Genomic DNA, 71,237 nt, shown 5'->3' with positions numbered 1-71,237 from the left:
CTCACACAGACACACTCAATATATAATTGTCACTATTGGCCAGCCCGCATATATGCTGCGTAGTGTAGAAGTGGCACTGAAAGTATCCCATCCATTTCCTACCCCTAAAACTGATAAGAGCCACTTCAAACACTTGAGATAAGCTTTCGGTCTTAAGTGTGCTAACATTGTCGCCAAGCATGTAAGGCGGAAGAATGCAAGTCCGGAAAAATAGACGGAAATGTGCATGAACACACACATACACACACATACACACAGCGAGAGCGCAAGAACGGAAAAACAGTTAAGTCCTCACGCCGTAAAAACGACTGTACATCGATTCATCAGGATGTATCATTAAACCTGTCAAACATCAAAGGTTTTGTGATCGCAGCTCATTTTTCATAGAGACACAAATAGCCTCATTTATCATATTTGTTTGAGCAACCACAGACAGAGAACGGCAAGACAAGACGCTGAGAGCAAGAGAGAAAAAGAGGCAAGCACTGAGTGGGAAAGCCAGAGAAAGGCCAAACAAAGAGAAGATGACATAAAAGAAGGGGCAATAGTGAGCGAGAGCAAGGAGGAGCAAAGCAGACAGGAAATGAACATATGTGAGAAGTGAAAAAAAAGCCAGGTGGATTATGTAGGAGGGTATAGTCAAAAATGAGAGATAATGAATAGCGAGCAGCATTTGTTTGTCGTTAGACACCACCTGGTGTGAACTCTGCGCCCTTGGGCACTTCTTACAGCATCACACCTGCTTGCAGCCACAAATGTACCAAAAAAAAGCAGCACGTGCTCCTCAATCACTACATTTGATTCGACACATCGCTCACTCGCTCGCTCACCTTTAATCCACCTTCAGCAGTTTTCACATTGTCACACGCTTCAGACTACAATTCACATACTTTTACCAATTTGGGAAGCATTATAATTACAATGCTCATTTCGCTCAACAAAAGAAAATAAAAGAACATTTTTTCTTGAGAAGGGATACCTTTACAGTCATGCAAGTCATTTTTTTCATATATCCCCAGGCTCTTGTACTCCCCAAATTGCTTCAATAAATAACTTGTAGGTCTAATTATGCAGCAATTAATTGCAGCCCAAACAGGATTGTCATCAATCTTGCAACTTCAAAAAGTATTTTCGAGCACACTCTGCCAGCTCAAATAAGAAATCTGATTAGGTTCAACATGCACAAATGAGATTGCGTGTGCGTCCTTTGCCTGCACGTGTGTGCGTGTAGCTTCACAAGCATAATACAGATGCGAGCGCTCAATCCAAGCTGCTCTCTGTGCCATCTCGGCCAGTTGCTATGGCAGCAGTGGTGAAGGCTCCGTACCCGCGGTCAAGGCAGGAAGCTGGCAGCCCCCAGAAACCCACCTCCCACCCTTTCTTACGCTCTAACAGCTCTCCTACACCCAAACTCAGCTTCTGACCCGCCGGTGAACCTGCCTGGGGGTTGGAGGTCAATGGCTGAGAGCTGCGGAGTGACAGTGAGGGATGATGAGGGAGAGAATGAGAACGAGAGGAGTTTCACCACACAGATGGGGAGGAGAGATGAGAAAACCAAAATATGAGAACAAATTTGATGACTATCAAGAGGTGAAGGGGATGGAGGGGGGCAACAAATGTGCTGTTTTGTCTGTGAAACAGTAATGGAATTCAAAATATGTGTTTTTCTGTCCTCTAACAGCAGTTGACTTGTTGGTTTTCACGTCTCTGTGGCTGTTTGCTGAAATGGAGCGATGAATAGTGAAGGGAAGAGGCCATTGGACTAATTACTGATTGAAAGACGTATGAAAAGCGGAAGATCTTATTTGGCCACACAAATTCATATCATCAAATGTTGAAAGATATTTAACAATACAATGCAAAATAAATAAATAAGTAAATAAATAAATAAATAAATACAATACAATACATATTGATTTATAAAGTGCTTTAACAACAGCTGAAGCTGTAACAAAGCGCTTAACATGGACAACCATCGTATACAAGAAAATAAAGCAGTCACAAAGATAGTAAAAAGCGCAGGGAGTAAAACTAATATCAAGTCTGAATCATGTTAAGTCAAATGCCAAAGAGTACAAGTGAGTTTTGAGACGGGTTTTAAAGATGGGCAGCAAGGGGGCTTGCACAATGTTCAGTGGCAGGTCAGCATGGGAAAAAGGCTCAATCGCTTCTGAGTCTCCGTTTAGTTTTTGGCACATCTGATAACGTCTGGTCAGCAGACCTGAGGTGCCGGGAAAGTGCATAGGGGTGGACAAGCTATGAGAGGTAAGGAGGAGCGAGGCCATTGAAAGATTTGAGAAGAAATAATAAGATCTTGAAAATAACTCTAAAATGTATAGGGAACCATTGAAAGGATGCCAGAGTAGGAGTTATGTGCTCCCTCTGACGAGTACCAGTCAAGAGGCGAGCACTGTACTGTACTTTGGAAAGTGAAGTATACATTATGTCTAAGTTTGAGAAGATTGCATGGTGCTTGTGTACACCTTGTTGTAAACGCTGCACAAATTGAGAGTGCTGAGCATGGAAGTTGCAACAAGTGCTAGAGTAGCTCCTCAATCACCTTTGTTTGTTTGTTTGTTTATGTGCGGCATACGTTCGCAAGAGAAAGTATTGCATGCCTTGACTGGCTTCAGAGCGTCAGGGCATGTGTGTAGGAGATCTTTGTATGTCTCATGCAGACTCTGTGCTTGATATCACTGAGGAGGAGGGGTCAAGTGAAATGACCCCGACCTTTTGACCGTGGAGAGGTCAGACGGTCTTAGTTTAGCTCAGGTCACAACTTTCTTAGCTTGAAGACATACATACAGGTAGACTGAAGCAATGAAGACGAGAGAGCTGGGAAATGTGGGGCAATATATAAATAGATAAAGATCGAGAGAGAGAGAGAGAGAGAGAGAGAGAGAGAGAGAGAGAGAGAGAGAGAGAGAGAGAGAGAGAGAGAGGGGGGGGGGGGGGAGGAGAGACTGTACTGTAAATCTGTACCTGTGTGAGTTTATTACAGCAGTTAGATTGACAAAATGTATTTTATTTGAAATATGATGATTTGTGTCAGACGTGTCACCCTAAAACACAGGTTTATTGTTTTTGGATGGTTCTTAACATTGCATTGTTAAGGACCACCATAGCCACGTCTAGCATTGTTCTTGCATCCATGTTGTACTGACAATAAATTCAGCCATGGATTGTTTGATGAAATTATTTTTTTCCCTTCACATACTGCATGTGATATAGTCTAGCGTGCCACATGAATGTTAATCAAGAATCAGACATCATGACACCTTTGATTTGCTTGCATAAAAGATGGTTTTGGCGGTGTTTGTGACATTTATTGGCTTTGTCAATGGTTTGATCTGTGTGAATGTGTGTCTTTGTTCATGTTTTTTTTTAACAATGGTATTCTGACTGTCAGACTTGTCAGCCCTAAATGCTTTACAGACTCGGGACGTAGATGTCGCTCTGGCTATTTAAGGCTCCCTAAGACAAGACTCTCCTGAATTACAACATTTCCTAAATTTGAAACAATGCCATGTTCTGCTTAGCGGGTCCCTCAGAGTCATGCGACTGACTGATTTGCAGAATGAAGGTTCATCACTTACTCCCTCCTTTGCCGTCTAAGCACACTGACTAGCAAAATGAGGTTTTCATCACAAGCTCCTTCTTTGCAGTCTGATTAATGAATACATTTGTTTCTTCTTTTTGATAAAATATCAATGCATCACGGAAGCAATATTGACGATAATGTCAATGACGATAAATAACTCACTCCGACTGAAGACCTTTTCAATGTTTACACTTGGAGCAATACTATGTCTACCGATCGTTCAAACACCCACCACAAACTGCATTCAATGAAGAGCAAAGGATCACCTTTGTCCATGTCGGCTTCTGGTCACTACTAATTCCAAAAGGAGCAAACTGTGATCAAACTCCTGTCACAATTCTCAAAGTTTTCATTGACCTGTCATTTGAAAACAACTCATCCATATAGAAATCAAAGGTCATTGGAAAGGTTGAATAACGCAGTGTATGATGATAATCACTGTGGGGATAATGATGATAACCACTGATGGGATTACACAGACAGACAGACAGACAGACAGACAGACAGACAGACAGACAGACAGACAGACAGACAGACAGACAGCTCATATTCTGCTGCTAGTGCGATTCAAAAAGAAATCTACTTGTGCCTGTCAACTTGACAAGAACCTCCTCCCCCTTATGGCGAGCTCAGTCCGCTTTGACCTTCCATGAAGAAAACACTACCCTTTAGTGGTGAATGATTACAAGACCACTCAAAATTCACGGATATGAGTGATCATCAAGAGGCACCCACACAATCGATCAACATCTGCGATACTGTTTCATACAGTTGTTCAGGAAGGGTCACCCAAACACCCCATCTGCATGAAGCCGGTCAGTGACACAAGGGCATTTTTTTAGATGTCATTATTGCCACTCACAGAACTGTACAGCTGCCCAGATAGCGGCCATGTTTCTTCCCACAATCTCCCAACCGGCTTCCATGCCAATGCGTCACGCAGTTGCGTCACTGCCGCATTGTCTTTGTTGTGCAAAGGCACCAGATGTTGTGTCCTCTTCGTTTCGCTCCGCTCGGTTCTCCCGCCCGGAGAATTGTCACGGACCCTAACCACATCAGCAGCAGTGCAAGATTGGATCGACATGATCTGTCCATCCATCAGTGCAGAGCTGGAGAGAGAGAAGTTCAGTGAGGTGGTACTGCTTGTAAAGTGAGAGATGCAAGAAAAGCCCGACAAATTGCAATAGAAAGTCCTTTGAAACAACAGGGGGGGGACATTTTCAGACAGCAATGTTAAAAAAAAATATCAAACACACACTAAATTGTACAGAAACAGTTGACTTGAAAGTCATTGCTGCTTTCCACTGCATGTTGCTTTTTTCTTTTTTTTTTTTTTTTTTGGGGAGGGGGGGGGGGGGCATTGTAGCCCTTAAATGGTTTTTGACGTAAGATGCCACAGTTTTGTTTCTTTTTTTTTACAACGAATAAATGCCTTGTGTTGCAGGCTATATTTCGAGCGAATCTGCAGACGCGCTAAAGGTAAACTGTGTCTGTAATGAAAACTTGTCGCTCTAAAAAGTTAAATTGCCCTATATTCAAACAGCCTTTAAATCACTTCGTCTGCTGCCATCACTGAACTACACTAATCTCTGAAATACTGAAATGTCAACACACTCTTCACTTGTCTGTGTGACTGTGACCATATTCGAAGACAGCTGGTTTTGAGTGAGCATTATGGGTTTGTCTCGTGTAGCTAGCTTTGGCTAGTTTGGTCCATGATAATCTCTAAAAATTCACGACCAGTGGGTTTTGCAGGGTTAGTGTCATCAATCAAAAAGTAATGTGCGATTTTGCACAAACAACAACTGTGGACTAATGAAAACAATAATCATTTTATTATTATTCACTATTCGCCATAAAAGCAGTCTGATCCAACTTGTAGTACTTTTGTCAACAAACGGCATTATGACACAACTTGGCATGGGTTGATTACCCGCTTCACGTTATACTGTCATTTGAAGAAAAAAAATTGCAAAAAAAAAACCCCACATTTTATATAAGTGGTATGACCTTATATATCCGTGGATGTCGTCATTACAGGCCAAATAAGCAACTACAGTGATACCTCGGCTTACGAACGCTTTAGCCCACGAACCTTTCACCTTAGGAACATTAAATTTGCGAGAATGTAATCTTGGCACACAAACTAGTTTTCGGCAGACGAACCAAACCACACGGTCGAACAGCGCCACGGTGGCTGGCAGACTAGTTTTCCACACCCACTTTCTTTGATTGCACTCAGTGCACACATGGTTTGTTATCGAGTGGAGTATTTTTGCTATTATGGGACTGAAAAAGACCCCACCGCAGGCTAGTGTTAAACCAAAGAGGACACAAAAGAAAATTACGGTCGATCAGAAGAAGGAGATCATCAAAAAACACAAACGAGGTGTGCGTTTGTGTGACTAGTCGACCATTAATACGTGTGACGAAGTGTATTTCTGTGTTGTCTAAGCAACGGTCTAAGGCAATAGAAGAAGTTGAAAAATGTCTGTTGATTTAGATTAACGAAAAGCAGCTAGCATGGGACAGTGTGTGTGAAGGTATTATCGTCGAGAAAGCACGGCAACTTCACTCAGATATCATCAAGAGGCAACTACATAAACGACCATCACAAAGATAAATAAAACGATTTTATTATACAGTACAGTTTATTTTTTTAATTACAATCCAATAGCATATTTATTATATATATATGATAATGTATATTTTGTGTAGTTTTAAGGCTTATTTAGAAGAAAACTATGTTTTATGGGGATCTAGGAATGGATCATTCTATTTTTAATGGTTTCTTATGGGAAATAAATGTTTGGCAGACAAACTTTTCGCCTTACACACACTTTCTGGGAGCCAATTCAATGCGTAAGCTGAGGTATGACTGTACATTTTCAGAGCTGTAATTGCAATGTTGCATATTGAGAAACTGCAAGTTTTTGTACTCACGGGTATCATAACATCAAACTGTGATAAACAGCCTGTGCCTAATTTCATCCGTTGGCGCAGTGCGGCATGCAGCTGTATTATGCCACAAGTGCTACTAATTACAACAACTACGGTCATCAAAACAGTGTGCTGTGGTTTTCACCATTAGTTTTCCTTTGTTTCTGTGTCGGTGCCACAATAATGGCCTCATTTGAAAAGCGGCGACGGTGAGAAAGTTTGGAGAGTCAGTGATTACTACACCGAAAAATAGAAATAATGATGTCATTGACCGATCGACTTTGATTTGACTTTCATCGCTATGGCGTCTTCAGCCATTCAAACCCTACTGGCTTGTGGTAGCGTTTTCACAGTACTCTAACACCAGTAAAATGTGTGTCTTTTCTAAATGTGACACTGTTTCTCTGAGCATTTGACATGTTTTAATGTAAAAGAAACAATATTAGGAGGGTTCAGCATGAGGTTGTGCTAACATTCCATCATCTTATCTTGTTATAGTCATCAGTCTGCAATTCTGGCTCTGACAAATTGTTCCAGGTATACTGTACCACATTTATACAATTTGTTCTCCATCTTGCATCGCCCATCTTCCTTTTCGCCCCATCACACTTTTACCTTCCTCTGTCTCTCCTTCCATTTGCACAAAGATGCCCCCTTCACATCCCTTGCTACTTTTCTCCGCGTCGCCTCTCCGCTCGCCCCGCGCTTTGATGAATTGCCTTCCCCTCCCGGTGAACTCGACCGATAATCCTGGGGAAGCAGTAAAGGACCATCGATCAGGCCTGCAGACAGGCCCACAAGCCACAGCACAGGAACAACATGCTAACAACAAGCGAGCGCACTTGGCCCTCACCTTAGACATGCATGTGCCTTTCTGTGTGTGTGTGTGTGTGTGTGTGTGTGTGTGTGTGTGTGTGTGTGTGTGTGTGTGTGTGTGTGTGTGTGTGTGTCAGTCTGTATAGGCAAGCATGTACGTACAGTGTATTTGGATGCAGATGAGGATGTGACCCTTGCATGAATACAGGAAGTGGTCACGTGTTAAATGACTGACTGCCGCATCTACAGTATCGTCCATTATCGTCCATGGCGTTTGCATTTCTCTTGCTATGTTTCGCTTCTCGTGTCACCGTCATGCTGAGAATACAGGATAGATTCACCCCCGTGCACAACCTGCTTCCTCCCATGACGCATTCCCTGCTGTGTGTCACCCTCTCGGAATGTGTGCACGCATCATACTGTATGCGCAAACGCCCAATGAGTGCGCTTGTCAGCACGGGTGTGTAGTACTTTTGTGTATGTATGCAACACACAGGGGTCATAAATCACATAGTGTACTCCAGGCCCATCCTGAAGGAGAGGGAGAAAGAATGCACATGATCTTGAGAAAAGCATGATGGCTCGGAAATTGACTTTTGTCAACAATGCTTTTGTGTCTGTGAAGCCAAGCTATTAATACTGTATTTTCCGGTGTATAAGGTGCCCCAGAGTATAAGGCGCACCCCCAATGAATTGTGGATTTTCTAACTTTTTCCATATATAAGGTGCACCAGAGTATAAGGCACACCCCCAATGAAAGGTGCATTTTCTAACTTTTTCCATATATAAGGCACACTGGAGTATAAGGCGCACCCCCAATGAATGGTGGATTTTCTAACTTTTTCCATATATAAGGTCACCGGACTATAAGGTGCATCTTCGTTAATTGAAAAAGCGTTTTCCAAATATAATGTATAAAATCTAAATGTTTTGAAAATATGAAACACACCACTTTATAAGGCACCACCGTATAGGCTGGGGTTACGCACTACTTAATCTACAGGGGGAAATGGAGTCGGTGGCTGCTGACAGTCGTTGCGGGACCTGTTGTGACTCAATATTACTACACAAATAAGGCGCACCTGAATATAAGCAGTGTCTGAAACTCATGACAAAAAGTTAGCGGACACCAGGGCAGACAACTCTAAAAAGTTGCCTGCCTGGCCATAAAGTTGCCTGCCCCATTTTTCACAACTTAAAACACAATAAGATGACTAATCGCCAAAAAAAAACATTGTTGTGAAGTATAAAGGATTTTTCTAATTGAGGAAGTACCTACCACAAACGCTCCCTTGCTTAATTTATGGTAAATATCCCTTGCTGAAGATTTTGCTCCAGTTGTCGTTTGTCGTCATGGTACACAATGCAACGTTTGCACTGCATTGTCTGCTAAAATGAAATTGTCAAACGAACGTTCGTTTGGCAATTTGCATACTCGGCACGGCAGCCAATCAGAAGCCTGTTTCGTGCTTCGGACTATAGCGTGATTGTAAAGTGTACTTGAAAGTTTTGAAAGGCGCTTAGAAAGAGGAGTCCACGTGGCTTGTAGCAATTTGCTTGTAGCTTCTGCTTTATTGAATAAAACAAACGTTTGATTTGAAAAAAAAATAATGTTTTTTAAATTCTTGAAGTAGTTGTCGGCCACTCGGGCCGAGATGTTTTGAAAGTTGTACGCCGGACGTAAATGTTGGACGCCCCGGGTCTCCGGGCAGACGTTATTTCAAACACTGATATAAGGCTCAGGGTCATCTTTTGAAGAAATTTAAGACTTTTGGGTGCGCCTTAGACACCGGAAAATACAGCACTTTGCAACGAGAACAGCTGGTTCAATTCGCAATGTCCACTGGAATACAACAAAGACCAAGCTAATGCTCCAGGCTCAGCGTAATGATAAGGTAGTCACCATTCCTTTTGAGTTATGTTCTGATTGCTTTGACAGTACAACAGACGTATACAAAGACCATTTGTCTTCATCCTCCATTTTGCACACGAAAAGAAGACAATTTGAGCAACTCAAGCACCAAGCGGTCAACGATCATTATTCTATCTGCTTAAATGTGACAAATACCGACTGCTTGTTTGAGTGCCATTTGTTACGTGCCACATTTCAAACCACCGTCATTGTGTACAAGCTTGACCATAAAAAGCTCGTTGCGCTGAAAGTAAATCTCCACTTTGACAATCAACGAGCTGCTTTTCAGCTAGCAGGCTCGCCGTTCATCTGTTATCTCCGTTTTTATACATTTGTGAAGTGTTTGTGAGTTGTCCTTCAGTGCCTTTTTTCTCTGCTGTCATTGTTCCTAATGTCCTGGCAAGGCTGACTTCATTAATTTCGTTGTGGCGCAAACACGTTGATGTGCTGCTTTTCATTTTTTCCTATTCTACACCAGAGCACCACCACCAAAGCGGAAAATAGACTCCTTCAGGCTGAAAGCTCTGCTTGCTTTGTGAGTTGAGGTGACACCTTGCGGTTGAAATGAGAAACTGCAGGACAAATGCAATACAATCCCATTCATATTGATGTATATAATACTACTACTATTACTAATAATAATAATAATAATAATAATAATAATAATAATAATACACTTAATTTATAAACGCCTTTCAAAACTCTCAAGGACACTTTACAGTCCCAGGATATTTTTTCTGCGGGTGAGCAGCGGCAGCCACAGTTGAAGTTGTAACGAAGCGCTTAACGCCACAGTTGAAGTTGTAACAAAGCACTTAACATGGACAACTATCATGTACAGGAAATAAAGCAGTCACAAAGATAGTAGAAAGCACCAGGGAGTGAAACTAAAATAAAAAAGAATCATGCTAAGTCAATGACATAAGTGTAAGTGTAAGTGTGTACAGTTTGCTTCCCCCGATGATTCTCAAAGTCTTCACATCAAGTAGTAGCACCTACAAATAATTGTGCCGGTCCCAAGCCCGGATAAATACAGAGGGTTGTGTCAGGAAGCTTGGCCAAAACAAACATGCCAATCAAACCTCTGAAGATGGAGGACACTGATTCGCTGTGGCGACCCCTTGAAGGGAAAAGCCGAAAGGAAAAGAAGAAAAAGAGGAAGAAAAAGAAGGCATAGAGTGCCATTCAGCATGACAATATAGCTGAGAACAGATTAAGAGTTTTTGTCATTTTCAACACATTAGGTAAGAACATGTAAAAAGGTAAAAAATGCAGGTGGAGACTGGAAAACAATATAAAAAATATGACAGTGACTAAAATTGGAGGTAATAATATAATTCTGATAAACCACAGGAACCCACGGATAATTTGAGCATTAACTCATTCACTGCTATTCACGAATGTATCCGGGAATTGAAAATATGACGTAGACCACCATTCCCGAATTTGTTCGGTTTCTGTTTTTTCTTATTTGGGTGTCGATAAAGCGCTGGCCATGGCCTCTAGCAATGTTTTTCCCTTCCACAAGGGCAGCTGCATTTGCCTTTTGTCCATATTAGCACTCTGTTCCAGCTTCCGCTGTTGTGAAAGCTCTCAATAAACCAAAATGTATCACATTGTATTTGGACAGCAGCCCTCATTTCAAGCTCATATAACTCCAGACCCATATAACGTAGGAATTAACCCCTTTTTCCGATGAAAGAAGAAAGTCTAAGGATTCTTAAGCTGCATTGAATGATTATGTAGTCCAAAAACTCAGTATTCTGTGGGTCCTGGAATTCGAGTGACAATGACAAAAAACCCTGGCACGGGATTGAACACATTTTTGTACATCATCTGGCAGTGAATGAGTTAACACTGCTCTAAAGTAAAGGAAAATAAAAAAAACGTGCTTAATGAGTCAATTCAAATGGAGTGCACATAAAAGTTGAATCCAAGCATCAGCAAATAAAAGTTTGTTTGCAAATGTATAAGACCTGCAAATTTAACTACAGTTGAAGTGCACTATATTTAACAATCACCTTGAATGCCCTCTTTAAGCAATCAAGAGCAAGGCAAACACAAGTCGTTCTGAAGAGGAAACAAAACAAGAACAAACAAACCCTGCTTTCTTCTCTGACCTCAAATAAATGAGTGGGCGTTTTGGGCCCTGATTCTTGTAATACTTCAGGAGTGAATTCATTGGAGGATGTGTGTGAAGATTCATGGATGAGTGTGTGTGTTTTCCTGTGAGTGAAGCGTCACAGCGACAATGACAGATGGCGAGGGAATGTTCAATTGCAGGTTGTTGCGTCCTGCTGTCGTTGGGCTCATCTGTCAAGGGGGCAAGGCTAGCTGGAAGGCAGCCATGAGTGAATGCTGTCACTCCTCGTGTCTGCTCCCAACATGGCCGCAACAAGGCTGCTCTTGTCGCTGCATGTGCACCGCCGGAATTCTTTTCCTGCACACTTTGACCACGCCGTGTCTCGTCACTTATTCACCGTAAGGTTGCATTGTGTATTAAATTGCGACATGAATGAGCAGAAATTACACATGTCTTGTTGCTTATTCTCTTATGATTTGTAAAGGAAAAATCTGTGAACAGCTCTATTAAATTTGAATGCTTCCAAAAGGGGATGTTCGATACCACTATTTTTTCCCAGGTTGGATCAACTCTTGAGTAGCCACAGATAGTGATAACAAGGGCCCATTCCAGTAGTACTTTTGATACACAGATCCATCCATCAATCCATTTTCCAGACCGCTTTATCCTCATTAGGGTCGCGGGCGGTGCTGGAGCCTATCCCAGCCATCTTCAGGGACTAGACGGGGGACACCCTGAATTGGTTGCCAGTCACTCGCAGGGCACACAGAGACAAACAACCAGTCACTCTCACACTCACACCTAATTTGGACTGTTCAATCAGCCTGCCATGCATGTTTTTTGGAGCAAACCCACACGGAGCCCGGGAGAACATGCCAACTCCACACATGGAGGCCGAAGTGGGACTCAAACTCTCGACCTTTGCACTGTGAAGTCAGCATGATGACCACATGACTACTGGGCCACGGCACACAGATGGTTTTTAAAAATACATATTGAAGTTAAAGAAAGTAATGTAAAATGTGTGACCTTCAAACCACCCAACCCAAGTGTTTCAGGTTGCTGCGCTTCCTGAGGCAGCATTTAATTCAACTGTGGTGTCTCAGCGTGAACACTGGGTGGCACCCAAGTCATGATATCCATGGCTTCCACAATAGAGGAATAAGGAGGCACAGAAGAAGCTGAACTGGAAATAGAATCAATTGAATCAAGAAATGCAAGACTGATAGCTCAGGTGACTCCACACCCACCGAACCAGAATGTCTGGTACAGGCCGAGACAACGCCGCCGCCCAATGTCAGGGTGATCGCGAGCATAACAAAGCTAGATGTTGCTCATGCTAATCTGACCTATTTTTTGTGTGATTGTGTGTGTGTGTGTGTGTGTGTGTGTGTGTGTGTGTGTGTGTGTGTGTGTGTGTGTTCGTGCGTGTGTGTCCGCGTGCGCACGTGTGCGTGTACGTGCGTGTGTGTGTGTGTGTGCGTGCATGTGTGTGTGTGTTTAAATTTATATTTATATGTATTTACATTTATTGACATTATTGTTGTTGTTTGTTTTTGTTTTTTGAATTACTTTTATTGACCATTTCTCACCCACTTAGCAATAAATGTATTTTCTTCAAATCCCACCTCAAAACCCATCTGTTTGAAAAGGGATTCACATTTTAGTTTAATCCGCTCTTTTATTATTTCTAATTTTATTGATGGTTTTATTGTTCTGGTGTTTTTCGTTTCATTGTTCTTTTTGATTGTAAAGTGGCTTGAAAGGCGCTTGTAAATTAAATGTATTATTATTATTATTATTATTATTATTATTATTGTCAACAGCAAAAATGCAAGACATGCATTTTTTGGGGCGGGGGACATCCACAAACATAAAAGTGCAAGACCGTTCCTGCATGGGAATGCATTGCGTGATGCAATACATTGAATTAATGAGGTGATAAAGACGTCAATCCTTGTCTTATATGTGTGTTTATGTTACTAGTTGTTCATTGAATGTGTGCCAAATTTAACTGCCATATCTTTTTTTAACAAATTCAGACTTTATGATGTATGTACGCCTGTGGAATCCAGGCCAATTCCTTCTCGGCATTAATTGGCTCATTAAAAGTTACGACCCGATTTCCTTTAAGAGCATCAAGACTTTGGATACTTTGCAGTACAGTACGTCTGTATTGTGTAAGTAGCAATTTCAATGTTAGCATCGTTTTTTTAACTTAACTCATTCACTGCCAGACGACGTGCAAAATTGTGTCCACTCCAGTGGCAGGGTTTTTGTCATTGTCACTCGAATTGTAGGACCCACAGAATATTGAGTTTCAGGTCTACATAAACATTCAATGCAACGTAAGAAACCATGGACTCTCTTCTTTAATCAGAAAAACAGAATTAATTCCTAAATGATATGAATCTGGAATTATATGAGCTTGAAATAAAGGTGGCTGTCCAAAATACAATGCAATGCATACATGTTGGTTTACATAGTGCTTCAACAACAGCTGTAGCTGGAACAAAGCGTTAATATTGAAAAAAAAAAAGGAAATTCTGCCCCCTTGTGAAAAGGAAAAAAAACATTGCCAAAGGCCATGGTCAGCGCTTTATCGGCACCCAAACAAGGAAGAACAAAACCCGAACAAATTCGGAAATGGCGTTCTACGTCATATTTTCAATTAGCAAATATATTCGTGAATGGCATTGAATGAGTTAAACACAAGCAGACATACATTTAGATAAGTATTGTTGCTTCATTTGTAACAGCATAATCAAATTTAATAACAAAGATAAAATGACCACATCACCAGTACATTGGCTAATAGGCACTAAATTCAATGAACTACGTACTTCCTTTTGTGAAGCTTGGCATACAAACAGCAATGAGAGATTATCTAACTTGAATGCATGACAGTGTGATGGAGAATAAGAATGTCATAGCTCTGACACAGTGTCTCTCTCGATCACCTTTTATTGCCTTGGCGTTGCGTTGACGCCATTGCTCAATCTTGGTTGCACCACACAGCAGCAGTTTAGATCACGCTAGCATAAATGAGTCGTTGCAAAAGGCACTAGGGCCTGCACGAACCTGCTGTTCCTCCCTGAAAATTGTTTTACCTGACTTGCACTCTGGTCAGTCAACCTCCGCCAGCCCCGAAAGAGTCTGCATTGTTTTTCTAGCACCGGTGCAGACCTTCACATGTGCCCCCTCTACAGTCACAGCCCTGAAAATGCGTTTGTTGTTCCACAAGAACAGAGACAAACAGGAAAGGGAATTACAGGCCGGCAGTCATCCATCTGTCACCCATCTGACAGGTACATTGCACAGCCAAATATACGACCGGTCCATAAATCGTCACATCTCACTTTAACCAGCCTGTCTTGTCTAAGTAATTAGTAGTATTATAGAGAAGCATTTTGGTGTCCCAGAATACCTCTAGATCATTTCACTTTTGATTTTCCGTCACTTTTCTCCAAAACCCTCACACTGAGATAGCCAAATGTTCCTGAAAATTGTTTGCATAAAAGTGATTTAACAGCCACTTAGGAAATCGATCAAGCAAGCGAATCGTTTCATGTTTCAAGCAGATTCTCCTGATTTGTGGGACAGAGTTCAAATCTCACATTTAAAGATTAAAAAGAGGACCTTGTATTTAAATAGCAGGGCCCTAACCGCCCCATGCTCCTTTGCAGCAGAGCTGCATTGCTATTGCAGATACTTTATGACGGGCAATTTAGTTTCAGCTGCTATCTGAGCCATCTAAGGAATGGCCACGCTTACAATCAAGTGCAATAAACCAGAGAGGGGGGGAAGTAGAGAAACGTAAAGGGGCGGGGGGCTGAGAAAGGAGACAACAAGCTCGTCTGGACCCCCAACACACACACACACACACACACACACACACACACACACACACACACACACAAACACATCGCCTATGGCCAAAAGGCAAGAGGGTAAAGGGTGAGTCTTTATGGATGCAAACAAATATCCTAACGTCGAGAGCCATAAGAGCTTTATGCTAATTTTTTTGGAACACAGCAAGAAAGAATATGTGAGCATATAAGTGCAAACATTACTTCTCAATAAAAGTGTGCGTTGTGTTCAAACATTTGCTGAAGCACACTAGCCAGGCTTTGTTGAGTCTACTGAGCTCCAGGAAATCTCCTGAGAAAGGGAGACTGATTTACACCCTTTCCCCTGAGAGGGCTTTACGGCCTGGGAGCCAGCTGAGCAGTGGAAGCAGCCAGAAGAAGACGACGAAGAAGAAGAAGAAGAAGAAATGAGACAGAGCAAAGAATAGACGGATCAAGTTAGAGAGGAATGGTGAAATACGGCAACAATTGGACGGCGAGTGGTTTGGGGAGGAGGGACTGCGATATTGATGGAATGCAACATGGTTGCTATTTGCTTGCTGCCCTTCACCTCCACTCTTTCTTCTTTCTCTCTCTCTCTCTTTTTCCCCTTCCCCCTCCCCGCTCTCAATTTATCCCGGCTGCTCCGACACAGAGGCACACATAGACACACATGAACAAAAGAGGCTGTAAATCTGCCACTGAGTGCTGCTGGGATGGAGATACCTAAGACAGGCCAATGCGGTGTTTGGAGAGAATGCAGATGTACCTGCCTCCAACAGCACATCATCCTCTGTCGCACTTTCCATATGCTAACCCTTCGTATTTATACTCTTCAGCTCTCTCCAGTACTGTATAGTGTTCTTAACCTCTTTCACCCCCCCAACTCAGATCTCATTTCCATGTTTCTACGCTTTTCCCATCAGCAAGACTCACTCACTTTGCAGGTACAAAAAGCCTGGTTGCCTCATCCAGTCAAAGAGGTTGAGACAATGGCACCTAAACAAGAGGAAATGAGGCCCATCCTCAGAAGTGTAACAACTACAGTCCTGTGTGACCTACTATGGCAATTCATGTGTGCTAGGAGCCGGTATCAATCATGAAATGAAACCTCGAACGACCCCCTGAGTGACATCCGATGGGATGCATTCACAGATGGACACTACAACATGATGTGTCTGGGATAAAGGAGAAACATTACACATGCAAATGCTTAGAAGTCCAAGATGGCGCCCAAGTAGGCAGCCGTTAGCAAGTACTCTCACAAGCCTTGCTTTTTTTGTTCGTTTTAATCTGTTGTATTTGTGTTTTCTTTTGTCACTTTGAGTTGTTGTGCGTCATGTGGAATAGATATGGATTGTTTTTCAGCATTTATGCCCACGACATTTCTCATGGAGGAGACGGTTGCACCTTTTTGGCAGCGCGAATCTGCCAGCACCATTTTTCAGTGGGAGGAATGTCGGTGCCATTTGACTGTCATCGCTGGACAGCTCTGGGGCGATTATGCCTTTTTGCAACCTGTCATGGGCAGCATTTTCACAGTCCCGCTTTGTTCAGCGGAAAGGTCGGTGCTGTTGGACAGTCTGCGGCTGGATTGATGCATGGCTTGAGCAGCCCGCGATGAAAGAAAGGAGCGTCAGCGCAGAGCGCCGATGCGTATGTGGAACTGTCACAGCTTGGAATTGAAGCAGATTCACGTGGGACAGGAGAAGTGAGACAATCTCTTTCATCAATGGATGCTCCAACTTCGTGTTGGCTTTTTAGCTTGTAGCAGAGAAGTAGATTTCACCATGACGTTCCTGATCCACTGGTGAAAAAGATGTTTTGATCCTCTCCTCTTTCATCTAGAACTGCTTCATACAACAAAGAAGGAGCAGAAAGTGCTGAAGATTGAATGACTGTGTCTCTCTGTTGTCATATTATCTTGTTCTTTTGACTTCAAGATGGCGCAGAGTGACTGCCTTTCCAGCAGCTCGTGTATTTTGTTTTTCTACTTCTTCCTTTCCTCTTACTTTCATCACTTTGTTGCTGTGAAATGTAAATTTCTCTACTGTGAGACTAATAAAGGCTAATCCAATCCAAACACAGAAGAAAGAGGGAAAAGTCATCTTGTCATTGCACCCAGAAATGTATACCGACGATGACAGGTGAGGGTGTCGTAAGAAGCATCTTTGTTCGACTGACAGTGTTAATAACTACAGCTAGCGTTTCAAGCCATCTGTGTAAACGCTGATGGCCTCCAGACAAAAGTCTCCAACAAACACATGCACATGCAACAAAGCGTTAACACCAGGGCCGAAACGGCTACACAAAACCACGTTTGCTTGTAAACACACACCATGCAAACAGGCATGGTCCCTATGAGCTGATTTACACCAAAGTAAACGCGCTAAGCCGCACATCTCACTGCAACACCTAAACACCTGACAGGCCGCTCATAAATAAGGCTGGCCAGTGACTCCCACATCATTTACACCGTTGCCATCTCCTAAACTAACATGTAACAGGTCCCCTGCTCCATTTTTCACCACACACATTTCTCCATTCATTCAGAAAGAGAGACGTGCCAAAGTGTTAGTGTGTGCGGGGGGCGGGGAATGGAAGCAAACTTCAAACGCTTGGATTTTGTGATGTGGTGTGTAGATTAGGGGTCAGTTGGCCTGCTGTAATGTCTGTCCAAGAGTGTGCATGGGGAGGACCGTGGCCCATGGCAATGCCTCACCTCGCCTCGCCCATAGTCATCGTCCAGCTCAGATCAAGGCCCACAGCCAGTTCCACTTCTCTGTCTGTCATAAATCCTCCTGCCGTTGTCTGATCTCTTTTCCGCTGGCTGAAACTTATCCTCTTCCATTAAGAGTGATGGATCAGCAGATCTGGGGGCAGAAGACACTCTGGGGTTACAGGTTCTTGCAAAAAAACATTGGTACAAATGGGATGGAAATGTACACACAGCACAGGTGTACAGCCCCAACAGATCCAACACATGAAAGGTAACATGAGACTTATCGAGGTAGCGATGCTTTTAAATCGTTAAAAAATGCAGTGGCACATATGTTTGCTTACGTGAGTTTTATTTTATCGCAGGTGTGAGCAACCAACAACAATTTGACAATCAGTCGTTTTCGCAACGTCAACCAGGAATAAAAAGTGCGCGTGCTCCCTCTGCTGGCGGCTTTTCGCTACGGCGACTACATTGTTGGCGTTCACGCGCCTCAAAGAAAGGCTTTAATGTTTTAAAATAAGTCCATGTGAAGACGACATGAAACATTTCAACTCTTCTCTGACATGCCCTCATTTGTCAGCCATGCACACAACCTACTATTACTGGAATTATACCCGTCATAGACGTTGTAGTAGTTTATGCATATTTGAATGCCCTAAATTATAGCCGAGTTTGGTGGTATAAACATAAAGACGGGGAAATGGAATCCATACCAGGAATGTTTTTTGTTAAGTTGACTGTTTTATTCTTATTGTTATTTCATTATTCTTATTATTATTTTATTATTATTATTATTATTATTAGTAGTAGTAGTAGTAGTAGTAGTAGTAGTAGTAGTAGTAGTAGTAGTAGTAGTAGTAGTAAGTTAGTGTAGTATAAGTAGTGTCATGATTATTATTCAGTGGATTTCATCGCTAGGCATTCAGTTGTGATACGTCTGAATCAATCCACAGCTGCCACTGCAAAAAAAGTGTGGTAAGATTTATTTCACATCCTGTACTATACTAGAGGGTACAGTTATCCAGGAAATAACTTGTGAGGAAAGAAATAATGTCATTAAACTTTGAGTTTTTACCCTCAACGTGTAGATTCATGATGTGGGGTAAGAAGTCGCTCTCTCACACCACAGAGAAGATGAGTGGCGAAGGATGTCAAAGCATCAATAATAACCTAATAAAAATGCTATATTATTTGCTCTTTTTGCTAGTCCGACCTTTCTTAACGACTTCCAACTTTTCTTGAAAAGTTTGCCTTGAAAATCGCAAACCAAATCCATTTCTTCTCCACCTTCAGCCATTGTGGGTTAACAAAACCACTATTAAATGAACAGAAAAATGTTCGCTACAGTTACAGTGTGCTAGCTCTGGCCAGTACGTGCTTATCACTAGCGGCTAGTTGATTCGATTGGTTAGTGATGAGCCAATCATGTGAAGCCAATCATAATTTGCAAAAATTCTGACGTTGCCAGCGCCTTCGATCAGGCCTTGCGTTGCCAACTCGAAATCTGATTGATTAATGGAACAGTTTCATCGACACATTTGATGCGCCAAGGCCTGCAGAACTGATTGTGAAGGCGTACAGGTAGATTTCTGGCACTGTTAACAAATGATGGCTGAAATATGAGTAGTGGGTGGGTGAGGTAGGTAAGTTAGGTAGGTCGGTAGATGGGTAGGTAGGTCGGTAGGTAAGTCAAAGTCAAGTCAAAGTCAGCTTTATTGTCAAATATGCTAATATGCATGACATACAGCACAGATGAAATTACTGTCCTCTCAGACCCAGCGAGCAAGGCACTTATAATCGGCAGCTATCGGTCGCGGTAGGTAGGTCAGTATATGTAGCACAGGTAAGCAAGTCCACCTCACAGTCCAGGTGTGCAGAATTCAACTCCAGATATGAATCCCCTGTGGGGAGTTTGCTCGTTCTCTTCATATATATCAAAAACATGCATGGCTGGTTCGTGGAACACTCAATTGTCCTTAGGCGTGAGCACGGATGCTTGTTTGTCTCTGTGTGCCCTAAAATTGGCTGGCAATCTCCTTCAACAGACGAAGTTACATGTTGCAACAGCGGCAGGCCATGTGACTGATGTAGCCCTCAGGTGGCGAGAAAGAAGCATGGCAGTGAGTGAGCTTCAACTCCATCAAGCCGCTGAAAGATTCACTACTCGGGCTTTCATCGGCCGGCTTGAATAGCAGCCTATTTGTGTTTCAATGAATTGTGTGTTTGATTTAGACCATCAGTGTGTGTGTGTGTGTGTGTGTGTGTGTGTGTGTGTGTGTGTGTGTGTGTGTGTGTGTGTGTGTGTGTGTGTGTGTGTGTGCGTGCGTGCGTGCGTGCGTGCGTGTGTGTGTGTGTGTGTGTGTGTGTGTGTGTGTGTGTGTGTGTGTGTGTGTGTGTGTGTGTGTGTGTGTGTGTTTGTTTGTTTGTTTGTTTGCTGGCAAACCACTGCATGCAAGTTGCTCAGGTCAGACAGTCCCAGGAATGTGCTGACCTCCTGCGCCTGCGCGTTTGCTCGACTGGACAGCAGAGGCACATAAAGCCTGTTAAATTACACTACGGTACTAAAGCAGCAATAAAATGACAACAACAGCGCATTAATCCATCACCAGGGAGCGCTGAAGGTATTGTAAAGCACTCTGGATGGAAACAGGAATGATTTCTGAGTGTTCGGCTCTCTGCGACTGTAATGCACGTTCAGCATGCCAGGGGCAGTAAGGAGCAGGGAGTACTTGGGCTAATGAGCAAGAAATAGGTAGTGAAATGTAAAAAAAACTAAAACAAACAAAAATACTACAGACATAAAATCAATATTTTGGAAGACACTATGCTGTATATCCATCATTTTCACTAACCACGCCCATTATTAAATGCATTAATGTCAGGATACAGCTGCATGTGTGATTTGCAATTTGAAGTTGAATATAAAAGGATTTCCTCAGATCGGTCAATCAGAAGAGAGAGAGAATATTGCTGGCATCTTCAAACGAAAATTGTCAAATCAGACTGGTTGAGGAGAGACAGTCCAATTGCTGATTTCATTGAAGCTACTTGGGCTAGCATTTCTGATACCGAAAGCCGGGACTGGATTACATTGACAAGGCAACATGTAAAGGCTGAATTAGAGTTGTACAAAGGCAGTGCAAGCAACAGAAATTACAACCAAGCACAGACAATAGAATGTTGGCAAAATTAACTAATTCACTGCCAGACGTGCAAAAATGTGTCCACTCCAGTGCCAGGGTTTTTGTCATTGTCATTCAAATTCTGGGACCCACAGAGTTTTAGGACTACACAAACATTCAATGCAGCGTGAGAAACCTTAGCCTCTCTTCTTTCATCAGAAAAGAAATACTTAATTCCTAAATAATATGGGTCTGGAGTTATATGAGCTTGAAAAGAGGGTGGCTGTCCAAAATACAATGCAACACATGTATATTGGTTTATATGGCGCTTTAACAACAGCAGAAGCTGGAACAAAACGCTAACATGGAAACAATGGAAATGCTGCCCCTTGTGGAAAGGAAAAAAACATGGCCAGAGGACATGGCCAGCGCTTTATCGGCACCCAAACAACAAAAAATAAAACCCGACCAAATTCGGGAATGGCCCTCAACGTCATAGTATTTTCAATTCCCATGAAGAAATTTGTGAATGGCAGAGAATGAGTAAATATAATTTGATGGAGCAAATGTTGTAGTTTATATTGTGAATATTGGTGAGATCTCATTTATTTCAGTGAAACCAGCACCACTTTTGCTACAAGGATAAGTTCAAATTTCCTGATCACTTTTGTGGCTCCTGAAGACAGACAGTTTTATTCAGGAGCACCTCGGTTGACAATGGAAGGGGGACCAAATGCAGCAGGGGATGGAAACGGGTCAACCCAGGCGGCTGACTGCGGCCAGGGGGGGCTTCTTGCAAACGGCCGGTAAATGGGCCGGGTGGGTCACGCTGTCATTTCCTGTTTCTCTGCCCCTTTGCTCTCAATTTAGTCCCATTCCAACGTGGGCCGCCTTCATCTGCTGCCCATGCCTTCCTGCCAGAATTGCTCAACCCCAATAGGAAACAGATGAGCCGCTCTCAATCTCCGCTCTTTCTCCTCATCATCAAGGCAACACATCTGACATACATTTTCACATAGCTGGTGTTCTCATTTAATGCTCTCATTTGGGAACAACAACACGCTTTAGAAATTCTGTGAGCTGATTATTTTGGCCAGTTTGCAAAAACAATAGCAATGCAAAAAGCACACTTGAGATCTTCATCGGGTGTCTGGCTTGTGGTTTCAGAATGACTCGCTTATTTTCAGAATGCAAGACACCTCAGTCGTGGCATAATAACACGTGAGCAGACACACAAAGTGACCTTTTATTTTGGGGGTGCAGTTCAAAGCATTTCCACTTTCACTCTGCAGATGAAACCCACTTGCTGCGCCATCCTCAACATGTTCTAAACCGAACCAGCCGTGTACACATGCTGCAGGAAGGGGTCAAAAGTGGCAACGCTCCGCCTAGAGCTCTCTTTTCTCCAAGTAAATGACTCCTTACACAAGCCTGCACAAAAATATGAAATGTAAAATGCGCCGTAAAGCAGCTCATTTGGGCTTGTACTGAAATCTCTCTCATTATTACCTTGAGACCAATTTTAATTCAAAACCGACATGGTTTATGGACAAGCAACTTCTGCATTTGATAAAGCAAGACAGGCGGAGAACCACGGCAGGAGAACGGAACGAATCACCTACATTACAGTGTCCCTATTTTACATATAACATCTTCAAAAGCTCCAAAAGATAAGGAAATGCCATGCCCACCATAGCTGCCGGGTGAAATCTAAAAGTTTTTTTGCATGAAAATGGAGAAAGGTTTTTGTGTCAGCAAGGCATTAGCTTTGTAACTTTTATTTCCTATGATCTTAAACTAGTAAATAGTTAATGTTGCATATCTGTCGATAACAGTGGCGGGCCGTGCATGTCAATCCTCGGCCTGCAGTAGTCTACGTCGGAATCAATTCACAACTGCGAGTGTGGTGATTTACTACGCGTCCACTAGATGATGCCATTAGCCATTAAATAACTTGTGACTTGAAGAAACTTAAGAAATAACATCATTAAACTGTGCGAATTTTTACTGTGAACGTGTGGATAACCTCATGATAACCTCATAAAATTGAAATATTATTTGCTATTTTTGCTTGTTTCTGAGTTGCCTAACCTTTCTTAATGATTTCCATCTATTCTTGAAAAGTCCTTGAAAATGGCTTTAACAGTATATCTGCAACCAAATCCATTTCTTCTCCTTCAGCCTTTGTGGGTTGACGAAATAGCTATTAAATTGACACAACAACACATTTTCTTAGGCAGCTAGCTAGAGATACATTGAGCTAGCTCTGGCTAGTATGCACTGTTATCCCAAGAGGCTAGGGATACTATGATTGGCTAGTGACTTGCCAATCATGTGACCAGCCAATCATAGTTTGCAAAAACGCTGACGTTGCAGCAGGCCTTGCCAATTCGAACTCTGATTGGTTAAAGCAATAGAGTCATCAACACTGCATTTAATGCTCCAGGGACCGCAGTACTTTTTTTGAAGTCGTCCAGGTAGATTTCTGACCCTGGTAACAAACGATGGCTCAAATGTGATTGATTAAATACTTATATACGAAACATATTTGAAAGCAGCACAACAAAGAAAAACGATTAAAAGGAAGCCGAAAGACGATTTGGAATTATTTATTACAAATTCATGAACAAAATATAATTAATATAAGTCTGGTAGATAATAAACAAAAAGTAGCTAATCTGAGCTGATAGAATTAGATTGTTTTTTAAAGTGGTTTTCTCTTGGAACATTACACAAGTGCAAGCTAATGCAAACTTTAGGTAATTAACTGTATCATGAGCCCATAGTTTGCTAAGTTATTGTTGCGAGGAAGGAATTTCGCCCACCTGTTTTTCTGTTTGGTCGTGTTACACTGTGCAGCGGTGTTGTTAAAACCGATGGCTGTTAAATGCTGCATGTTAGATTCAGTGCAAGGTAATGCACATCATATTCGCTGTGGATTTGATAATAGTAAGGTGCAGTGTCCATATTTCGTTCTTTTAACCCCAAACATGGTACACGGTGTTTGGTTTGACATTAAATTCCCTTGGTTGGAGAAATTTGCCTTGTTTCCCGAACATCTCTTGGCCTGGAGCAGCACAACGTTTATTTCTGTCTAGCAGTTGAGAAGTCGGACTGAGTGTTTAGACAGCAAGTGTTTGGATTAATGGCCACATATGGGCTACAGAGCCTGAGTGTAAAGCTCTGTATCATCCTGTTCCCTCAGAAGTGCAACACCCATGAGACATTCTACTACAACACGATTCCACCATGAATCAACATACCTAAGTTTTATTACAAATGTGTTTACTTCTAATCAGTGTAATGGACGAGACAGCGAGTGCTCTAATACGTCTTTGACATTATATGTGCTCTTTATCTCTCGCTCGCTCTCTCCCTCTCCTCTCTCACACACACTCTCTCTTTGTATCACACACTCTCTCTCTTTGTATCTCTCTCATTCTATCTCTCCCCGTCTCTCCATCTCCCCATCTCTCCCTCCCTTCATCCATCTATCTATCTATCTATCTATCTATCTATCTATCTATCGATCTATCTATCTATCTATCTATCTATCTATCTATCTATCTATCTATCTATCTATCTATCTATCTATCTATCTATCTATCTATCTATCTATCTGTCGTTCTCTCTCTCTCTCCTGATCCCCTGTACTAGGATGAAGGTTCTAATTTTGAAATATAAAACTTGTTCACGAACCTGCCAAGATCCCCTGTGCGGTTTAGCAGCCGGGTCATATTTTTTGCGTTACACTTGCTATGCACTGTGGTTATATAAAGTATTTATCAAACCTTTATAAGTCACTCAAAACCATAAAGTCTGGCTGCCTGTTGTGAGGCCTTCAGCATTTCAGAATCACTTATTAATATAGAATATCAGTAGTGCCAATATAGTGGGTGGTAGCATTCACTGCTCTCTAAACTCTAATCCTTGTTGGACGAAAAATCCCATTCAGTCACATGATGCAGCACGATTCAAATTTTTACATGTGTGGCGTTTCACAGTCAACAGATGTGCTTTTCTCATCTTTTGAGCAGCTGGACTTTTTTTCACTTCACTCTTTGCCAGGCATATTAGACCTCAAAAGTGTAAGTTTAGAGAGTTTACGGCATTGTGTGACGTTAAGGTGGGACAAAGTGGTGGTCAGCTATGGGTCAAAGTCTTGTCAGGGCTCAGGCATGGCTGTGAGCCAGCCTCTGAACGTGCCCTTTCTGAATGCTAATGGATTAGCACTCGCTACACATACGACCGCACAGGGAAACTCAAGACGCCTTTTAACGGCAAAGACCGCCAATAAGTCGGTGTCGTAAATTCAGGGACACATGATGTCTGGAGGCGGTTGGCCCGTATTCCGGCTTTACAACAGGGAGGGATGTCGTGATGGAGAAAAAGGGAGCAGGTGGACACTGCTTTGGCCGACCTTGTTTCTCAAGCCCTGCTAAGTATGAGAAGAGTTTGGCGGCAGCTGTAGCCAATTTTCCACCTATAATGGCCTTGTCCAAACTTTGAAAGAACATTTAAAGCATGTGAGGGTCAACTCAATGTTTTCCTCTTTTGAATACAATACAATACAATACAATACAATACAATACAATACAATACAATACAATACAATACAATACATGGTTATTTATATAGCACTCTAACAACAGCTGAAGCTGTAACAAAGCGCTTAACATGGACAGATATCCGTATTAAGTTCATCCTGTCTATCGTCACCTCACCTTTCATCGTGTATCACCAATGTCTTGCCGTTTGCCCCATGTGACTGACTGACCAATTGGTATGCAGGAAGGTTGTTTCATTCCCCACGCTGGTAACCAGCCATGGCATCCTATTGGTGATCACCCCCAGGGTATACACACCCATCAGGCATAAATAAGGACACTCCATGCGTAAAAACCCAGACTCAAAGAACCCTTTTGGACTCACAGGAAAATCTTCTCAACAAAGAAGAAGAAACCAGTGGCCTTGAGAATCTACACAGACTCCCAAGGCATATTTGTGAGGTCATCCCTTTCCTGTTGCTTATTCTCGGTCAGCCAGTAAACAGACAGCAGAGGGTGGTAAATAGTCCTAGTTGTTTTTTGCCAATGGAACTCCAACTAAGTGCATTCATTCAGTCCTCCTCATGGTGGCAAACATTGGGCCTGCTGATTTAACATTTGCCACCCCCAAGCGCAGGCGGTTGTTTTGCATCATTTTTACTCCTAATTGCGATAAGAATGAGGATGTTGAGCTTGTCTAATGGGCATTTCCAAGTGCAGTCGGAGTCGTCAGACACGGTGTGGCAACAGCCTGAATCACGATGTGTAATTTGGCAGCAGGGGACAATGAGCTAATCTTCCAGTGAGACCACGTGGCCGCAATTTAAAACCAATCAAGATGCCTTTTCGTTTTATCGGACTGCCACTCGAGCTGTGCAGTAAATAAGAGTTAAGTTTGGATGGCACAATTGTTGTCTGTGTCTGTGTGCAGATGAGGGTCTCGTTTCAAGGATTCACAGCGTGCACGATAGAATTCACACATTTTGACATTAATAGAGCCAATTGATCCGTTTGCTGCTGGTTTGCCAGTAATTAGGTACAATTATGCCACTGGGTGATTTCTCTACGTGTATTGAAGAGTAGATTTACAGACCATCATTAGCGGAAACAGCGTGGCTTTAACAGAAAGAAAAACAGGCAGGCACACAAAAGTTATGGCGCTGGAATTTGTAATCCAATTATCTCCTTCTGAATAAAACACTGCAGCGATTTGCTGTGACTGTGCAATGGCCGGAGTGGACTTACTTAATACTCTCAATCTTTTTTGCCCTCCCCCACTGCCTCTTTCTGTAAATGAATTTATGGTCTAATTAGTGGACAAGCCTCCAGATATGAACGAACACAAATCACTGCTCCTTACTAGTTGGCAGAAAAATGGCATGGGATAATTGAAAATCTAGAAGTGGATCAATATTTAGAAGCCCAAGGTTACACGAAGTGCAACATTAAAATTAAGATGGAAATATGATGCATTGCATCCACAGGCAAATTGGTTGCTCCTATTTGATGTCGTGGCTGAAGATGCTTTTGCACAGATGACAACTACCACAACGAGGCTTTCGAACACACGTTTCTACCACATGTGTGCATATGGATGGCTAGCTTGTGAAATATGTGCCGCTTCAGTCTCACATGAGTACCTTTCGCCGCATCTGCACGCCCAAACACACATGGACAGGTCTGCTGGTCTCCCAACGGGGTTTCAAGAAGCCTCCACAACCACCTCACAAGGCCCATCCCACCCGTCTCAAGCATTTACCCCTGGCCTGTTAAAAATGATAGCAGCTCATAGAGGGCAAGCATTAGCATTTGCATTTTATTGGAAGCGCCGAGATTTAGAGCGGAGGATATATCAGCTCTGAGCAGGCAGAATTAGTTAACAATGCATTACCTGCCTTTTATGGCAGCTATAACTCTTTCCCCCCTGGTGGAGAGAGGAGATGAGGGAGTGGGGGGGGGGGGTGTTGGAGTGTGTGGGGGTGCCTTCGGGGGGGAGGGGAACGGAGCCAGAAGTGGGTTGGCCTTGATGCAGCGGACGTGTGGCTGCCGGGCATTTGAAATGAACCGGATTTGTCTCGGGTGCTTTTTTGCGCCACCCAAATTAGAGCATCACGTGGGAATCACCTTCACACAGATCAGCGCTTTATATCAGCAAGCAACAAGGTAAATGGACACACAGCCGTGGGTGGGATGTGCCTGCTTGATCACAGCATGACACAAGCCGGTTCATGCAGTGACGAGCTTATACTGTCAAACAGTGGGCGCCGTGTTTCCCTTCACAACCAAAATAGCTGCAGTGTGTCGTAGTGAGGGTCCGATTGTTTTGTTTTTTTGCTCTTGTTTTTTCCGTTGAGACCTCTCTGAACGCGCCGTCTAACACTGATTAGGCCCCCACGCAGCAATCGCTGTCCTCACCACAGCTGCACAGTAGCTCCCTCAACACTCATCTGGTGTGTTAATGTGCAGCTAGAGGAGCCTCCTCTATGACGGCAATGCCCTGTGCAACTCATTTGCTCCGCAAGTTGAGAGTGTTTTTTAAGCGCAGAGGCTGCTGTGAAATCTAATCGAATACAAGAAGCATGTGCACGTGTTCATGTTTAGGATTGGATTGGATTTACCTTTATGGTGAGTATAGTTTTTGCTTTTTTGAATGTTGCTGTGTCGATGACCATTTTGTGTTTGGGAGCCTTTTACTGAGTGAGTTGCTTGGCCAAAACAAACATGCGGATCAAACCTCTAAAGATGGAGGACACTGATTTGCTGTGGCGACCCCTTGAAGGGAAAAGCCGAAAGGAAAAGAAGAAAGAAGAGTCTCGCAGTGGAGAAATGTACATTTCACAGCAGCAAAGTTATGAAAGGAACATGAAAGGAATGAAAGAAGTAGAAAAACAAAATACACGAGCTGCTGGAAAGGCAGCCACTGTCACTGCGCCATCTTGAACTCAAAAGAACAAAAAAAATATGACAACACAAAGACAGAGAGTCATTCATTCTTACGCACTTTCTGTACCCGCTTTGTTACATGAAGCAGTTCTAGATGAAAGAGGAGAGGATCAAAGCGTCCTTTTCACCAGTGGATCATGGACGTCATGGTGGAATGTGCACACGACAAGCAGATTGTTGATGATGTTCTCAACATGTTTGAAGCATTGTTCCGAAGGACTGACCTCTAATTGTTTGCAAAATTGAATCAAATAATTGGAGGCAATATAAATTGCACTCAATGGCCATATCCGCCTGTGGTGCTTACCTGGCGGCCTCCACACCTCCATGGACGACCGGCTTGGCACTTATAGAGAATCCTCCCAAAAAATTAAAAATAAAATAAAAAGTAGTGATGATTGTGATTGAGGCAACATCAGGAACAGCTTCTTTGGGTGTGATGTTTAAAATGACTATTTTTACACAAGGTGGAGTGGCGAAAAAATTTAATCAGCATCAATGTACCTTGTAACGACAAATGGAGCATCGGCTTCTTTACCACACACGACATTGTACTCATTTTAACATGTCAGCTATAAAGCAACGAACGGTTGAGCATGTCCACACGGTGCCCCTACATGTGTTGTTGCCGCTCATGAGCAGTAGCACGTACCGGAGTGCCACTGTGGTTTTTTTTTTTTTTCAACTAAACCTGACAGCAAGGGTTAGTCAGCACTCCCAAGCTCCATTAAACAGCCTGCTGCTTCTTTCCTCTGCCCATCTTAATAGTCCCTGGAGCTCCAAATTTACTCGTGACCTTTGCATTATAGTTACAGCAGAACAGGCTTTTTGCACGGGAAATTCCATCTTTTTAGATATAGCAGAGCAGATCCTTTGATGCATATGCATACCTGCCGACTTCTGAAACCAGAAAAGCCTGGTAATACGCCGGGGTTCAGGTTATTACGCATGTGCAATAAGCTATCTGCATTTCCGCTTGTTAGGATTTTGTTATCATTTCAAATAATGCACGGCCTATTACAACTTTTATACGGGAAATGTAATCATTTATACGAGCAGTTATTAGCCAAGGTTGACAGGTAAAAAACTCAAACTCGCGTCATTTTCACCTTTGCTTGAGCGAAGTCTAACTCCTGGAAATGCTTGAGAGTATTCCTCATGAAACGCCTGTAGTTTTCTTTTACTTTTCACACTTTTTGATGATTTTTTTCTCCTGCAGATGCCAATACACAACAATGATGAAAACAACCCTAACGTTTGAGTCTTGATTCCAGGAATGAGCCGTCACTCTCAATTCCAGGAAAGACCCGTACCACGTGCATGCGCAATTCATCTAAAGGAAGCTAACAGTTAGCACTTTGACGATCGCCTGTTCTCGTGTTTTGAATTAACATTGAGTACAGTACATACTATTTTGATGATTTTGGATTTATTGGAAACCGTAATTTTCATTATTAACCCGTAACCCAGAATGGGATCATGAAAAAACGTATTTTTTTTACGGCAAAACCGGAGTAGTTGGCAGGTAAGCATATGTGAAAGCTAATCCTTTTAAAGGAAATGAAGGGGGAGGGCAGGTAGAGGCTGTTGAAGGACTGAACGGTTTCAACAACTGTCGCAATTTATTGTGGGGAGCACAAATCAAAATCAAGTATTAATGCACATTCCTATTCAGACAGCACTGAATTGAATTTGACTTAGGTGGGGTTGCATTTAAACTCATTGTTTCAAATTATACACACACACAAACACAAAGTACAGCACTGAAATAATATCGACAGGCATTAAGGCAGTGTGTTGGATCTATATTGAAAAATCATTCAAACCTAAAAGGAATTAATAATACAGCAGATAAAGGTTGAGAGGTGAAGACCAATCGTTTTGTGGGGACAACCAGGCATGTGGGCCCAAAAAATGAATGTTTTATTTTGTCCAATGGCGACACCTGCTGGGCATACAGGCTTCCCCCAATACATTTCCACTCGCAAGAGCTTTGGCATACCTGTGCTCAATTTAGGATTCTTCGGTTTGCATTTTTCAACTGTTCCATTAAATTAATAAATTTCGCATATGACATTTTTGGCACAATTTCACTCACTTGCAGGGTATAATTGGACAAGTAAAAAAAAAAAAGTCCAAATGAATGCACCTTAAAATAGATCACAACAAATTCAACATTGAAACAATTTATTCAAATATGTTGCCATACTGTTCTGTAACCTCACAAATGTAACGACTCACTTTTTGTTTAAAAATTTGTAGTGTTTAAAAAAAAAAGACAGTCACACCATATCCTATTGGACGCTTCATTTCTAAGTAAAATAACGCTCAGTAAAAACATATTTGGCCCTAAAAACTAGTTTGGAACACATGACACCCATTTAAAATTGTCACCCATGTTGGAAAACAATGTTTTGTCTGTAAAGATAAAATGACAGGAAACACTGACGAATGTTAACTCATCCAAGGATTGGCTTCAGCCAGGATATACCTGATCAGGTAACATTCAAAAGCTTTGAATAAAAATGAGTAATTACTCACTCATTAAAATTGACGTGATATTGATGCGAAAATTTCAATTATTTTGAAAACTGCAGGCTTGCCATCAGCATCTTCGCAAGTCAAGAAATTAAGCAGTTGGACATTTCCGACCACAAGATGGCAGAGCAGAAGCGTGGCTGAGAGATGCTGCAGCTTCATGTTGGGATGCGATGAAGTCCATGCGCTGTGTGTGTGTGTGTGTGTGTGTGTGTGTGTGTGTGTGTGTGTGTGTGTGTGTGTGTGTGTGTGTGTGTGTGTGTGTGTGTGTGTGTGTGACACCCGCTGACAAAAATAAAATAAGGGGGGGGGGGGAGTCAACGCTCTGTGTCCACTGAATTAATCTCTTTGGTGGACAGTGTACAGAGTGTGGGATGCTGTTGGGGGGTGGGGGGGTTAAAAATGTCTGTCCCACTCAAAGATGTCCGTTTAGCGGAGAAGTTTTCTTTTCCTGTGGCCATGAGCAACTCACGCACTGACTGCGTCTTTCTCCTTCTTGTCACCATCTTCGTGCCAGGTGAGACGTTCCTCATAAAAGGCAATGACGATCTGCGGGCACTTGAGATTGGCATCCTTTGCCAGCACAAGATCGGCTTCATCAGAATCTTTCCTGTTGGAAACGAAAACAGGTGATTAGGAATCGTCCGTCTCAACGCTTTAGTTATCTCATTCACTGCCAGACGATGTGCAAAAATGTGTCCACTCCAGTGCCAAGATTTTTGTCATTGTCACTCATATTCCAGGACCCACAGAATATTGAGGTTTAGGACTACAAAGGCGATGACGGACTACATACACATTCAATGCAGCGTATATAACCTTAAAGGACAACCAACGTCACTTTTTTGTTTCTTAACTGACATCAGAAAAACGTTTTATAGCATCTAAAATACCCAAAACACGCAGTATGATATTTTTATTCAAATGCAAAACACCAATAAAAATGACTTAAAGTATCCAAAATCTGCAAAAAATTGAGCTGCAAATTGGGCATTTTCGGAAAGTCCCGCCCCCAGTTCGTGACGTCACGCATTGCTGAAAAATCAAAACAATGGCTTCATCCTGGTTTTCACACAAACAGTACAGCAAAATACATTGACGTGATGAAGGACTGCTACAATGTGTCTTTTTGTCGGTTGGGGGGTGGGGGGGGGGTCCTTTAGTGACATCACGTACGGACTTGTCACCAACTCAAAAACAAGACTTTCTGAATATTCAGCGCGAGTCTTAAAACGTAAAATATAGCTCTATGCCATGGAATCTTTGTAAAATACGCTCAGTAGAAGTCATTTGAAGCCATTTTACAAATTCTTGACACAACTTGTCCGGAGACGTCGGTTGTCCTTTAAACCCCCCCCTTTCACTAGAAAAAAAGTTAATTCCTAAATTATATGGGTCTGAAGTTATATGAGCTTGAAATGAGGGCGACTGTCCAAAACTCAATGCAATACATACATATTGGTTTATATAGAGCTTTCACAACAGCTGAAGTTGGAACAAAGGCCAAACATGGAAAAAAGGGAAATGCTGCCTCCCTTCTGGAAAAGAAAACAATGTGAAAAATGTGATTATAAATAACTAAATAAAGAGCAAGCGAGCGTTTCAGTCACGGCCTGAACTTTTGTTGGATTGTAAAAACTTAGATTGTGAGTGTTGTTCGTGGTTAACGCCACAATCTGTTTTTGCTGAGCAACTCTATTTCCAAGTGTTTTTAAAAGCACCCTGCGATTCACAGCAGTGTTGTCAACACACTTTATCGAGGACTTCGTTCGTGTGCCTGTGGCTGTTTTCTGTTTGGGCGTTTCGCTACAGCCCACAGCGGCCACGTTTGCAGTGGATCATAAAAGTTGAGACAAACAACTACGATCTGATGTCATGTCCTTGAGAACCATTCCAGTATTTCATTTTATCAGTCCTCGCATCTACAGGGGGTCATTGGAGCAGACACCCATGAGAGACAGCAAGCACAACAGCAGATAGTATTGTGAAGTCTCCCAAAACTACTTCAAAATGATCTGAGCAAGACGCCTTGCCTTGCTCGAGAAGCAAAACAATGGCTTCAGATTTAGAGAAGATGCTTTCTTGTTACTCATCTACTTATGAATATGATTCAAATCGTTCTGAAGAGGAAAGCATAAATGTTTGCAATCGATTAGTTCTTCCGGGTCATTTTGAGGCATCAGGACTGATGTGTAGCACCCAAACATGCAGAAGATGGCGCCCAAGCTCTGTTGGAAGAGGGCTGATTTGTCTGCTGGGAATTTGTGTCAGCGAATATCAAATAGTTGTCTTGGTGCAACACACAATGATTCACCATCGCGTTAATTATATGTGTTCCTCCTAATTTCGCCATCAACACGGATCAACACAAAGTTTTCAGACCAAACAAAGTACCTAAAATGCATTGTGTCGCTTTCTCTGTCAGGGGCGTTCCTATCGTGACGTGACGTCAGGAATCGGCACCAACCCAAAAACAAGACTTCCTGAATATTCAGCGAGAGTCTTAAAACGGAAAATATCGCTATATGCGGTGGAATCTTTGTAAACTACGCTCCATAGAAGTCATTTGAAGTGATTTTACAAATTATGGACACAACTTGTCCGGAGGCGTCGGTTGTCCTTTAAGGACGTAGCCGAAGTGCTGTGTGTCTGCTTCGGTGACTTGCAGACAATGTGCTGCTATTGGCTACTTCAAGGTGACATCTCCAACTCTCATTGGAATGGTACACACCTAAGTGTGAAATGGTTGGGAATAAGAATAAGCACCTCCAAATCTAAAACAATAGTCCTTTGTCAGAAAAGGGTGAAAACCTTACTCCAAATGGCAGATTGTAAGTATCTCTGGGTCTAATTCACAAGTGAAGGTGGGACAGAGCGGGAGACTGACAGGTAGATCAGTCTGTTGTAATGAAAAGGGAGCCGACCGAGCCAAAAGGCGAAACTTTCGATCTAAGTTCATGTCCTCGCCTACAGTAATGAGCGACGGGTTGTGACCAAAAGAACTGGATACAACTTTAATAAGTCCTCTGCAGTGCATCCGGGCTCTCCCCTACAGATAAGGTGAGTCATACAGAAGGGTCTTAGAGTTGAGCTGCTTCTCTTCCATAACAACAAGAGAAAAGCAGTAGAGAATGACACTGAAGTGTGTGTGCATGCGCAACTTGAGTTATCAAAGAAATAATCGATTCTAAAAAGCCCTTGTGACCCATAATCAGGGCAGCAAAGAATCATTGCTAAATGTACCAACTGTGTGAACATGTTGGTGTACAGAAGCAAAAGGAAACGATACAGCACAAGCAATGAAGATAGGCAGACATAACGTGTTTTGATACGTCTGTGTAGCCTCTCAGTCGTACAGGAGTGGTACATCCATGAAAAGTTTTCTTCAACCGTCGCCTGTACTTCTTTGAAGGTGTCGAACGTTTCCCTCTTCACCCGAAGAGCTTCGTCAGAGAACTAAAGTTGTGCTGGTAACTCTGACCCTATATATAGAGGTTGAGGTGTAGTCCACTATTGATAGGGACCTATCAGAGCAGAGGTCTGGCAACACAACCTCTGTCCATTAGGGATAAATATATAGGGCCAGAGTTACCAGCACAACTTTAGTTCGCTGACGAAGTTCTTCGGATGAGGAGAGAAATCTCAGACACCGACAAAGAAGTATAGATGACGGCTGAAGAAACCTTTTCATCCGTATTTAAATACAGCAAGCTCTGACTCATAAAAGTCACACTGAGATGAATAAGTAAACTGAACACATACCACTTCATTAGGAACATCAAATCACCACACGAATCCGTTGCTCCAATGATTTTCTCTGGTTCAAGGCCCTTCTCAAAGCCACGGGCCACTAGAATTTCCTCCTGAAATATTAAACAAAACAAGTACTTTAAATTGGGGGAAAAAAACGCTTTTGTAGCTACATCAATAGAAATAAATATATTTCCAACATATGAGCAAATCGGAATCAGTGTCAAAGTTCAAAATGGTGACAATTCAGTTATTACCTCCTTCTTCTTTTTAGATTTGCTCGCCCCTTCATCGTCATCATCGTCGTCGTCGTCGTCCGAGCTCCTCTTCTTTGAGCCACCAGAGTCTTTCACACGCCCTGAAGGTGCTGTGCTGGGCTTGCTAGCTCCTAAAGTTGGAGTAGAGCTCCCACTTTTTTTGTAAGTCTTCATAAACTCTGAAATGAGCTCTGGGCAGTCTAGGTTCTTCTCTGGTTCCCATGTGTTGTGCTTACTAAGAGCAAATCACAAAAAGGTAAGTCAGCGACAATACAGGGTGTCAATCAAGGGTGAAAAAACTAGTACAGAGAGATGAAGGCTTATGAGGCCAACGTCTTTGCAATGTTGAATAAACGTTGACAACACTTGACTGTATTCAAACAATTGCAAGCCTCCGTTGGTAAGTGTTGTGCAGGCTGAATTTTCTTCTCTGCTGGCTTTATACTGACCCAGAGCTATTATGGGAAGTTTCCCTCATTTGTGTTTGTTTTGTTGGGCCAAACATTGAGACCGTATTCACTTTGCTAATCCAACTTATAGAAAGCTATTTGTGGACCCTAACTGGTACCAATTCACTAATGGTCTAACCAACCAAAAACAGTTGTAATTAAATGTTGCATACACAGCTCCTTCAAATCACACCCGTTGATCGTTTGCATGTGCCTTGGTGGAAGAAGCAAAAAACTTACTCTGAATATCCTTTCCACTTAAGAAAAAACTCGACCCTTCCTTTCGTCACCCTGCGGTCCAGAACCTTCTCCACGACATACTCTTCTTCATCCGATGAAGAGGACTCGTCTTCCCGGGACTTTTTGCCCATTGTGGTGGTTTGCAGAAAGCTTCAGAAGACGTTCACTTGAAGGCGCACTTCCTGAAAATGAAAATTACATTTGAAACTGAAAGTACAATTGATTCATAAATAAAAACGGCGGTGTGGCGCCGTGGTTTCGAGAAAGACCAGGACTTTCTTGGTCCCACGGCGGAAATTTTGGCCGGTTATAAACGAAATTAATAATACAAACCATTATGATATTAACAAGTACTACAAAATAAACCAGGTAATGGGGGAAATAAACAGGATTAATAAATGGCACCACGTTGAAAAAATAGGCTAACGCTGCTCTGGGGAGATACTCCGATAACAAGTATTGCGTGCGCTTTGTTTATGGGCGGAAATACAAGGACCCGAACATAGGATAAAACGGCATTCTTATTTCTATTACGAGCAGTAAAAGTGGCAATCGTTTGGATTTCCGCCACCAAGACGTAAAATAAAAATGCAACCACGCAAAGCCAAGCTAGCTCGCTATTCAATGGGCACAGCAAGGCAAACATGCTAATGAAGGTAGCCTGCGCGCTAGCGCTTCGCTAACAAACCAAGCGCCACATCAACATAGGGGTCGTTCCATGCTCTCCGTAACGTTACTTACACGGGTCAACGCGACGATCATCCGTTTGGATCGATTGTAAGGGGAGGAAGTGTTTGCTTATGGATGCTATCTTAGCTTGTAGCCGAGAATACAAATCGGTACTGTGTGCTTGCTCGTCCCAGTGCGTGAAAAGCGCGCCTTAAAGCTCACAATGAAGGTCTCCGCCCCTCAGTCAGCTTGTGACCCACATTCTCCGGCCGCTCCAGTCACCGTCCCTTACATTTTCAAGCGATTTGTCGGCCTTTTTTCTCACCATAAGGTATAGCTCGGTGATTAATGCACCAGTTAAGGAAAAAATATTCGCCATTACAGTGGTATGTAATGGTAGGTGGTTGACATCGATATGAACCCCCATAATAACTATGTGCGTATCGCTACACTAACCAAAATGTCTCAACCGCAAGGCGTTGGATTCATCGCACATGAAATAGATTATTTGCTTATTTTATGTGTCGGTATTTGTACTGGTGTGGTATGGGAGTAAAATGATACATTTTACAAAATTGATACTGAGAGTGTACTTGAAGAAGTGCATATTTCTGTCGTCACCCAAAATGACCACGCCTACCACCGTTACGATTGGATTAAATTGACGATTGACTGTATTTTGTCCAATGAAAACCTCGTTTTCGTGACATCAGACCGCAGCGGGAATCATTGACCAATCGCTGAGTGGAAGAGGTGGATATTTTTCTATTTATTGTACTGTTGAGGGGCAGTCTTTGCTTGCCTGACGCAGTTCGCCGACATCAGTGAAATTTCCGCGTGTCGTCTAAAATTGTTCTGCAAGCAAGATGTCTAAAGACGTAAGTACAGTACCTCGTTGTTATCACGTAGTAGGCTACGAACAGACATGCTGACCAGCCATATTTTTGTGCGTGTTCATTCCTATTAAATACGCGACACGAACTGCGGCGCCGCCATTTTATATGAGCCCCAGCCTCGTGGCCAATTGTTCGTGTGACTTACGAGTGTGTGTGGTTTAAGATGTTTGAGAATTATTTCAGGTTATCGAAAATGAACAAAAACACAGTAGTTGTACGGTGTATTTTTTGCTCGTGGCTTCCGCAATAACCATTATTCATCGCTAAATTGGTCTACTGCAAAATTATTCAGTCGACTGCTGCTGCTGGGGCGTAATGGCGGCGACGTCGCCCTCCCCCACTCAGCGCTTGACTGGACCGCGGAACCGTGGATGTTTTATTTACTCGCTGACAGCGAAAACAGCGCAGAGGCTCAATGTTACCCCCGGGTTACATCTTGTGGACCGCTGTCGCCGTGCAGTATGTTGCTTCATGGCAAATTGTCTCATTGTGTAGATTCCGCGTGAACCAGAGCAGCTTCGCAAATTGTTCATCGGAGGATTGAGCTTCGAGACCACAGACGAGAGCTTGCGGGCCCATTTCGAACAATGGGGTAGTCTTACTGATTGCGTGGTAGGTGAATTAGTTGTATTTTTTTTTTAAGTTTCACGGCTGTAAACAAAAAAAAATATCTATTCTTTTACGCAGGTCATGAGAGATTCCAACAACAGGAGATCTAGGGGTTTTGGTTTTGTCACGTACTCATCCGTGCAGGAAGTGGATGCTGCTATGGATGCCCGTCCCCATAAGGTGGACGGAAGAGTGGTTGAACCTAAGCGTGCCGTCTCTAGAGAGGTAAACAAAACATTGTTTGTTTTAGTCTGGTGGATAGATGGCTTGATGATGTGGGTTGATTATTGTCTCCTCTTACAGGACTCCAACCGACCAGGTGCTCATGTGACGGTGAAGAAAATATTTGTTGGCGGTATTAAGGAGGACACCGAAGAACAACATATGCGTGATTATTTCCAGCAATTTGGCAAGATTGAGGTCATTGAAATTATGAATGACCGCAATACTGGAAAGAAGAGAGGCTTTGCTTTTGTGACATTTGATGACCATGATGCAGTCGACAGGATAGTCAGTAAGTGAAATTGTTTGAAGCTAGGGAAGACTATGAAAATGTTTGCATATTTGACCTGCATGTTTGTTTCTCTGCAGTTCAGAAATACCATACTATTAACTCCCACAATTGTGAAGTCAGAAAGGCACTTCCACGGCAGGATATGCAATCTTCAGGAATGCGAGGAGGTACTCACTGATTCTAAACAGGCATCATCTGGGTGTGGTGTAACTTGTTAAATCTTGGGCAAAACTTCAACAGGATTTTCAGGTGGTCGGAGTGGCGGCGGTGGTGGTGGAAGACCATATGACTATGACAGAGGTTATAACCAAGGTGAGCACTGTGTATGGTGCCACAAATGTCCAATGTTGACTTTTCTTAACCTGTCAATCTCCACAGGAAGCAGGGGTAGATATGGAGATAGCCATTACAACAGCAATGATGGTAAGGATGTCATCTGTGGTTTAGACTACCCTATGCACTTTTGACTTTTGTACTGACACCTGGCAACTTTCTTTTAGGCTATGGAGGTGGCCACGGAGGCGGATATAACAACGGCGGTAGCCGTAGTTATAACCAGGGCTATAGTCAGGGAGGCGGCGGAGGCTATGGTGGAAATAACTATGACAGCAATGGTTACGGTAAGTGTTCTCTCTTTTGTGACACCCTTGATATGTTTTGACTTTAAAATACACATGTAATATATTTTGCAGGACACTGTGGAGGAGGAGGGGGTGGAAACTACAACATGGGTCACTATGATTCCCAATCATCTAATTTTGGCCCAATGAAGAACAGCTTTGGTGGCGGCGGTGGTGGCGGCAGGAGTTATGGTCAGTATATAGACTGACTGCACCTATTGTTATTTATTGAAACTGAATGCACATTGGTTGTGTTTTAGGTGGTTATGGGGGAAACTCAAACAGTGGCTATGGACGTCAAGGACGATTCTGAAGTGATAGAGTGAGTACGATACGAATGCAAGTGGCCTTCCAGTGTTTGTAGTCACGGGGATCTGTTTTTCAGTGCTCATAGCAATTTTTAAACAAAGAAAGCAACAAAAAAACTGGATCTCAGCTCGTATGAAGTCAGTGCATAGTTAACAATGTTGTTCCGTATTGTTCAACAGGGCTGAGTACTTAAGAGAGGAAATGACAGCAAGAGGAGAGCAAGGAGAGGAAATGACAGGGCAGCTGCAGGTGTACCTCCTAAATCTGCTCAGCCAATCATGTGGCAGATAACTGTCGCTGCAAGAGATGTATACTAGCGTTCAAAAAATCTTGAAGGGTCTTCAATTATGCGTTTTTTTTTTGTCTTTTTGATTTCTTTTTTTAATTATTTTTAAAAATCCTGTTTCTGCAAAGTCAGCATTCCAATGAGGGTTTTATGTAGATATTTTGTCCTGAATCTCCGGTTTTATTTGTAAATGCATCAAAGTTGAGCTGAAATAAACAACCTTTCGGTCTTTTTGCAAACACTTGTTAGCCTCCTTTAGTGGTTTTGAGCAGAGTGATGGTGTAAGAATTGCTGAAGACCAGAATGACTGAGCGTTCATCTAGTAGGTCTCTGCGGGTTGAGGGATGACAGGCGCCGTGCAGAAGGGTTGGATGCAGTGTTTACAAAACGTGACCCAAGATTGCTACACAGATCATCTGGGGATGCTAGCTTACATGCAGTCTTTGAGGCTAGCCATGGAAGCCAGCTGAGGGAGAGAAGTAGCAATCAACGCCAGGATCATTGAAGCAGGGGAGAGTGAGAACAGAAGCCTGAGGCTAGCAAGGCAGCAGCTACCAAAGGCTTAAATACTACCTGTAGGTAAGACCAGACTTCTCAACTACTGCAAGTACAACTCTTTGTCATGTAGCTGTGGTAGTCAGATGTTTGGCACAGTAATGATTAAACACTTAATGACAAGAATGTTGGTAAATGGGCATCTTGATTCCATTTTGTCTTACAATATTTGCATGCTAGCAATAAATGTTAAGTGCATGTTAAGGATTTTCACTCTTGTTTTCTCGTTTCAGATACCATACGGGTATGTGCTCAGCGGACCAGCTTCATATAACTGGCAATGGAAAAAAAATCGGGTAAAAATACTGTTGCACAAAAGGTGGAATGTCTTATTTGGATTTGCATTTAATTGTACATTGTTCTGCTTGAAGAAATTAATGGTGTAGATGCATGCACATTTGATTATTTTTTTATGTGACAATGGATCACATGCACCAATTGGTACCTTTATATTTGTGCTTCAAAAATTTTGAAATCCTAATGGTCTCACCTGGTGTTTCTCTTGCAGGATTCTGGAGAATGACGGACAACTTTATTTTTGAGAGAGCGACCAATGTTTACATTTTTTACAAATAAATTTTATTTTCATAAAGTGATTGTGTTTTTACTCATAAAATATAAAATATCTTCAATGAAAAAGCTCCATAGGTGGCACCCTAGCACCAACAATTTCCATATCACTTGGTCACATTTCAACATTCTTTCTTGTGCATCATTCTGCGTGGCACCATATACGTTTGACCATCCGCCATCTGTTGCATGTAGTACTCGTCTATCGAATATGGTTGTCCTGTTTCATCTCTCAAGTGAGAGAAAACCTCGGCATAGAGTTTAGTGAGGTGGCATTTGATGTATGTCAAGCTGCGCTGGAATTCGAACCGCTGTTGTACCAGGCCATCTTTCTGAACCTGCAGCTGCCCCAGCTCTCTTTCAAGATGGATTATGCTGTCCAGTTTGCGCTTGCGGCAGTTTTGAGCTGCTACCTTGTTCTTGCCCCGACGTCTGATGTCCTTGATCAATGCCAGTTGGGCATCAGTCAGGGTGTGCTGTATGAGGAGCTCGTTGAAGTCATCCACTGGAAGATTGATGATCTTTTCCATTGGGAGGGGGATCTTCAGGGCTATGGCTCGCCTTTCATCCCTGCTGGCTGGTGCCTGTGGGTTTCCGTGAGATTTTGAATGCATGCCATTTTGCCAGCTGCCTCTGCTGGAAAACACTGAGTTGTAAAGTTCGCCCGTATTCTGATGTTTGGCTGCCTGAGGATTCGCTGAATCGAAATGTGAATGGCTCAAGTGGTGTTGGGTTGTGAAATAAGATGGTCGTTCTCTGTGCAGATAGTCGGATTGACTTTGGTATTCCGTCGGGTAGTTGTGCCCGCTTCTGTGTTCAACCATACCTTCTGGTTCCCCATCACTGTATGCAATGGACATGTCCACACTCCTGTAACCTGGGACACCCGCTGCTGCGTTTCCTGGTGAGGCCAATGGTGGACTGGCGCCCAGTGAAAGCCCAGAGTCCGATTCTAGGTCGTCAATAGAATGAGAAAATGAACTATGGCCGTGTACTGTCCACATCATGTGAGGCCCAGCACCCTGAGGAAGACTGCAGTTGGGCCTACTGTCACCTTGACTGGTACTGGGTGAGCTCATCTGTCCTGCGAGAACCGCAATTGATTGGTGGGCCTCCGATGATATGGATGCCATTCTCTGGTCGAGTGGTCCTGAAAGCTCGTGGACGGGTATGGCTGCAGTGCCTCGTTGCTGATAACTTGCGGCTTCTTCAGAGTAGCCACCATCATATTCCTCCATCATGCCAGTATCAAACGCAGCCGAGACGGGATCGGGGTGGCATTGGGTGGCCTCATACATGCCCAGAGAATCCACTGGCTCAATGCTTTGGTATTGTTTTGTTTCATAGGAACATTCGCCACATGTCTCTAAACCCTGGAACAACAATAACAGAGATTCACCAATAACCAAGTGGTCTGTGAATTTGATTTACTCAAGATATATTTTTAACGGGCGGCCTGGTTGTCGAGTGGTTAGCACGCCAACTTCATTGTGCAGAGGTCCTGATTTCAAGACTCGATCCGGCCTCCCTGTGCGGAGTTTTCATGGGCCTCCGGTTTCCTCCCACATTCCCAAAACATGCATGGCAGGCTTATTGAACACTCCAAATTGTCCCTGGGTGTGAGTGTGAGAATGAATGGTTGTTTGTCTCTGTGTGCCCTGTGATTGGCTGTCAACCAATTCAGGTGTCCACCGCCTAGTGCCCAAAGATGGCTGGGATAGGCTCCAGCGCCCCCCGCGATCCTAATTAGGATTGGGCGGTCTGGAAAGTGGTTGGATGGACATTTTTAACTGGAAAATTATAGACAAAGCTTATAAAGAGTTGGGGCAGGTTGCATATTCAAACCATGGCCTGGTGGACATTTAGTTTTTTTCACTCGTCTGAGTAACGTTTGCTGTGACTTCATTGCAATAAAAAAAAGATGGGGAGGGGGCCGGGATTGTCCACACTCAACATCTCGCTGAGTAGTACTGTTAGAGCGTGAGCCATGAAGAATGTTTGGTCCATCTACTACAGCGATAGGTCAAAATTTGTGCATGATGAATAAAAAGGAAGGTATTTTTCTTGTAATCAAGCCAAATACTTCACAGTTTAGTTCGTAGGTTTGCCTTTCAAATGGTGAGTGCCATAGATCACTCCATGTACCTCTCTACTAACTCCTGGCCACCCTCAGTTGCAGTTAGCCAGTCGCTTATAGAACACCTTTGGCTAAGTCGTTTGCAAACTCAAGAATATGGCAACAAGGTAAACCCGGAGAACTCTGGGATTTCCAAGAAATTTACTGTCCTTACACCTGGGAGCAGCATGCACAAGCAAAACCTTCTTTCAAAAATGAAACGTAACCATAAAAATCCTGGTGTAGATACCTGCAGTTCTGATATGGCCATAAGTTCTTGCCAGGCTGCGTCCATGTCTGAGTGTTGCGCTCCATGAGATCTACCCCCGAGGTGATTAGCAGGCACTCCCCAGCACACCCTGCTCGAGGGGCAGGCTAATACCTTGAAACAGAAAAAATGTTGATCTAATACAGTGCAAGCTGGGGTTTTAAAAGTCTTTGACAAACCTACTTCACCGGTTCTGCTTGGTGGAAGCACGTAGTTGGCTGTTGAGCACATTTAGGACACTCACTTGTTCCAGTAGTTCAACCTTGAAAGGATTCAATTTTCATTTAATATCCAGTTCTGATCAACTGCACATATTACGGATCTAGGACATGGACATACTCAGAAATAACAATTGCCCCTTAGTTAACAGTGACATGTTTGTGCCGTGTTTACTCTTTATTGAGGACCAGGCATACTCATCTCAGTGAAGGCTTTTTGGAACATATTAAGGTTCCTGAGCAGTTGGCTCCGCCCATCAGCTGTGCCAACTAGTGATAAGACAATCTGCAGGGAAACAGCATATTCTGCAAGACTCGTGGTGGTCTGATGGAAGTGTGCATAAGTTTCTTGGAACACTGGTGCCCTTGTATACTAACTATCATTGGAATGTTACATATGTTGATATTCTTTGTTATTGTTTTACAAAAGTTGCAAAGCCTTGTCATTTACTGTATGTTTGAGTAATACTGGACCGCCACTATGTCTAAAATGTGGCATAGAAATGAATGTATCACACGTTTGATGGCGAATGGTTAGTGCAGTTGCATTGTGAAAGTTCATGATCGGTTATCAGGATTGGGCACTTGCTGTCAAATCGTATTTTGGGATCTAATCGGTTCATGTTTTTCCTTGTAAATAAACGGCTGAATTGGAGAATAAAAATAACAGAATGTTTTAAAGAAATGAACTTTGAATGTTTCACAGACCGCATGACTGGTAGATAAGATATTGAGCAAAATGAGTTTCAAAATTATGTACTGCCACCTTGTATTCATAAATACAGAGCAGTAGTGCGGAGTAGCTTCTAAAAAATCCGGGAAATTATGGTGGAATAAATATACAAGGTCGCATTGAAATGATATGGTGACTTTCAAAAAATAATTAAGCAATCACCAAAAAAATGGACCGTGGTCAGCTCACATCACGCAATATAATAAATCAAGTGTGTAAACATTTTTAGTCAACATACCTGAGCTACATTGTGTCCATGTACTGTAAATCTTCAGTTGGTGAACATGTCAGAGGATCAGCACCATCCTGCTCTGGACTCTGTTTGCCTCGTACAGAAGTGAGACTCATCAGATGTGGGGTTTCCTATCCAAAGTGTCTGTTTGTCTGTCTTTGTTCAGCGGCACACTGTGCCACAAGCAAAAGTGGGACGGCTCTGAGCACTCAAAGGCAATGTTCCCCTAAAGTAGTTCTTGCATCCTTAATAGCACACTTGCACCCCAACCTCCAAATTTCCCCATTGCCCACAAGACAAACCACAAACCAACAGTCTGGCATTAACCACGTCAATGATTCAGTCGTTGCACTCAAGGGAGCTTAGCAAAACCTGCCCAACAATGTGAGCAATAAGGATCTCACTCTGCGATGACAACAAAATAGTAACAAAAAACAAATCCGACCAAAGAGCGCTGTCCTTTCCAATCCTCCCAAGCCAAAAGGTAGGAGTTGACTGGCGTGGAACACCTGGAGTCAGAAGAAGACTTCTTTGAGCAGGGGGGTGGGATGGAGACTGAGTTGAGTACAAATGGAATGTACACCCTGAGACACGTAAGAAAGACCACATTGTTCCTCTATATGCCAGAGCAAGCAAGCAGGAATCAAGACAGAGTGAGGGTGAGGATAAGGAGATTAGGGAGGACAGTGTGTCTTACATATAACCATTCCTTTAGCAAAGTCGAAACAATATTTTACCCAGATTGTAATGTGCAGCAGAAATGTTCTGTGACATCACAACTGACGAGGATGAAACGAAAAAGACACGAAACAATGATTTCACACATGTATTCATGTTTCTTCTCTGTCCTCTTTCGGTGTTGGAAATGTTTTTTGACCAATTCCGTTGTAAAAAATTCGCAGGAAATTTTGTATTTTCTGCTAACTCATTCAGTGCCAGACGTGCTAAAATGTGTCCACTCCAGTGCCAGGGTTTTTGTCATTTTCACTGAAATCCCAGGGCCCAAAGAATATTGAGTTTTAGGACTACATAAACAATCAATGCAGCATAAGAAACCTTATATTCTCTTCTTTCATCAGAAAAAAATAGTTAATTTCTAAGTTATATGGGTCTGGAGTTATATGAGCTTGAAATGAGGGCGGCTGTCCAAAATACAATCCAATACATCGATATTGGTTTATATGGCACTTTAACAACAGCTGAAGCTGGAACAAAGCGCAAACATGGAAAATGCTGCCTCTTGTGGAAGACAAAAAACATTGCCAGAGGTTATACTTCGTTCTTTCCTTTCCTCTTCCTTTCATTACTTTGCTGCTGTGAAATGTAAATTTAGCTAGCTACCTCGCTATCAATCTATTTGCTATCTATTTTCTATCTATCTGGCTATCTATCGATTAGCTATCTATTAACCAGATAAATAGCTTTCTATCTCTTTGAGTTACTTCTGGGTTGAGTGAACGCTGGCGCGTGGGCGGCCGCTGCTCACCCACAGAAAAAATGTGACCGTAAAGGGACCTTGAGAGTTTTGAAAGGCACTTATAAATGAAATGTGTTATTATTATTATTATTATTTCTCCACTGCAAGACTAATAAAGGCTAATCCCATCCAATCTAATTATTATTAGTATTAGTAGTAGTAGTAGTAATAGTAGTACAAGTAGTAGTAGAAGTAGTAGTATAACACCATGCAAAATGTGTGCTGTGAACGTTTCATGAAATATTGACATCACTACTACGGCTGAAAAGAGTCTGCATTTGCAGCTATGTCACAAAATGCAAATGGTAGTATTTGTCGCTGAAATAAAGTGAAACCAGAAACATGTTCTTCTTTTAATTGCTGAAATCGTTACGGTGTAGGCGTCTGAAAAAGTCAAGCAAGGTGAACATGTACCAGGAATCAAGTCAGGGACTTCCCAAGTACTTCCCAGCTTTCCTCGCATCAAGCCCCTGACTCAACCACCAGCACCACAAGCCGCCAACACAACCATGTTATTACTGTGACCTCACTCAGCACTTTTGGATTTGGACATATGGACACAGTTCTCAGGTTAACGCCCACCCGCTTTCTTTTGTTTTTTTTTTTAAGCAAACAAACAAAACAATATATAATTGCAGCAATACGTCTGTGTAAGCTCTCAGTCATACAGGAGTGGTCCCTCGATGAGAAGGTTTCTTCAGCCGTCATCTGTACAAATTTGAACTATATATATATATATATATATATATATATATATATATATATATATATATATATATATATATATATATATGTGTGTGTGTATATATATATATATATATATATATATATATATATATATATATATATATATATATATACACACACACACACACACACACACACACACACACACACACACACACACACACACACACACACACACTGTATGTATGTATATGCATATATTGCTACACACACACACGGTATGTATATAGCTGTATATTTATGTGTGTGGGTTTTGTGTTTAATCTCTGATTTCCCATTTGCCTGTCAGCTTTTTTTCCCTTGATTGAAGAAAATATACACTGGTACAAATTGTCTGACAAGAAACACGCATCCTTTCATGTAAATAAATGTATATGAGTGAACTGAGTGGGGTTTTCTTGAAAGGAATGTTTCTCTTTGGTTTCGGAGAATATACTGTATGTCATGTATGGTTTTCACACATCACAACTCCAGTGGCAGCAAATGAGGAACCTTCAGTTACAGTTTGCTAAATGTCCCGAGATAGCCCGCATCTATTTCAATGTGTTTCAATCAAGATAATGCTTTGTAACAACTTTTAGATTTCGTAATTCTGATAGTAGGTTGATATAAACTGTAATTCGAAACACACCAGAATGTGAGTTTTTTTATGTGGTTACAGCCAATGGAATTGAAATAAAACACAGTTTGAGTTTGGACATTCACGTTTGATTTCAAAGGTTTCACCTAATGAAAATCCCATTTGATTTTGGAGAATTTACAACATTTAGGCCAATTAGGCGGCCCGGTAGTCGAGTGGTTAGCACGCCGCCTTCACAGTGCAGAGGTCGCCGGTTCGCGTCCCGCTGCAACCTCCATGTGTGGAGTTTGCATGTTCTCCCCGGGCCCGTGTGGGTTTTCTCCGGGTCCTCCGGTTTCCTCCCACATTCCAAAAATATGCTAGGTCGGCTGATTGAACACTCCAAATTGACACTAGGTGTGAGTGCGAGAGTGGCTGTTGTATGTTTTTGTGTGCCCTGCGATTCAGGGCGTCCCCTGCCTCGTGCCCAAGACAGCTGGGATAGGCTCCAGCACCCCCCGCGACCCTGATGAGGAATAAGCGGTACTGAAAATGGATGGACGGATAGGCCAATTAGATCAACTGCTAGCATTGTAAATGCTCATGATACCTTAGTATCAATCTGAAAAGCATTATCCTAACAGAAAGAAGAAGCTGTTTAAGTGTCTGCTGGATTTGATGCGCGTTGATCGGTAGCGCCTGCCAGAGGGGAATAGCTGGAAAAGGTAGTGTGCAGGGTGCGCAGGGTCCAGTAGAATTTTCCATGCACTTGTCTTGGTTGTTGCAGTGTACACGTCCTCAAGACTGCGTAGGGCGGAGCCAATTATTTTTTTCCGCCATGCTAACTGTCCATTGAAGTCAGATTATGTCCTTTTTTGTGGCAGCCCCAAACCAAACTGATGGAAGAACACAGGATTGATTTGATAACTGCCGTGTAAAACTGTCATAGCACCTACGGTGGCAGGACATGCTTCTTCAGCAGCCTCAGGAATTACATCCTCTGTTGGGTCTTTCTCGGGATGGAGTTGGTGTTGAACTCCCACTTCATGTCCGAGGAGACTGTGATTCCCAGGAACTCACATCATCACTGCAGCAGCCACAACATGCCTATGCCATAATACTACCGCCACCATATTTGACGGATGATGTGGTATGCTTTGGATCAACGTTCTCCATACTCCATGCCATCATTCGAATCCAAATCGGCTTACGTTTAATTTCAAGCATTAGTGATTTTTTTGGTGTGAAATTCCAATTTTTTTTCTTCAATGCTTTGAATAATCGGTGCTTTATGCCTTTTTGCTCCTTTTGATTGTAAATGTTTATAATTACATATACACATTTAACGCCTCCACTATCATGTCATCAACAAGCCTGTTCCCAATCGTCATTTAAAGCTCAAACGTGATCTTAACACATTTCCTGTTGTTCAAAATGGAAAAGCATTAAAAATGAGATTACTGTAATCATGTTTGAGTGAAATCAACTGTGTGCAATTATTATTCAGAGAACACAATAAATACATTGAAAATAACATATTACGTATCTATGTATGAAGAATAATAAATGGAATGTGGAATACTTGTATGCAGCGATGAAGAGCGAAGGCAGGGAAAGGAGGATGTTGCTTACCGGATGTTCTGCTTATTGCTGATAAAATGGACTCTTGATTCAAAGGAAGGAACTAAGGAACTTGTGGTTATGCTGGCACAAGGTCACGAAAAAGAGGCTAACTTATTTTGTATTTAATATTCTTCATCAACAAGCACAACTGCTCATTTCATAATTGTAGGATCACGTAATTGTTTCAAAAATGGACTGTGTGAAAGATCACAAGATCAATGGTGAGATCTTTCACACAGTACAGTACATCTTTGAAACGGTGATGTGGTCTGACAATTATGAAGTGAGCTTGTTGATTAATAATATTAAATATAGTATAGTATAATAAAGTTATCTTATTTTACTTTTGCGCTTACCATTATTGTTTGAGGATTAAGTCCGGCCTCTTGTGATTAACTCATTCACTACCATCCATAAATATATTCAAGAATTGAAAATATGAATATTATAAATATTCTGTTCATAACCTTTATGGACAGAATTTCTAGGTGCAGCCGAAGCGTTGAAGGTTTCCGTTTTGGTGGCCTCAGTATAGCATCTCTGCTTTTTGCAGAAGATGTGGTACTGTTGGGGCCTTCAAGTGGACCTCTCCAACTCTCTCTTGAACGTTTCGCAGCCGAATGTAAAGCGGCTGGGATGAGAATCAGCACCTCCAAATCTGAGACAATGGTTCTCAGTCGGAAAAGGATGGAGTGCCCTCTCCGGGGGCCGGGGAGGAGATTTTGCCTCAAGTGGAGGAGTTTAAGTATCCGGGTGTCTTGTTCACGAATGAGGGTGTAAGGGAGCGAGAGGTCGACAGGCGGATCGGTGCGGCGTCTGCTGTGATGCGAACTTTGTACCGATCTGGCGTGGTGAAGAAGGAGCTGAGGTAAAAAGCAAAGCTCTCGATCTACCGGTCGATCTACATCCCAACCCTCATCTATGGTCACAAGCTATGGGTTGTGTCCGAAAGAACGAGATCCCGGATGCAAGCGGCCGAAATGAGCTTTCTCCGTAGGGTGTCCGGGCTCTCCCTTAGAGATAAGGTGAGAACCTCGGTCATCCGAGAGGGGCTCAAAGTCGAGCCGCTTCTCCTCCACATCGAGAGGAACCAGATGAGGTGGCTCGGGCATCTGATTAGGATGCCCCCAGGACGCCTACCTGGTGAGGTGTTCCGAGCATGCCCCACTGGCAGGAGAGCCTGGGGAAGACCCAGGACACGCTGGAGAGACTATGTCTCCCAGCTGGCCTGGGAACGCCTCGGGATCCGCCAGGATGAGCTAGAAGAAGTGGCTGGGGAGAGGGAAGTCTGGGCTTCCCTACTGAAGCTGCTGCCCCTGCGAACCGACCTCAGATAAGCGGCAGAAGATGGATGGATGGATGTAAAATATGATGTAGCGTGTCATTCTTGAATTTGTTTGGGTTTTGATTTTTTTCATGTTTGGGTGCCAATAACGCGCTGGCTATGTCCTCTGGCAATGTTTTTTTTTCCTTCCACAGGCTGTGGTTCAAGCGCTATATAAACAAATATGTATTGATTGCATTGTATTTTGGACAGACGTCCTCATTTCAAGCTCATATAACTCCAGGCCTATATAATTTAGGAATTAGCTCTTTTTTCCAATTGAAAGAGTCTAAGATTTCCAACGCTGCATTGAATATTTATGTAGTCCTAAAATTCAATTTTATGTGGGTCCTGGAATTCAAGTGACAATGACAAAAACCCTGGCACCGGAGCGGACACATTTTTGCACATCTGGCAGTGAATGAGTTAACTGCTTTCCTCTCTTCCCCCATACTAAAAAGATTGCGCTAGATGGGTTGCATGTACAATGTTGTGGAAAACATGTTCCATGAATAATAGTTCTGATTTGAAATATAATGCTTGTTAAAACAAATGTTGGCATGGTTGTAAGATGCAACAATGAAACCAATAACATTTACAAAATTGAAGTTCAGTTTAAGTTACATTTTAGTTGTTTTTAGATTTGATATTGGATAAAATAAATATATTCAGAAACCACGTTAGGCGTGTTTAAGTATTTTGTTTTTCTACTTCTTTCTTTCCTTTCCGCTTCCTTTCATAACTTTGCTGCTGTGTTACTTCCAAGTAGAGTGAACGCTGGCGCGAATGGCAGCCGCTGCTCACCCGCACAAAAAAAAGTTCTTATCCCGTGACTGTAAAGTGTCCTTGAGAGTTTTGAAAGGCGCTTAGAAATTAAATGTATTATTATTATTATTATTATTATTATTATTATTATTATTATTATTATTATCATCACTTTGCTGCTGTGAAATGTAATTTCTCCACTGCGAGACTAATAATGGCAAATCCAATCCAATTATTATTATTATTATTATTATTATTATTATTATTATTATTATTATTATTATTATTATTATTATTATTATTATTATTATTATTATTATTATTACAGTACAGTCTCGTTATATCGATATCGGATATATCGATAGTCCCGTTATATCGATACTATTTCTATGCACGCACGGAGAAAATTACATGCAAACAGGGTCGGATATATCGATAGTCCCGGTTATATCGATATTTTTTCGGACTCCCTTGAATATCGATATAACGAGACTTTACTGTATTATTATTATTATTGATTATTTTTTGAATTTTCAATGGGTGCGATGTAAAATGTGCTTCAATTCTGGAATGGCCCAACAATGTTTGAAATCCATGCATTCGTCAGAATGTTTATCCATTAATTTTCCAAATCACTTCAATGTTAAATGGATGTTATCCAGCATTCCCTCATGGAGTCACAGGGCTTCAAGGCCTTTTTGACCTTGGGCCCTAACCTTTCCACATAGTAGGGGCCCATATCCACAAATTATGGTTGGTGTTGACCTTTATTGTTTTTGACTTGGAGGGGCAGGAATCCCAATTATAACTGAGCATCTCCTTGGCAACGTCAACAGACAGTTACAGTCATTTGTAATTATTTGAATGGCTAAATGCGTTGCTCCATGGTCCTCGCGGTCCATAGTTGTAAAATTTTAATTGTTTTGCATCCCACTCATTGGCAATTGTCACCTAACTTTGGTTAGGAATCATTGACTTTCTATACACATTTGAAATCCACGGTTTAACTATAAAAATATTTTGAACAGTCATTGTAGCCCGCAATGTTGTTTTGAATTCAAATACTTATGCGTTCCTTTCAATAAAACAATACTGCTGCCTTACCCACGATACACAGCTATGTTTTTTTTTTGTAACTCTGAATTTAAAATATCTCATAATCCAGCCAACATGTGATGTCATTTATAGAGCGAGATACAGGGAAAACCCCATTGGCCTGGTTTTCCCAATGCTTCCCAGAAGTGGGAGGTGGGATAATTGGGGTTGGTTGAATGTAGGAGGGTATTGAAAAAAAAAGGAAAGATGAGCAGAAGCGAAGCAAAGTAATCCACATGTAAACTTTCCACCGAAAAATGTCCCTGTCCGATTTGGAAATTGAAAACATATCAGTGATGCACCTTTGTGTCAAAGTTATTTTATTGTTTAAAATATTTATTTTAACATTTACCATTGTTGCACATTTTCAAAATGGTCTCCTTTTCTCAAGCTTTGTTCATACATATTTTAGTTAAAAAAAATTGAAATCTCATTGCAGCCCCACCCCCAATGCCCTCCCATAGGAACATTTTTACAGTGTCCAGAATTAATCATGATGCTCAATTTACTCACATATTTGGGTATCTACTTGTGCACAAAACCATTATTCTGTCATGTTAATGGGAACTCACAGCTTAACTGTGCCATTTTAGTTCTACGTGTTCATAAGTTGGTTAGTTGTCAGATCTCCAAGAACTTGATCGTGGTGTGAAGTCGAGAAAGTTATTTTGCCGTGCTGTGATCTCCATCCGAGGCCCGGCGTGAGGCTACTTATATACGCTTTTGCATGGGTGGGAGATGCGTCACTTGAAAAACATTAAAGGTGCAGACTTGATAGGTGCACTTCTAAGGCGTACCCACGTCATCGCCGCGGCACGTGTGACGCCACATCGTGTCCCTTCTTCCCCGAGTCAGCTCGGATTCACTCCAGCACCGCCCGTGTCCTTTTAAAGGAAATGCATGCAGTTGAGCTTTTGAATAGCTAATTCCAATTCATAAAACCCCACCACCACCCCTCAAAATAAACGTATCAATAAACAAACAAACAAACAAACAAACAAATAAACAAATAAATGAATAAATAAATAAATAAATAAATAAATAAATAAATAAATAAATCGAGGACTTGCACACTGCAAGAACCAAACTAGGGCGCGGAAAATCCTACTGGACCCTCCGCACCCTGCCCACCACCTTTTCCAGCTACTCCCCTCAGGCAGGCGCACCAAATCCAGCAGACATTTAAACAGCTTCTTCCCCCAAGCCATTAACTCTTTGAACAGTAGCCCAAATGGAACTGTGTAGTGCCTCTGTGATTTTTTTGATAATGATACTAGTGCAGCGTGTTCGACCGGAAACACATTTCTTGTGTGTTCTACATACTTGGCAATAAAGATGATTCTGTTTCTGATAAATAAATAAATAAATAAAAAAATAAAAACATAAATAAATAAATAAATAAATAAATAAATAAATAAATAAATAAATAAATAAATGCACTTGTCACTTGTGTTTAGGGAAAAGAAGACAGCTGGTTTGTTTTACCTCGCAACATTGTCGTTGGTTTATGTGACTTCCTGTTTCTCCCTTATACCATCACGTGTCAGCCAATAGAAAAGAGACTCGCGCCCTGGAACCTGTCACGTGTCTTCCGGAAGCTCGTCTACACAAGCTTTGCGAAACAAGATGGATACTCACATATTGGTAATGCAGCGTCTAATCTTGATTTTCGCACCATCGCCGTGTCAAAGAAACTTTTGGTTTGTAACTGGGCACTGTAATATTATTTCCAACACACAGACTGCGTTGGTTCGTTTGCTTTCCAGGAGCTAAATGGACCAAACTGTAGGTCAAGTAGTTAGCTTCCGGCAGGTTAGCGTAGCTTTCGTGGCTTCTGGTGATGTGGAAGTGTCCAGTTTCACCCGTTACACCTTTAATATCGCCCAAAGCAATGGACCACAATATGTTATATGGTTGTTTCAAATTATTTGTCTTTCTTCTTGGCTATTTTAATCCTTATGTCGTTCAGGAATAATGACCACTGGTGATTGTCTCCACTAGTCGAAGTGACACAACCAGCTCGTGTTAAACTCTAAAATGTACTTTATTGTTTGTAACGATGTGTTGTTCAAACAGGAACCATCTTTGTACACCGTGAAGGCAATTCTTATTCTGGACAATGATGGAGACAGACTTTATGCTAAGGTGTGGTAGAAAAAATGATGTACATGGGTTATTCCTTTAAAATTGGACAATTTTATTGGTTGCACATTAATTGCTCCCATTTCCATTTACCGACAGTATTATGATGACACATACCCCACAGTGAAAGAACAGAAAGCCTTTGAGAAGAACATATTCAACAAAACACATCGGACAGACAGTAAGAGTCGTCATGCTATTTACAAAATAAAGAAATTAAGCACATTTTGCCTGTTTAGATTATGTGGAGAATAAATGTTTACTATATGTGTCACAAGGTGAGATAGCATTACTCGAAGGCCTCACCGTTGTCTACAAGAGCAACATTGACCTCTTCTTTTATGTGATTGGAAGTTCACATGAAAATGAGGTAAGTTTAATTTAAGCTTGTGTGATTCTTGTCACAACCACGTTTTTACCCACTAAGACTTGTTTGTGTTTTGTTTAACATTCATATGTGCTTCAACAAAGAAAAACGGATACCACATTACACCAATGCAAAAATGAAGTCATTGATGTTGTCGTCATCCATCGACGATTCTTGTGAAATTGCTTGTAAACAATTTCTGTTAAATTTGTCTTCTTTTTTCATTTAACAGCTGATGCTCATGGCTGTTCTAAACTGCCTTTTCGACTCCCTCAGTCAGATGTTAAGGTATGTAATTAACATTTGATATCGAACGTGTCATTTTCAGAGTGGTTCAGAAAAAGCACAAGCATGTTTTATTTTCTCTTAAAACTGCAGAAAAAATGTTGAGCGTAGGGCTTTGTTGGACAACATGGAGGGGCTCTTCCTTGCTGTGGATGAAATCGTCGATGGAGGGTAAGTTAATCGTGAGCGTCTTAATGAGGGTTTTCTCAAGCCTGACTCTTGATTTTGTTGCCTCTTACAGCGTGATCCTCGAGAGTGACCCTCAGCAAGTTGTTCATCGTGTTGCTCTCAGAGTAAGATTTCTTCCTTTCCTCTTGGATTGTTTGTTCATGTTGTGCGACGTTGCTGTGATCTTATTTTTTTTTAGGGGGATGATGTGCCTTTGACTGAGCAGACTGTCACCCAGGTTGGTAAAACCTCCATGTCTTACGAGTTTTACTTTTTCAAGACAGTGGAATTCAACAGTTGAATGTACATTAAAACAGACCTGGTGCTCCTGCAAAAAAGAAAAAGGTTTCTTTACTAACTGGACACTGGTGCTTTTAAGTGAAACTCCTCTACAACGAAATAATGTTTGCAGCAAGAAATTTTTCACATAAGGAGACTTTTGACAAACGCAAATTTAATCAGATGCATACACTTATTTGGCACTTCATATCACCCATGTGGAAAGTAAAAAAGAAGGAATGAAATTGTGAAACTTACCGTCATCATTCACTTTCACTTACATCAATTTCTAGCAGAATGTCTTTTACTCTGCTTCCTACATCTTTCATTTATCCTGTCTTAAAAGCGTTAAAGGTTTGCTTTTCTTCACTCCTTGGTCTGCAAAGGCCCGTTTTGTAGCCATTTCAGCAATGCAACATTGGTGTAAACCAGTGTGGTGTTTAATGGTGCCGTTTCCGAGCTAAGCAGTAGGAGTTGATGTAGGCTGATGTTAGATTAGACTTTTGTGCAAGGCTTGTTTTCATTGTAGAGAATCTCGTTGTGAGGCCAGGGTAGATAAAAATATTTTGTATAAAGCAACAGGGAGATTTTTCGTTGTTGGAGTATCAGAAAAGTGGGAAAGGATTTAATGCATGAAGAGTTTTTCACACTAAGGGGTATATTCACCCATGTAGGTTTTGTTGTAGAGGAATTACACTATACTAGAATTTGTGTAACTCAAAATATGCATATCTATAGTCAAATATGTGGTAACAAAAGGCTACCTGCTAATGCTAGCCAAAATTCTCCCCTAAGTTGTTTGAAAAGGGACCAAAAGTCCTCCAGTGATGGTGGAATGGCAGGCAATTAAAACGTTGTAGTGTTGGTTAATAAACAGCGAGATCAGGGGTCGGGAACCTTTTTGACTAAGAGAGCCATAAAAGTAAAATATTTAGAAATGTTTTTCAGTGAGAGTCACACGGGCGCGCGCACACACGCACGTGAACACGCACGCAAGCGTGGCCACTTTTCAACAAAATATCAGAATGTATCATTTAAAAGAACTTTGTGATAGTACTCACCGTTAACATGAATGGTTTTCCGTTCCTCGTGATTGGTAAAAATCCAGGCAAACGATCGGAATGAAATTCAACTTGCCAGTCAGGAGACGAAGTTACTGCTAGCTAGCCTGCACACGGCTCATAAGCTTCCACACTTGCCATCTGCAATATACTTCTCGCAGAAGTATGTCGATGCTAACGTTAACATGGGGCTTGTTAAAATGTCACTGACATTCGACTGTTTCATCGATGGTATTGTTTCATTGCAAATTAGAATCAGAACATTTCCTCTCCTCTAATGCTCCGGTGCATTAACGCTGAAGTTCATTAGTTGGGCTCATTTAAAGGGGTGTTTACCTGTTTCAACATGACGGCCACTATGATCCAATCAAAATGGCGCTTTCGGCCAACCTAGGTCAGTGTCTCCAATCAAAATTTCACTTTCCGCCTATTGCAGCCCCTACAGGAAATGAACGGTGAAAAAAACAAGAATATGTATTTAGTTTTATCGGCGAGCCATATGCAATCATCAAAAGAGCCATATATGGCTCGCGAGCCATAGGTTCCCGACCCCTGCTGTAGAATATCAAAATAGCAAAGATTATATAGCAACTAAAGAAAACTGAAAATGTTTAATTTATGTATGAATAAATTCTTTGACTTGAATTAAAATTGTTTGTTGACATATTAGAAAAATAGATTTGACTAGATTTACAATTTAGAAAATACAGTATCATGCTCCAATTCATGTAGTTTGGTTTATTTCAATCAGTTTTATATACTTTGGCGATGTAGTTAAATCGGGCACCATCCATTTTAGAATTTGGCCCCCTTTTTAGAAACAAGGAGGCAAACTGGTCCCTTTTTGAATTTCCCAGATGCATCCCTGCATGTATGTGTTTGTTTCAAACAATGCTTCCTTCGCAGGTGCTTCAGTCTGCCAAAGAACAAATCAAGTGGTCTCTTCTCCGGTAGTCGCAGCAGAAGATCCGCTGCACAGCCTGCTCATCATGGCACTGATCCACATCCTCCTCTTCCTCTCTTACAATCACTGCTGTGAGCTGGCGCATCCAGTCTTTTCCTTTGGTTAAAAAAAAATCCTTTCTGTACAGCTGTTTGTAGAATAGCGGGTTCAGGTAAGGTCTACATTCCCTTTACCCGTGGGATTGGACCGTTTTCTTTGTATATTTTCATGACGAAAGCCATCGTCTTGCTCCAAGGTCGCTAATCAATCTCAGCATGGTGACAACATTGCCCTTTTATTGTCATGATTCGTTGGTCAAAAAGTACTGTAATGTCATCACTGATTGCGGAACTTCATTTCTTCATCAGTAGACAATTTGAATACATTTTTTTTGTTGATGGAGTCCAACATTTTATTGTCACTTCCTGTGTGGTTGTCCCATTGTGGCCATTTTTCCCTGTTCCCTTTGTGAGCAGTTCGAAATGACTTTGCTCTCCACTGGCTTTTGTCCCGAAACCTCAATAGAGTCGAGGGCTCCATCTGCTGTTTTTATCATCACAGTGCAACAGTTTGCTTGTGACCGGACACATTTTCCTTCATGCTGCCATGATCAGACTCGTTTCCTGGCTTTTCATGTATGCGTGCATGTTTTATGAGGTCTTAATTGATTCATTCCTCCCCTTCTTCCGCCATGCATCATAAATTGTGTGAATTCTTCCACACCTTCCCACTCTAGCGTCATGCACTCATTTGAATGCAAATGAAGGATGAATCGCAGATTGAAATGGTTCCAGAATGGGCACTAGATCATGATATGCAATGAACATTACCGGGAATAGATGTCATGCTTCCATGCATTCTTCCAAACGGTATCCACACATTGAATGCGCACAGATAACTTGAACTAGCGTGTAATGATTCTCCCCAAATTTGCAACCATGATATTAAAAATAATACATTTAATTTCTACGCGCCTTTCAAAACTCCCAAGGACACTTTACAGTCAGTGGATTTATTTATTTTTGTGTGGGTGAGCACGTGATTCCAGTTTATTCCTTCATTTTGATGTCTCTTCACTTTCAAACTATTCCCTCAAATCATAATTGACATGTTGCAGCATGTTTTCCGTCAGAAAAATATTAATAGAAGAACATATAGCCAGTACTGAAAATTCTCTGCTTGCTGTCTTTTTTATTAGACTTGGCAGTTTTGTCGAAACGTCAAAGTATATAAAACAAATGCTTATTGTCACGAGTGTTAAAGAAAAAAAAACACACCTTAAACACATTTTGGGTAATGTTAGACTGCAACAAGTAATAAATGTGAGAAATAAAAGTTTATGGCCTAAGGAAAAATATTGTAACTCTTCCACCGGTTAAGAGGATCAAATAAAGATGAAGTTCGCATTCCCCACCTCTGTGAAATTGTATATCCTTGATTGAAGCTAAGGGTTTGGACCCTTGTGGATGTCGGAACATATTCACTTTACGTCTTTCATTCATGTCTGGGAGGCATGCACACACTAATCATGAAGTGCACACAAGGCTTGTTTTTATTGGAAAACCAAGAGGGGAGATCGTAACTGTCTTAACCAATGAGTCCACTAGAGGACAGTGACACGTTGACTTCAACGTTAACAAAGTTTACAAAAATGAGGGCTAAGACTGAATTCTCCCATTTTTTTAAACAAGCACAAATATTGTCCTGTCTTTTATTTCATCCACACAATTTCTAGTAGCTTCGCTCTGGAAGAGTTTCAATGCAGGGCGTTGTGGAGCAGATGCAGATACAAGCCCGGGCTTGGTGTGTTTGCTCCATTACAATTAAGTAGTCAATGAAGGCCTTTCTCGGCTCTGCTCTGACGGCTTATTACCTCCTCGGCTTGCTTCCAGTCTGATTCAGAACATTGAATGAGAGCCTCTTTATGAACTGCAATGAAAGAGTGAATGGACGCGATGTTGTTGCTGCATGCCTACGTAAGTGGAAGGAAGCGCCGCTGTGAGCTCAGTGACTTGCTTCCACCCGCTGATCATATTTTCAACATCATAAAAAAATAAAAAAGCACGGTAACTTCTAGTTATGATACAAGAACAGGGATGCATCTGGGACGCGCCCTTGTGCCATTTCCGCATTTTGACAGCCACTGGCGCAACTTTGTAACATATGACTGAAACAAGAAATTCAATCCTTCACAGATCATCTCAACTCTGTAGACTTCAACATTAAATTTACTCGTGAGGACATTCAAGAGAACCAACTAGCCTTCTTGGATTGTAAAGTAATTATAAAAGAGGACAGAGCGCTAAAAACAGAAGTCTTTAGGAAGGCTACGCACACTGACCAATACTTACTTTTTGACTCTAACCACCCTTTACAACATAAACTAGGAGTTATCAGAACCCTCCAGCATAGGGCTAAACTAATACCAACTAGCACTGAAGGTAGAGAAAAGGAGTCAAAACATATCAGGAGAGCACTCACTAACTGTGGGTACCCTCAGTGGTCATTCAACAAATGTCAGAAAGAAAGAATAGCGAACGAAACCAATAATTCTCAAGATTCTAAAAGGAGAGGAGTAGCAGTACCGTACATTGCAGGAGTTTCTGAAAAATTACAAAGAGTCCTTTGGCAACATAAAATTCCTACTTATTTCAAACCGATAAACACGTTAAGGCACTAATTAGTGCATCCAAAAGATAGGCTACCAAATGAAAAACAAAGTAATGTAGTTTATTCCATACATTGTAAGAATGAAAATTGTAAAGAGCAGTACATTGGGGAGACTCAACAAATTCTCAAAAAAAGACTTTATCAACATCGCAGGGATAATACTAGTGGGCCCCAATCGGCAGTACATTTGCACCTAAAAGCTAGCAACCAGTCATTTGACGACAATGAGGTTAAAATCTTAGCGAAAGAACATAGATGGTTTGAAAGGGGGGTGAAAGAGGCGATTCTTATAAAACAACAAAATCCTTCATTAAACCGGTCTGGTGGTGTGAGGTTCAATTTGGATCGTTCATACAATAGCCTGTTCAGGCAAAACAGGTTAGGCAACTTTCGCAATGCTGATGAGGGTCGTTATGCTGATGAGGTGATACCGGGGGGAGTGGGTGTAATAGGCCAATCGTTAGTCAGGAATGTAGGAACAATCAGTGGGGCCACAGGGGTTTGTACAGATGACGGCTTAAAGACACAAATTTAGTTCAACAGCAATTAAAAACTGGTCGATTTCCATCAGAGGTTTGAACTTTCGTCGTCTGCCATCTTGACGTATCGATATCGAGCCATAATCACCTTGTATTTGTTTCGGTGCGTTCCAAAGTATATCTCGGGCTATTTCGTGATACGCCGGAAACTGTCGAAAGGTATAATGGAAACCAGTATTTACCCATGGTGCATTGTATTATTTACATCGAACATGGCGGATCGTTGCAATCTGGAGCGTGAGAACACGAGTAAAACTCTAAAAGACATTAAAAACAGGCAGCAAACAAATATATTCTCGTTTTTTAAGAAACAATCAAATCTGCGGAGGGTATTGACAATTCTTTGCAGCAAAAACGGCTGTTAATGACTCGAATTTAGTGGCGAATGGGAATGATGAGTAGACGCTTGTAAGAAATATTGTCTGTTCTCGTCTTCTCTGCAATTCCGAAGAATGTCAAAATAGCACACGATTTATTGTGTAGTCACTAAAAATTGAACATGTTTATTTTTTTATGTATGAAGAAATTCTTTGACTTGAATTAAAATTATTGATATATTAGAACAATAGATTTTACTCAATTGGTTTTCATTTGCAATTTAGAAATATCATGCTCCAATGAATGTATTTTGGCTTATTTCAAACAATTTTGTATACTTAGGCTCTCTCGTTAAATCGGGCCTAATCCATTTTAGAATTTGGCCCCCTTTTCAGACATAGGGGGGCCAACTGGCCCCCTTTTTTAATAAACCAAATCCATCCCTGCAAGAATGGGAAGAATAGTTTGAAAGATCAAGCAGTCAACATGTCCAAAACATGTGGGCCGGAGCCTCGCACATGATCGATGCGTACCTTGGGTGAGTCTCCCTTGCTTCTCTATGTGAGTGCACCGTGTGAATACTGACAAAAACATCGACGCTCTTTTGGATCTCGGATGGTAAATAAATTGAAGCGGGTGACATTATATTGTCGGAGCAGGAAAAAGAGCAAGACCGCGGTGATATTTTACCCTACGCCGTATTAACTCATTCGCTGCCATTCCCGAATTTATTCAGGAATTGAAAATATAATGTAGAGCGCCATTCCCGAAATTGTTTGGGTTTTGTTTTTTTTTCTTGTTTGAGTGCCGATAAAGCGCTGGCCATGGTCTCTGGCAATGTCTTTTCCTTTCCACAAGGTGGCAGCATTTCCCTTTTTTTCCATGTTAGCACTTTCTTCCAGCTTTATCTGTTGTTAAAGCGCGATACAAACCAATATGTATGTATATTGCATTGTAGTTTGGTCAGCCGCCCTCATTTCAAGCTCACATAACTCCAGACCCATATAATTTAGGAAATAACATTTTATTTCTGATGAAAGGAGAAAGTCTAAGGTTTCTTACGCTGAATTGAATTTTTATGTAGTCCTAAAACTCAATATTCTGTGGGTCCTAGAATTCGAGTGACAATGACAAAAACCCTGGCACCGGAGTGGACACATTTTTGCACATCTGGCAGTGAATGAGTTAAAATTAACACAGCTATTTTACACTACATTTCCGTTGACTTGGTAATACCAATATCCAGGTAAAGATACGACCGTAACTCCAAGTAACTCTCTAAATAAGAATGAATAACGAGGAATCGAATGCGAATGAATGGGGGTTAAAAAAGGGGGAGGTCGTTAAAGGTCATGCCGAAGCGCAGTGCTTATGCACGTGTGCTTGTGTAGGAGGAGGAGGAATGAGCCTGGGCCTGCATGCAGCAACTGCAGCTCAACGTGGTTTATGGCCCCCGGTGGCTTCTCTTGGTCTCTTTATGGATTCCCATAGAACAGAAAATCACAACTACTCCTGAAAACGCCGGCCAAAAACAACACCTTCACCACTGCACTCTTGCCTGCCTTCGCCATAATTCAGCAAGCTGTTTATGCAGCGAAAAAAAAGAGCATTCATTGTAATGACAAAAATGACTGTAAATTTTGATGCTAATGTTTATTTTTTGTTGACGTCAGATAAAAGTGTCAACGTGAGTTGGCTTGGTTTATTGGATGTCGTTACAGGTTGGTGGAAAAAAATGGTGGGCTTTGTAATGTTACAGCCTTTTTCCCTCCTCCCTCCTCTTTTTGGACTGGAATAGCTTTGCCTTTCCAAGACCAGTTATTTTATGATACTTGTAAGATTTATGACATGAAAACGTCCAACTTTGATAGGAAAATGAAAGTGGTGCACCAAGGGCATTGTTAATCCCGCAGATATTCGGCGTGATGTCTTTCCCCTCTAGTCCATTCCTGAATGGACGCTTCAAAAGAATGCTTGCGGATTCATTAGGGAGGCAAAAGCACTCAACGCTGAAATAAACTCTTTCAAGCCCACGTTGGCAAGTATTTGTGGCCACACATGCAACTGGGACACATCTGGAATGGACTTTGCCCCCTCCCGCTGACCCCCGACAGAGCAGAATCCTGCTGGTGCTGTGTCTTGACAGCTCAGATTTCCTGCATTATTGCTTTTATGGAACGCTCAACACTTTTGAAGCATTGATGATGCAAAATAGTATTAAAGAACAATAGTTATTTTCATTGTTGATCGTCGGCGCACACATACACACATTTATAGAAAATTGTGGAGGTTTCCCATGTTAGTTTTCCCCCCTTGCATGTTTCGTCTTGTTTTACGCAGAAAAAAAGTATCCTCCATGAGCCCCTTGTTTTCCGGACTTAAAATCTGCATGTATGTTTTCTATCAGCAGCCGTAGCAAAATAATGTGAAGAGGAGCACATAGTCTGGCATACCTCTGAGCCCCCTGTTGGCCCCTCCCCATCCCCCTCCTCCTTCTATCATCTGCCCAGATTCCCTCCCTCCCCACGGATTCCCCAACCACACCGCAACACTGTTAACAGAGACGGCCATGACAGATTTACTACCATCGTCTTTCCATTGGCTGCCAGTGTGACAGCTGTGATTTAACGCCTTCTTCTCATTGGCCAAAAACTGACAGGTTAATTTATGGGCACGCTGAGATTTGATGCCTCCTGCCTTTGAAGTGAGTTACAGCTCAGTGGCTTATAGGACACAGAAACGGTGTCAGGTTGCAATCGTAAAGTCTTCTCCCTGAAGGGAGGTGGTGCTCCAGCATAATAGCTCTGACGTCATGAGGGGGCACAAGAGACCTTGTGCGCTGGGAGAAAGAGTAGAAAAATGTGGGATGTGCTTTGAGAAGCTGTCTGGAGAAAAAAAATGGCGAGGAATGATTTCACACCAAAAACTCAACGTTGGATTTCAATCCGAATGGCGAGCAGATAGCCGTTCATTTCGTATTAACTCATTTACTGCCATTCACAAATGTATTCAAGAATTGAAACTATAACATAGAGCACCATTCCTGAATTTGTTAGGGTTTTTTTTTTTTTTCATGCTAGGGTGCCGATAAAGCTCTGACCATGGCCTCTGGCAATATTTTTTCTTTTACACAAGGGTGCAGCATTTACCCTTTTTCCATGTTTGGGCCTTGTTCCAACTTCAGCTGTTGTTAAAGCGCTATACAAACCAATATGTATGTATTGCATTGTACTTTAGACAGCCGCCGTCATTTCAAGCTCATATAACACCAGACCCACATAATTTAGAAATTAACTCTTTTTTGATGAAAGAAGAGAGTCCAAGTTTTCTAACTCTCTATTGAATATTTATGTAGTCCTAAAACTCAATATTCTGTGGGTCTCGGAATTTGAGTGGCGATGACAAAAACCCTGGCGCTGGACTTTTTGCACGAATTTTTGCACGTCTGGCAGTGAATGAGTAAAGATGAGAACACATTTTGTTTCAGGTGCCGGAATTTTCAGCGCCATGCGGCAGAATTATCGCCGTGCCTCACAGACCATCCTCACAAGGGCCTGGCCGGCCTTGTAACAACCTTGACCCGTGGAAATTTCCATTGGATAAATAGCATGGCTGCCCCTGCCCTGTCTATCAACCTGCTGGGTGGATTCACTCAGCGTTTCCCTGAGATATCACAACCTTCACTTTGCTATTTCACATTAGGCGTAAGGTCAGCTGCCTCAGGGTGCTGTTGTGTGAAAATAGATGACTCACCTCAGAAAAAAAAAAAGACAAAGTTGGGATCGACTTCTATCCATTAAAGGACAACCGACGTCCCCGGACAAGTTGTGTCCATAATTTGTAAATGGCTTCAAATGACTTCTACTCAGCGTATTTTACAAAGATTCCACGCATATAGCTATATTTTACGTTTTAAGACTCGCGCTGAATATTCCGGAAGTTTTGAGTTGGTGACGAGTCCTCACCCTACGTCACTGAATGAACGCCCCTGACCGAAAAAAGGACACATTGTAGTCCTTCCATCACGTCAATGCATTTTGCTGGACTTGTTTGGTCTGAAAACTTCGTGTAGCACCAAAAAGAGACAGAAGAGGGCGACAAAGCTCTGTGTAAGGAATTAATCAGCCTGTGGAAACGGGCTGATTAATTCCTTACACAGAGCTTTGTTGCCTTTTTTCTGCCTCTTTTTTAGTGCTACATTTCCCCCCCCCTATTGCCTCAAAATGGCCCGGAATAAATTCTTTAATCGATTGCAAACGCCCCTGACCGAGAAAGCAACACACAATGCATTTTGGGTACTTTGTTTGGGCTGAAAACTTCGTGTTGATCCGTGTTGATGGCAAAATTAGAAGGAAAACAATGCGATGGTGAATCGTTGGGTTTTGCACCATTTGATACGAGCTGACACAAATTCCCAGGAGACAAATCAGCCCATTTCCAACGGAGCTTGGGCGCCATCTTGTGCATTTTCTGGGACGCTACATTGAAGTCCAGACTCCTCAAAATGATTGCAAACATTTATGCTTTCCTCTTCAGAACTATTTGAATCATATTCATAACTGGATGAGTAACAAGAAAGCATCTTCTCGGAATCTGAAGCCATTGTTTTGATTCTCGAGCAAGGCAAGACGTCCTGGTGTGACGTCACGAACAAGGGGGCGGGACCTTCTGAAACTGAAACCTTCTGATGTCATTTTGAAGTAGTTTTGGGACACTTTATGTCATTTTTATTGGTGTTTTTCATTTGACTAAAAATATCAGCCTGCGTGTTTTGGGTATTTTAGATGCTATAAAACATTTTTCTGATGTCAGTTAGGAAACAAAAAAATGGTGTCGGTTGTCCTTTAAGGCTCAATATATACAAATGTAGCCTATAATGGACTGCTTAGTGTCATGGAACTGTAACCGTCTTTCATTTAGGACAGTGAGTCATTGTATGAATGAAGATGAGACATATGGAAAAAAAAACATTTTCCTTTCTTGCTGGTGTGACATGTATGATGTACAGATTAGTTTTCTTGACTACCCTATCACGGCGTTTATAGTGTGAAGTTGTTTATCACAAGCGTCGGGCGAGTAGAGGAGGCAGAGCTGCCAGCCCCGAATGAAAGAAGTGCATCAGCTGAATTGATGTGATTAGTTTTCCCCATTTAAGTCTTGAGATAAGATTCGAATTAAAATTGAAATTCGTGACTCGAGCATTGTTTGGTGATATTTAGCTCAAATCAGCTGACTTGACAACAAGCAGCACTTTGTCATGTGACTAACTCTCCTAGGCCTTCAGTAGTGCGATGTCTGAACCATTCCACAGCTGCGAATGTGGTGTGATTTACTACACGTCCACTAGAGAATGTCGTTGGCCAGGAAATAACTTGTGACTTGAAGAAATACTGTCATTCAACTGTTCAAAGTTTTACTCTGAATCTGTGGATTCATGATAACCTCATAAAATAGCAATATTATTTGCTATTTTTGCTAGCTTCGGAGCTGTCCAACCTTTCTTAATGGTGTCCATCTATTCTTGAAAAGTCCGTCTTGAAAATAATAATAGTACAAGTAAATTTCTAAGCGCCTTCAAAACTCTCAAGGACACTTTACAGTCACAGGATTCGTTTTGTGCGGGTGAGCAACGGGAGCCATTCGCGCCAGCGTTCACTCTACCCGGAAGTAACGGATTTAACAGTATATCTGCAACCAAATCCATTTTTCTTCTCCTTCAGCCACTGCGGGTTGATAAAACCGCTCTTAAATCAACACAAAATTGTATTTGCTTATGCAGCTCACTACAGATACAGTGTGCTAGCTTTGGCCAGTATGTGCTTATCACTAATGACGAGTGATACTATGATTAGCTAGTGACTAGCCAATCGTAATTTGCGAAAACTCTCCAGTGCTTTCGAGCAGGTTTTGGGTTGCCAACTTGAACTCTGATTCGTGATAGTGACAGTTTCATCTACACTTATTTTATGCTCCAAAGCCTGCAGAACTGATTTGAAGGTAGATTTTTGACTCTGGTAACAAATGATGGCTGAAATGTGATTGGTTAAATGCTTAAATAATGAAAAAACACAGCTGGAAACAGCACAACAGGGGAAAAGCAATAAAAGAAAGCTGAAAGACAATTTGGAATTATTTAATAGGAATTCATGGACAAAATAGAATTCACATTCGTCTGTGATTCAGATATTTTTAGGCCAGCAGAGAAGGCCTTGCAGGCCACGACGGCACCCCACTGTCCTTCATGCTACATTCAGATTAAATTTACCATAAAACAGGGCTGAACGATTTATCCATGTCTTTTTATGTCAAAATCACAATTCCAAACAATGCTATAATGTCATCGAATAAGCCTTGCTTTTTTTTTTTTTTTTTTTTTGTAACACTCAGGTTGTATCAACGATCTCACACACAAACGCCGTCTTCTTCCTCTACTTCGCAGGCTCACCAAGAAGCTGCGCACTACTTGTGACAAATCATGCAAACTAATCAGCTCCAGGCTGTTGTCCGTGAACTGGGGACAGGGAGGGGTGCTTGGCACAAATACACGCTGCGTGAAGGTACAAACTAGGCCTCAGGCGGCTAAACGTCATTTCCCCATGTGCAAAGTCTGACGAGGAGCACAAAACTTCAATGCTAATCGCAAAGTTAACAGAGTTCGCCCAAAACCAGAAATGAAATACAGTAAAGTCTCATTATATCGATAATCAAGGGAGTCCGAAAAAATATCGATATAACCGGGACTATCGATATATCCGACCCTGTTTGAATGTAAATTTCTCAATGCGTGCATAGAAATAGTATCGATATAACCGGGACTATCGATATATCCAATATCGATATAACGATACTTTACTGTACATGTCGTTGTTTAAGCCAGGATGAGGAGCTCATAAGGTCAAAAGTATCTTATTTAATATATTCAGTATTCCGGATATCACATTTTTGCGTTTGTTTGCTCTGTTTTGAATCAGAACATGTTGAGCTAGCAATGATAGGTCTCAAAATAGCCAATCACATGGCTTTAACCAAAGACGGACGGGGTGGGGAATAGAGGACAAAAACAGTCCGCTGCTATTTTGTTGTCAGAAGAACGGGCTCGTTCGCAAACGACACATCACTCATTGAGGCAGCTCCGTGTACGAAAAAAGTTCGTATGCCAAGGTAAAGTTTGTATGCAGAGGTAAAATGTTCATAAATGTAACGTTCGTAAGCCGAAAAGTTTGTAAGCCAAGGGGTTCATAAACCGAGGTATCACTGTACTGCAAATTTTAAGAGCTATTTTTGATTCGACAGGGTAAGATAAGAAAACAATTGGAATTCTGACAATGGGTAAAAGATGCCTTGTTGAATAACAACATAAATGTATGGAGTGAAACTTACAAAGGGACGCCATCACTGTACTCTCATGTTGTAACCGTGACCATTTCGTAATTTGCCCTTGGCTACTACGAGGCCGTCAATTGAACCACATGCATAATTCATCTTTGAATAATAACCCCTCGTCTTAGAGAATATTACAATATTTGGGAATCATTAATAAATGATGCCTTCACGTTCTTTGTGCCAAAGGTTTGACAAGAATTATTGGAAAATCTCCCAGGCAGTTAAAATGATTGCGGAGTAAAGTGTGGAAGGCCATTTCCTTTGTGTGGACATCCACAATTTTTTCACATTAACTCATTCACTGCCATTCATGAATTTATTTGGGAATTGAAAATGTGACGGAGAGCGCCATTCCCGAATTTGTTCGGGTTTTGTTTTTTTCTTGCTGGGGATGCCGATAAAGCTTCTGGTCAGACCTCTGGCAATGTCGTGCCTTATTCACGTTGACGGTGGTCAAATATAGAATCAACTTTAAAATTCTTTATACATTTAAAGCTATCCATACCTATCTGACCTTCTACCAATTTCTATTCCCTCTCGTTCCCTAAGATCCTCTTCCTCCCTCCGCCTCTGTGTGCCAAGTCCCATCTGAAAACCCACCTATTTAAAATTACATTTTCTGTGTAGCTCTCACTCTTGTTTTGTTTCTGTTTATAATTGTATTATTTATTGCATTCTATTTGTGATTGTATTTTATTTATTATAGTACCTATGCTTGTCTGTGACTGTAAAGTGTCATTGAGTGCTTTGAAAGGCGCATTATAAAAAACCGATATGTATGTATTTCATTGTATTTTGGACAGTCAGCCCCATTTCAAGCTCATATAACTCCAGACCCATATAATTTAGGATTTTTTTTCTTATGAAAGAAGATGGTATAAAGCAAGATGTCAAAGCCAAGGCCCGGGGGCCAAATCTGGCCCGCCACATCATTTCTTTTCGGCCCGCGAAGGCAAATCAAAATTGTGAAATTCCATGATACAATCATAATCAAAATTTCATATTTTTGGATGTAAACCACAATAACAGTCATTATTCTTGACTTCAGATTTGATAACTAGTTATTCATTAATTTGTTGTGCGCTCTATATGTAATATGTGGGGGGCGGGGGGGGTTAAACATTCTTATGGCTTCCCCAAATTCAAAACGGCCCTCGAGAGGAAGCCATAACTACAATGTGGCCCGTGGCAAAAAAAATGACTTTGACACCCATGGTGTAAAGTTTTTTATGCTGCAGTGAATGTTTACGTAGTCCTAAAACTCAATATTCTGGGGGTCCTGAAATTTGAGTGAAAATGACAAAAACCCTGGCACTGTAGTGGACACATTTTTGCACATCTGGCAGTGAATGAGTTAAAATACATGCGAGGCGTCAGTGGGAAAGCAGCAATTTTCACATTTATGTTGTATTATAGTAGCATTTCATGCGTGAGATTGAGGGGATTTTGGACGGCGTGTCGACCGAGTTGTGAAAGGAAGATGAGGGTGATTGAAATTTGACTGGATAAGCAGAATGTCGGCCAGGAGCTTAAATATCATCCGTAATTAAGCCAGTGAGGAGGCTGTCACATGCCTGACGGATGTTTGCTCCAGCCACATAATTCTGTGATGAATCAAAGCTCGCCGTGAAAAGGTTGGCCTACACCTTGGGCAACGTAGATAGTCGCAGTTTGGACTGCCATGCTTTCACTCATCCGTTTGTGAGACAATCGGTGGTAGTGGAGGGGCGTTCAACTATTTCTGAGATCTTCTTTCTGTGAACCTCTGAGATATACACACACGGGCAGAGCCTCGCTGTCTGCACTCAGCAAAGATTTACTCTCCCAGGTTGGAATTTCTCTTTGAAGGGCCCATTTCGCCCCCCGCCTTTGACAGGCGAGGTGAGGTGAGCAGGTAGAGAGCAAGCTATCAGTTTCCTCCAGCCTGCACACAAGGCAGCACTCATACATTTTAGCTCCATGAGCGCTCTGTCTGGCAGAGATGATTTCCAACCTGGAGGATTTCTGCACTTTGTGTATGAAGATGGAGTGTTATAAGCCCTTTTCCTGATCTCCTCCCCATGTCCCTCACTTAAAGAGATCCGTTGTTAAGTGCCCGGGGGCCTGCGGGTGCTGTAAAACAGACTGCCGAGGGAGGTGATGTCTCCCATGAGGGGGCAAGCGCACTCCCAGCAGCTGATCCTATGCACCCAAAGCTTATACTTTAATCAAAGAATTGGTCAATAGCAAAAGGAAGGTCGTAATGCAGGGGTGTCAAAGTCATTTTTTGCCACGGGCCACATTGTAGTTATGGTTTCCTCTCGAGGGCCGTTATGAATTTGGGGAACCCATTACAATGTTTAAATCCCTTCAAATATTACATATAGAGCACACAGCAAAATAATGAATAACTCGTTTTCAAATCTGAAGTCAAGAATAATGACTTTTATTGTGGTTGACATCCAAAAATATGAAATTTTGGCTCAGATTTTAGCAATCATCATGGAATTTAACAAGTTTGATTTGCTTTCGCAGGCCAAAAAAAAAAAGATGTGGCGGGCCGGATTTGAGCCGCGGGCCTTGACTTTGACACCTGTGTCCTAAAGGCTCCGATCCCTGCGGTAATGGATTGATGAAAGCAGGCTTTCCTTCCCTAAGGCGCTTATCAATGAAATGTATTATTATTATTCAGAATCAGAATCAGAATCATCTTTATTGCCAAGTATGTAGAACACACAAGGAATTTGTTTCCGGTAGAACACGCTGCACTAGTAGCGTTGTCAAAAAAAAAAAAAAAAAAACTGCTAAGTGGCACTATTATTATTATTATTATTATTATTATTATTATTATTATTATTATTATTATTATTATTACAGTGATACCTCGGCTTACGAATACTTTAGCTCATGAACCTATCTCCTTACGAACATTACATTCACGAGAATATAATGTTGGCATACAAACTAGTTTTCGGCAGAAGAACCAAACCACACAGCGCCACGGTGGCTGGCGGACTAGTTTTCGGCGGATGAACACCAAACCACACGGTCGAACAGGGCCACGGTGGACCCCACCGCAGGCTAGATTTAAACCAAAGATGACACAATAGAAAATTACGGTCGAGCAGAAGAAAGAGATCATCGGAAAAC

General features: G+C 41.9%; 4 protein-coding genes across 11 annotated transcripts; 2 read left to right on the top strand and 2 right to left on the bottom strand.

Annotated features, from left to right (window-relative positions):
- Nucleotides 1-30,704: 30,704 nt before the first annotated feature.
- On the bottom strand, nt 30,705-36,669 carry cbx5 (chromobox 5). Of its 2 annotated transcripts, none has more exons than XM_088992677.1 (5): nt 36,510-36,669; nt 35,769-35,950; nt 35,080-35,314; nt 34,835-34,935; nt 30,705-31,682 (listed from the first exon to the last, which is right to left on the bottom strand). In XM_088992677.1, the coding sequence occupies exons 2-5, from the start codon at nt 35,897-35,899 to the stop codon at nt 31,541-31,543; spliced, it is 609 nt and encodes a 202-aa protein (XP_088848803.1). In that variant the 5' UTR covers nt 35,900-35,950; nt 36,510-36,669; the 3' UTR covers nt 30,705-31,540. The 2 variants fall into 2 exon arrangements, with proteins under 2 accessions (XP_088848803.1, XP_088848813.1); XM_088992687.1 differs by having other exon boundaries at nt 35,769-35,946; nt 36,510-36,663.
- A 504-nt stretch (nt 36,670-37,173) lies between these two features.
- Nucleotides 37,174-40,818, top strand: LOC148902885 (heterogeneous nuclear ribonucleoprotein A1-like). Of its 4 annotated transcripts, none has more exons than XR_016114491.1 (12): nt 37,174-37,315; nt 37,829-37,945; nt 38,021-38,167; nt 38,246-38,456; nt 38,534-38,623; nt 38,697-38,768; nt 38,835-38,879; nt 38,957-39,076; nt 39,149-39,268; nt 39,337-39,398; nt 40,460-40,522; nt 40,735-40,818. XR_016114491.1 is itself a non-coding variant. In XM_088992656.1 (11 exons), the coding sequence occupies exons 1-10, from the start codon at nt 37,304-37,306 to the stop codon at nt 39,387-39,389; spliced, it is 987 nt and encodes a 328-aa protein (XP_088848782.1). In that variant the 5' UTR covers nt 37,174-37,303; the 3' UTR covers nt 39,390-39,398; nt 40,460-40,818. The 4 variants fall into 4 exon arrangements, 2 of the variants coding, with proteins under 2 accessions (XP_088848782.1, XP_088848772.1); XR_016114492.1 differs by having other exon boundaries at nt 40,460-40,545; XM_088992656.1 differs by having other exon boundaries at nt 40,460-40,818.
- On the bottom strand, nt 39,669-44,844 carry nfe2 (nuclear factor, erythroid 2). 4 transcript variants are annotated; one of them, XM_088992620.1, is made up of 5 exons: nt 44,370-44,844; nt 43,520-43,684; nt 43,364-43,442; nt 43,163-43,294; nt 39,669-42,169 (listed from the first exon to the last, which is right to left on the bottom strand). In XM_088992620.1, the coding sequence occupies exons 3-5, from the start codon at nt 43,409-43,411 to the stop codon at nt 40,919-40,921; spliced, it is 1,431 nt and encodes a 476-aa protein (XP_088848746.1). In that variant the 5' UTR covers nt 43,412-43,442; nt 43,520-43,684; nt 44,370-44,844; the 3' UTR covers nt 39,669-40,918. The 4 variants fall into 4 exon arrangements, with proteins under 4 accessions (XP_088848746.1, XP_088848754.1, XP_088848762.1 ...); XM_088992628.1 differs by having other exon boundaries at nt 43,597-43,684; XM_088992636.1 differs by having other exon boundaries at nt 43,369-43,684.
- Nucleotides 44,845-53,523: 8,679 nt separating this feature from the next.
- copz1 (coat protein complex I subunit zeta 1) lies at nt 53,524-58,611 on the top strand. The gene is made up of 9 exons (XM_088992598.1): nt 53,524-53,597; nt 54,030-54,098; nt 54,195-54,276; nt 54,374-54,465; nt 54,695-54,750; nt 54,841-54,918; nt 54,989-55,040; nt 55,115-55,153; nt 57,162-58,611. Exons 1-9 carry the CDS (start codon nt 53,580-53,582, stop codon nt 57,207-57,209), a joined length of 534 nt encoding a protein of 177 aa, XP_088848724.1. The 5' UTR covers nt 53,524-53,579; the 3' UTR covers nt 57,210-58,611.
- The last annotated feature ends 12,626 nt before the right edge of the window (nt 58,612-71,237 follow it).

Source organism: Hippocampus bargibanti, linkage group LG01 (genome assembly GCF_051943395.1).
Source record: "Hippocampus bargibanti isolate YZ-2025 linkage group LG01, ASM5194339v1, whole genome shotgun sequence".
NCBI lineage: Eukaryota > Metazoa > Chordata > Actinopteri > Syngnathiformes > Syngnathidae > Hippocampus > Hippocampus bargibanti.
Note: the sequence above shows the minus strand (reverse complement) of the source record. Positions and strands in the feature narration are given on the sequence as shown.

Bases quoted from the DNA above. Each gene is read 5' to 3' on its own strand.
- nfe2 (XM_088992620.1), bottom strand. From the start codon at position 43,411: ATGTGCTCAACAGCCAACTACGTGCTTCCACCAAGCAGAACCGGTGAA. The intron at 43,295-43,363 runs GTAGGTTTGTCA...TTCTGTTTCAAG, and splicing joins CACCAAGCAGAACCGGTGAA to GTATTAGCCTGCCCCTCGAG. The intron at 42,170-43,162 runs GTATCTACACCA...TTGTTGTTCCAG, and splicing joins TGGCCATATCAGAACTGCAG to GGTTTAGAGACATGTGGCGA.
- LOC148902885 (XM_088992656.1), top strand. The intron at 38,168-38,245 runs GTAAACAAAACA...CTCCTCTTACAG, and splicing joins AGCGTGCCGTCTCTAGAGAG to GACTCCAACCGACCAGGTGC. The intron at 39,269-39,336 runs GTCAGTATATAG...GTTGTGTTTTAG, and splicing joins TGGTGGCGGCAGGAGTTATG to GTGGTTATGGGGGAAACTCA.
- copz1 (XM_088992598.1), top strand. The intron at 54,277-54,373 runs GTAAGAGTCGTC...ATGTGTCACAAG, and splicing joins CAAAACACATCGGACAGACA to GTGAGATAGCATTACTCGAA. The intron at 54,466-54,694 runs GTAAGTTTAATT...TTCATTTAACAG, and splicing joins GAAGTTCACATGAAAATGAG to CTGATGCTCATGGCTGTTCT.
- cbx5 (XM_088992677.1), bottom strand. From the start codon at position 35,899: ATGGGCAAAAAGTCCCGGGAAGACGAGTCCTCTTCATCGGATGAAGAA. The intron at 34,936-35,079 runs GTAATAACTGAA...TTAATATTTCAG, and splicing joins AATCTAAAAAGAAGAAGGAG to GAGGAAATTCTAGTGGCCCG. The intron at 31,683-34,834 runs GTATGTGTTCAG...CGTTTCCAACAG, and splicing joins TTGATGTTCCTAATGAAGTG to GAAAGATTCTGATGAAGCCG.